Below are 60948 nucleotides of genomic sequence, written 5' to 3' on the forward strand. Positions count from 1 at the left end.
AGGAAATGACAAAAAACCAATTAGGGTTAAAGGTGAAGGTTGTATTATTATCTATTGCAGCCTTCTAGAAAAATTCTGAAACTCAAAGCTCTTTTTTTTTAACATCCTATGAACAGTTGGTAAGCTTTTAATTCCTTAGCAATACAAAGCATCTGAGGCTGTGATTTCTACACACAGAGAGCTTGTATCACCTGTTCTCTTCCTTCTAGAAAAGATAAACAGCTGCTACAAGAGAGACACCTTTTCTCACTAAGGTGCACACCTCTTTGGCTTGGCCTAAGCAGGATTCTATCTATCAAATTCTCTGATCAGCCACCCGGCCCACACTGCACGGAAGGAAAGGCACTCCTGGATGAGCAGTCTCACCGGCCTCACCCTTGCTCTATAGCCTCGGCCCCTCAAAGACCATCTCTTCTTCCCTGTTAGCCCTCAAAGGCCAGCCGGCTGCTGCTATTCTCCGTCCTCCCAGACCTGGGTGCTGTCTGCCACCTATGTGCCATCATCTCTCATTAAAGACAGCTGTGAAAGCCTCTCACTTTCATTCTTCACATATCCTGTTGGGGGAGAGGTGTTGTGTATTTTCCTCAGTTCTTGTCCCCACAGTGACAAAGAATTGAAGGGCAGAGACACAGTAGTGAAGCAGAGTAAAAGTTTTACTTAAAGATACTTAGAGAGAGATACTGGGGAGCCAAGATGGCAGCGTGAGTAGAGCAGTGGAAATCTCCTCCCAAAACCACATATATTTTTGAAAATACAACAAAGACAACTCTTCCTAAAAGAGAGACCAGAAGACACAGGACAACAGCCAGACGACATCCACACCAGCGAGAATCCAGCACCTCTCAAAGGGGGTAAGATACAAGTCCTGGCCTGGCGGGACCCGAGTGCCCCACACCCCAGCTCCGGGCCAGAGGAGAGGAATTGGAGCGAGGAGGGAGAGGGAGCCCAGGACTCCTAAACAGCCAGCCCTAGCCATCCACACCAGAGCACAGACACAGTGCATGCGTGGGGTTCTGGATAACAGAGAAAAAGGGCAGTAAGACCTGTGAGTGGGTCCCCACAGCCAGCACCCTGGGGACAAAGAAAAGCGAGTGCTTTTTGGAATTCTTAAAGGGACAGGGACCCCACAGCCAGATGGAAGCATCCTGGGACACTTAGTCCAGCAGTAGGGAATCTGGGGAACTCTGGGCACTCTAAACCCCTTGCAGCAGGGAGCACGGAGGCCCCTCACGGAGATAAATAGCCTCCCGGCCATTCCCCCTCCAACTCGGCTCCACCATATCAGAGCAGCCGCCCGAGGCAGGCCACGCCCACAGCAACAGTGGAGATAAACTTCATAGTGGCTGGGCAAGAATCAGAAGCCCCATCTGCGTGCAGCTGCCCAGCACAAGCCACTAGAGGTCACTGTTCTCCCAGGAGAGGAAGGCCACAAACCAACAAGAAAGGAAGTTCTTCCAGCCGTCACTCGTGCCAGCTCTGCAAACTATCTCTATTGCCATGAAAAGGCAAAATTTCAGGCAGACCAAGATAACAGAGACGACACCAGAGAAGGAGACAGACCTAACCAGTCTTCCTGAAAAAGAATTCAAAATAAGAATCATAAACATGCTGACAGAGATGCAGAGAAATACGCAAGAGAAATGGGATGAAGTCCGGAGGAAGATCACAGATGCCAGAAAGGAGATCGCAGAAATGAAACAAACTCTGGAAGGATTTATAAGCAGAATGGATAGGATGCAAGAGGCCATTGATGGAATTGAAACCAGAGAACAGGAACGCATAGAAGCTGACATAGAGAGAGACAAAAGGATCTCCAGGAATGAAACAATATTAAGAGAACTGTGTGACCAATCCAAAAGGAACAATATCCGTATTATAGGGGTTCCAGAAGAAGAAGAGAGAGGAAAAGAGATGGAAAGTATCTTAGAAGAAATAATTGCCGAAAACTTCCCCACACTGGGGGAGGAAATAATCGAACAGACCACGGAAATACACAGAACCCCCAACAGAAAGGATCCAAGGAGGACAACACCAAGACACATAATAATAAAAATGGCAAAGATCAAGGACAAGAAAAGAGTGTTAAAGGCAGCTAGAGAGAAAAAGGTCACCTATAAAGGAAAACCCATCAGGCTAACATCAGACTTCTCGACAGAAACCCTACAGGCCAGAAGAGAATGGCATGATATATTTAATACAATGAAACAGAAGGGCCTTGAACCAAGGATACTGTATCCAGCACGACTATCATTCAAATATGACGGTGGGATTAAACAATTCCCAGACAAACAAAAGCTGAGGGAATTTGCTTCCCACAAACCACCTCTACAGAACATCTTAAAGGGACTGCTCTAGATGGGAGCACTCCTAGAAAGAGCACAGCACAAAACACCCAACATATGAAGAATCGAGGAGGAGGAATCCGAAAGGAGAGAAGAAAAGAATCTCCAGACAGTGTATATAACAGCTCAATAAGCGAGCTAAGTTAGGCAGTAAGATGCTAAAGAGGCTAACCTTGAACCTTTGGTAACCATGAATTTAAAGCCTGCAATGGCAATAAGTACATATCATTCAATAGTCACACTAAATGCTAATGGGCTGAATGCACCAATCAAAAGACACAGAGTAATAGAATGGATAAAAAAGCAAGACCCATCTATATGCTGCTTACAAGAAACTCACCTCAAACCCAAAGACATGTACAGACTAAAAGTCAAGGGATGGAAAAACATATTTCAAGCAAACAACAGTGAGAAGAAAGCAGGGGTTGCAGTACTAATATCAGACAAAATAGACTTCAAAACAAAGAAAGTAACAAGAGATAAAGAAGGACACTACATAATGATAAAGGGCTCAGTCCAACAAGAGGATATAACCATTCTAAGTATATATGCACCCAACAAAGGAGCACCAGCATATGTGAAACAAATACTAACAGAACTAAAGGGGGAAATAGACTGCAATGCACTCATTCTAGGAGACTTCAAAACGCCACTCACCCCAGAGGATAGATCCACCGGGCAGAAAATAAGTAAGGACACGGAAGCACTGAACAACACAGTAGAGCAGATGGACCTAATAGACATCTATAGGACTCTACATCCAATAGCAACAGGATATACATTCTTCTCAAGTGCACATGGAACATTCTCCAGAATAGACCACATACTAGGCCACAAAAAGAGCCTCAGAAAATTCCAAAAGATTGAAATCCTACCAACCAACTTTTCAGACCACAAAGGCATAAAACTAGAAATAAACTGTACAAAGAAAGCAAAGAGGCTCACAAACACATGGAGGCTTAACAACACGCTCCTAAATAATCAATGGATCAATGACCAAATCAAAATGGAGATCCAGCAATATATGGAAACAAATGACAACAACAACACTAAGCCCCAACTTCTGTGGGACACAGCAAAAGCAGTCTTAAGAGGAAAGTATATAGCAATCCAAGCATATTTAAAAAAGGAAGAACAATCCCAAATGAATGGTCTAATGTCACAATTATCGAAATTGGAAAAAGAAGAACAAATGAGGCCTAAGGTCAACAGAAGGAGGGACATAATAAAGATCAGGGAAGAAATAAATAAAATTGAGAAGAATAAAACAATAGAAAAATCAATGAAACCAAGAGCTGGTTCTCCGAGAAAATAAACAAAATAGATAAGCTTCTAGCCAGACTTATTAAGAAGAAAAGAGAGTCAACACAAATCAACAGTATCAGAAATGAGAAAGGAAAAATCACGACGGACCCCACAGAAATACAAAGAATTATTAGAGAATACTATGAAAACCTATATGCTAACAAGCTGGGAAACCTAGAAGAAATGGACAACTTCCTAGAAAAATACAACCTTCCAAGACTGACCCAGAAAGAAACAGAAAATCTAAACAGACCAATTACCAGCAATGAAATTGAAGCGGTAATCAAAAAACTACCAAAGAAAAAAACCCCCGGACCAGATGGATTTACCTCGGAATTGTATCAGACATACAGGGAAGACATAATACCCATTCTCCTTAGAGTTTTCCAAAAAATAGAGGAGGATGGGATACTCCCAAACTCATTCTATGAAGCTAACATCACCCTAATACCAAAACCAGGCAAAGACCCCACCAAAAAAGAAAACTACAGACCAATATCCCTGATGAATGTAGATGCAAAAATACTCAACAAAATATTAGCAAACCGAATTCAAAAATACATCAAAAGGATCATACACCATGACCAAGTGGGATTCATCCCAGGGATGCAAGGATGGTACAACATTCGAAAGTCCATCAACATCATCCACCACACCAACAAAAAGAAAGACAAAAACCACATGATGATCTCCATAGATGCTGAAAAAACATTCGACAAAGTTCAACATCCATTCATGATAAAAACTCTCAGCAAAATGGGAATAGAGGGCAAGTACCTCAACATAATAAAGGCCATCTATGATAAACCCACAGCCAACATTATGTTGAACAGCAAGAAGCTGAAAGCATTTCCTCTGAGATCGGGAACTAGACAGGGATGCCCACTCTCTCCACTGTTATTTAACATAGTACTGGAGGTCCTAGCCACGGCAATCAGACAAAATAAAGAAATACAAGGAATCCAGATTGGTAAAGAAGAAGTTAAACTGTCACTATTTGCAGATGACATGATACTGTACATAAAAAACCCTAAAGACTCCACCCCAAAACTACTAGAACTGATATCGGAATACAGCAAAGTTGCAGGATACAAAATCAATACACAGAAATCTGTGGCTTTCCTATACACTAACAATGAACCAACAGAAAGAGAAATCAGGAAAACAACTCCATTCACAATTGCATCAAAAAAAAAAAACCTAGGAATAAACCTAACTAAGGAAGTGAAAGACTTATACTCTGAAAACTACAAGTCACTCTTAAGAGAAATTAAAGGGGACACTAACAGATGGAAACTCATCCCATGCTCGTGGCTAGGAAGAATTAATATCATCAAAATGGCCATCCTGCCCAAAGCAATATACAGATTTGATGCAATCCCTATGAAACTACCAGCAACATTCTTCAATGAACTGGAACAAATAATTCAAAAATTCATATGGAAACACCAAAGACCCCAAATAGCCAAAGCAATCCTAAGAAAGAAGAATAAAGTAGGGGGGATCTCACTCCCCAACTGCAAGCTCTACTATAAAGCCATAGTAATCAAGACAATTTGGTACTGGCACAAGAGCAGAGCCACAGACCAATGGAACAGACTAGAGAATCCAGACATTAACCCAGACATATATGGTCAATTAATATTTGATATAGGAGCCATGGACATACAATGGAGAAATGACAGTCTCTTCAACAGATGGTGCTGGCAAAACTGGACAGCTACATGTAGGAGAATGAAACTGGACCATTGTCTAACCCCATATACAAAAGTAAACTCAAAATGGATCAAAGACCTGAATGTAAGTCATGAAACCATTAAACTCTTGGAAGAAAACATAGGCAAAAACCTCTTAGACATAAACATGAGTGACCTCTTCTTGAACATATCTCCCCGGGCAAGGAAAACAACAGCAAAAATGAGTAAGTGGGACTATATTAATCTGAAAAGCTTCTGTACAGCAAAAGACACCATCAATAGAACAAGAAGGATCCCTACAGTGTGGGAGAATATATTTGAAAATGACACATCCGATAAAGGCTTGATGTCCAGAATATATAAGGAGCTCACACGCCTCAACAAACAAAAAACAAATAACCCAATTAAAAAATGGGCAGAGGAACTGAACAGTTCTCCAAAAAAGAAATACAGATGGCCAACAGACACATGAAAAGATGCTCCACATCGCTAATTATCAGAGAAATGCAAATTAAAACTACAATGAGGTATCACCTCACACAAGTAAGGATGGCTGCCATCCAAAAGACAAACAACAACAAATGTTGGCGAGGCTGTGGAGAAAGGGAAACCCTCCTACACTGCTGGTGGGAATGTAAGTTAGTTCAACCATTGTGGAAAGCAGTATGGAGGTACATCAAAATGCTCAAAACAGACTTACCATTTGACCCAGGAATTCCACTCCTAGGAATTTACCCTACGAACGCAGCAATCAAGTTTGAGAAAGACAGATGCACCCCTATGTTTATTGCAGCACTATTTACAATAGCCAAGAATTGGAAGCAACCTAAATGTCCATCAATAGATGAATGGATAAAGAAGATGTGGTACATATACACAATGGAATACTACTCAGCCATAAGAAAAGGGCAAATCCAATCATTTGCAGCAACATGGATGGAGCTGGAGGGTATTATGCTCAGTGAAACAAGCCAAGCGGAGAAAGAGAAATACCAAATTATTTCACTTATCTGTGGAATATAAGAACAAAGGAAAAACTGAAGGAACAAAACAGCAGCAGAATCACAGAACTCAAGAATGGACTAACAGGTACCAAAGGGAAAGGGACTGGGGAGGATGGGTGGGTAGGGAGGGATAAGGGGGGGAGAAGTAGGGGGGTATTAAGATTAACATACATGGGGGGGTAGGAGAAAAGGGAGGGCTGTACAACACAGAGAAGGCAAGTAGTGATTCTACAACATTTTGCTATGCTGATGGACAGTGACTGTAAAGGGGTTTATAGGGGGGACCTGGTATAGGGGAGAGCCTAGTAAACATAATATTCATCATGTAAGTGTAGATTAGTGATACCAAAAGAAAAAAAAAAGGCAGTTCCTGTGTGGTAACCTCCAATGAGTTCTACACAAGGGTATAAAGGGCATATAAAAGTGTAGGCAAGGGTCTGTTCGTGTTTATACAGAGGATCAAAGCCTAATTGGGCTACCCTGAAAATGAACTAAGATACGATATGAAAAAGAACTTCCAACATCAGCACTCTCTGGAAGACGCACACCAGAAGATGATCATCAAAAAACCCCAACAAAGATCCATGCAGTGCTACAGCTGTAGATGCACTCATCCCACCAGTTCCTGGACTTGCCATGGGAATGAAGAAGGAGATATCTAAGCTGGCCTGTGCATACAGTAAAACAACAAATTTGACTGGATCTATACTGTTGGAACTCAACCAAGAATTAGGAGAAGTGCAAATTGTAGTGCTCCAAAATCTTACAACTACAGACCATTTACTGTTAAAAGAACATAAGGGATGTGAACATTCCCCAGGAATGGGTTGTTTTAATTTGTCTGATTTCTCTCAGACTGTTCAAGTTCAGTTGGACAATATCCACCATATCATAAATAAGTTTTCACAAATGCCTAAGGTGCCTAACTGGTTTTCTTGGTTTCACTGGAGATGGCTGGTAATTACAGGTATGCTTTGGTTATGTAACTATACTCCTATTATGTTAATGTGTGTGTGCAATTTAAGTAGTAGCTTAAAACCTATACATGCTGAAGTTACTCTACAAGAAGATATGTCAAAGAAATAATCAATCTTCCCATGTTTTCTGCCACCTGCTACTTCTATAGCTTTTCTTCTTCCTTCCTAATTACAACCCTTAAATAGAATTCGTGCCTCATATCAAATTTACCGAGTATCATAATTCTTCCAAGTGGTAAAGATACCTCAAGACAAATGCTGGGCATAGAAGCCACAGGGCATAAATATGCAAAGAAATAAAAAGCTAACCATTTCGAACAATAAGGCTTCTCTCTCACTTACCAACTTTACATTTCCCTGTATGGCCCCGGAAGATGACTGGTTAGCCAGAGACGGGTAAGATTCCTCAAGGGAGGAACAACCTAAGACAGGCACAGTCGCAGGGGGGTCATCAGGTGAGAAATTGGGGATCAACAGAGGTGAGGCTTAGAACCTCACCCCCCCTATTCTGAGAGAAATCTTCTGCATACGTGGCTGTTTTATTGCCCTGGTCTAGCTTGGATTAACACGTAGTCTATAGGCACACAGCTGATCATCTACATTTGCTCTCTTACAACACTAAACTATGTTTTCTACCTTTATTTTGTATCTACCTACCACTTCAGCATTTTATTAAAAATAATGATAATAGAGAAATGTGGTATCCACATATAAATCAAGTATAAAAATCAAATGAGTATTCATATTTGAACTGACTGTTTATAGTTCATAATGCATGAGCAAAACCGAAAGTTTCTGTGATGACTGCCCTTGTACTGTTCACTATGTAACTTATTCACTATGTAAGAATTTGTTCTCCATGTAAGAACTTGTTTGTTATGCCTCAGAATATTGGAGACTGACGAAAATTAGTCTTGGGGTGGATTAATGATGGTGCATTGAGCACTGACTCCCCTATACAGAATTTTATTGTTATTAACAACCATTTGATCAATAAATATGAGAGATGCCCTCACAAAAAAAAAAAAGTACACACTTCCAATGGTAAAATAAATAAGTAAACGGGATGTAATGTATAGCATAAGGAATATAGTCAAAATATTGTAACAACTTGGTATGGTGATAGCTGGTACCTAGAATTATCATGTATATAAATGTTGAATCACTATGTTGTACACCTGAAGCTAATGTAATGTAATACTGTGTATCAACTACCCTTCAATAAAAAATAATCTACAAAAAAAAAAAAGAATATCATATTCATTTTAACAGACTATCTTTATTACTCTGAAATTGATACAGTAACTTGGACTGGGGGAAGTTTTAAAGAGTTTATAAATAAAGTACCAATTACTGTATCTGGATGTTTACTGTAACCCTTTTCTTTGCCAGAGTTTCAGCAAGAGCCCCAGAAGGCCGAATGTTAAACAACTGGTGCCAGGTCCCCCCACTTTGTCAACTGAGATGCTGGCTAGGGGCAAATCCCCCCAGTCCCACCAGCACTGGGGCCACCCTCCTCTAACCCTGTGAAAGGTCAAAGAGACTTTGGCTGAAGTTGTGCTGGGTGTCCCTTCCCTTCCCTATCCATCCCCCTGCCACCGTCCCTTGGCTCCACCCTGGAGGGTCAGAAACTGCCACTGGTGTCTAAGCCTGGCACGCCTAAGCTTGGGAATGGAGGATATTTAGACTCTAATAAATTTGGATCATCAATATAACTCTTAATGGGGCTTTAACATTTTTGCTGAAATGAGGCTACTCAGATAAAAGATGCAGAAACCAAAAAGCTCTGGACAAATTAATTGTATCCAAGAGAGAGGCAGAATGTGTCCATAGAGTATGCTTAATAGTTAAAGTTTCTTTTATACTTAGCTACGAAGTCCAGCTTTTTCAATAAACTGGTAGAGTGTTTCAATAAACTCGTGTAGAATCTCAGCAATAACCAGAGGGAAATGGCCCTGGATGGGACTGGAGACTTGGGGGCCAGGTGTTGAGGGGCACCCAGAGTCTTGCTGAGGATCTTGGTCTTTAACCTAAAAAACAAGAGCCACCAAGAGGCTTGCGGGAAACCCATTTAGGAAACGGTGGTAATGCTGTGAGCGGTGACAGTCACTCTGCCAGGGGCAGGGAAGATGGGAAGAGGTGTTGGACGTTTGATTACCTAGATGACATCTACTGGGCTTGTGTGTTAGCTGCAGGGCAGGGTGGGAGGAAACCACGGGGCCAGGGAGAGGATTCTTGTGCTTCTGGGTGGAGCCCCTGGGTGGGTGAGTGCCTCTTAATGAGAAAGCACACAAAGCCAAGGAGGTTTAGTGGGAAAGATGATGAGCTTAGTTCTGTTAAGAAACTGCAAACTGAAATGGAATCATTTGCACCCCAAACCAAGATTTAATTACAGTTTCAACCTAGTCTAGGAATGTGACCTTTAACAGTCAACCAGGAATTTTCTGGTCAGCACTAGTGAGGTAATGTGTCACATGGGCCCGCTCCCTACCCCTCAAAAGATGAGGTGATCTGCATGTTGAGACCCCCTGCTCCTCCCCCAGGGGAGGGTGGCCCTGCCTGGAACAATCCCTTCTCTCCTTTTGCAGTTAATGCCCTGCCCCTCCCTCCTGCCTGTGAAAACCTTTCATTTGCACAGCTCCCCAGAGCATCTCTGCTTGCTAGATGGGATGCTGCCTGCTCTGGAATGGCTTCATAAGGCCAATTCGATCTTCAAATTTACTTAGCTGAATTGCTTTTTAACAGTTTTAAGTATGTCCAGGTGAAGTACCTGGAAGAGACCCAGGGAGAGGCATCAGTTACAGAGTTGGCTAGTGAAGGTGGGGGTTCCTGAGAAAGGACAGGGCCATGGGGTGGGTGGTGAAGTGGCCTGGGAGGCCTGGGCTTGTTGGGGCACAGGAAACACCCCAAGGAAAATGAGGGGAGGGGAGAGGAGAAAAGGCCAACAAAGGGAATTTCAAGCTGGAAGCAGGCAGGTGAACTAAAAGCATAAGAAAGAATAGTGTCATCAAAGCTTAGGGAAGAATAAACCACAATAGAAGCTTTGTTGAACAGTCCATCAGAGTGAAAACTAGGAAATGGTCTCTGAGCATTCTTCCAATATTGAAATATATGCTGAAATAGCTTGGGATAAATGATAAGATATATGGTATTTCCTTCAGCCTAATCCTGGGTGGGGAGAGGGACACCATGGGGATTGGCTGCATGCATGCCTGTTTGAGATTTCCAGAATCAAAGGTTTATTATTTTCCCATAAGAAAAAGTAGCCTTGATTTATCATCACGTAAGTCACGAATGACCTCTGCATAGTTTTGTGAGGGAGGAAGAGAGGAAGGATGTGGGGCTGATGGGGGATTTGTTCTTCAGGGTGGGGAATGCAGGGTGTTTATGCCCTGATAGGGCTGAGCTGGAGGACCAGAGCAGGTAGTTGACTAAGGACAGAGCCTGAGAAGGTGGATGGGAGGGAATGAGGATCTAGACAAGAAACTGACCTTACATTGTTCCTCTGGCACAGAAGGGGCAGTGAGGAGGGGGCAGGAGGCCAGAGGCGCCGGGAGACGGAAGGCTCTCCCCCCTCAGCTGGGGTCTGGAGGTGAGGACAGAGGGCTAACAGCCAGGGAGAAGGCTCCACAGTGAGAAGGCTCCTGGGGAAGCATCGTCGGTCATGTCCACGGTCTGTCCAGATGACATTGTGAGCCTGAAAGCTGCTCTGTGGGGGTTTCATCCACAGGCAGCAGCCCCACCCTGAGCTCCCACAGGAAGGATGTTAAGGTTTGTCCATTTGTAGGCTGGGCCACAGCTCCAAACAGAACAATTGAACCTGAGAGTTTAGAACTGTGGTGGGTATCTACTATTACAGAACAAATCACCCCCAAACATAGCAGCTTAAAACCACACCATGCATTACCTCACAGTTGGGGAGGAGCAGGGGTGTGGAACAGCTGAGGGGCAGGGCTCTGTTATGCCCAGGCCCAGCCCGGGGCTGCCTACAAACTCCCATGGTTGTTGCCAGACCAGAGCCGCAGTCCCTCACCCATGGGCATCTTGTTAGAGATGCTTATACAGGTACCTGCTTCCCCCACAGTAAAGGTCTGAGAGAGAGAGAGGGAGGGAGCGGCCAGCCAAGGATGGTGCATTTCACAGCACTCACCACCCCTCAGAGGGTTTGACTTGGTTTTGTCCGCCTCCCCTCTGGAAACCTAAGCTTCCTGAGAGGCCCAGGCACCATGCTCTTGGCTGCATCCTCTTGGCCTAGAGGAGTGCCAGGCACATAGCAGAGGATCAAAAACATTTGTGAGTCAGTGAAACCCACCAGAGAATTTAGTTTCAACTTAGTGACAAATTTTTTTTGGCAGGAGGATGATGTTTCCAAGAGCTGACTTAGTTTGCACCGAAGTTCAGTGGCCCTCTATTCTTACCCTTTTCTCCTTTTGTCTTTGTTTTTTCAAATGAAACTGCCAGTAAACAGTTCTGAGTTATGACATAATGTCTTGTGCCTTTGAAAAATCACCCTCAAATGCAAACACAAGTGTCACATTCTGAATGCAAAAGAGAAGTGCCACAAAGGATTGCTACAAAGAAAAGGTCCACTTACAATCCTCCTTTTCTATTTAAAGTTAGAAATGAGTTTTGACCAAAAAAAGTTGGTTCCTGGAGTAATAGTTACATTTATGATTTTCGAAAACTTTTTTAATCTTAAGGGAAAGCTCCCTGCTGAAATGTTAACATTCAAAATGTTAACCACAGTGAAAAAGAAACGGTAACATCTTTCATTAATTGGCACCAGGGGTTTATACACTATGCCACCCTCCCCCAGTACTATTTGAGACAGCAGGTGGTGAGGCCCACCGAGGTGCTGGGGGGCTGTGGTTAAGGCCAATTACTTAGGCTCAGAGCCCCAGCTGCTCTCTTGCTGTGTGATCCTGAGCCAGCCACTTGACCCCTGTGGACCTCAATTTTCTCCTCTGTAAAAAATGAGGCATTAGTGTCTCCCTACACAGCTGTAAGAGTTAAACAAAAAGCTCTTAGAACACCTGAGATGTGTGAGTTACCTAACATAGGCTTCATCTCTATTTTTACAGATTAGAAAACTGACAGTCAGAAAAGTTGAGAGGTTTGCTGAAGGTCACACAACCAGTTGGGGAGGAGCAGGGGGCATCAGTAGGCATCAGTTTTGACTCACCCTTAGAATTTCTGCCTCCAAACTGAGTGATCTTTCTGCCTTACTACAATTATCTCCCATTTTAACAATGAGAGTGTATGGCTGTACTTAGAAAAGGTAAAAAATAAGAATACTAAAATTATAGCAAACAATCTCAGGCTGGCAGGAAGGGTAACTTGTTACGTGGAAAGTGTTCCCCTCATAGAGAGGGCAATCACTCAAGCTTTAGAGGTTTAACTAAAGCTTTACCAGCAACCAAGTACCCTGATACTTTTAAATTACAGCTAAGTAGCTCTCTTAGGGGTTGGGGTTGGTTTGTTTCTTTTTTTTCTTTTTAGGCATCTGTCTTGCCAATGGGTTTCAGCCCTGGGCAAGTTCACTATGTATTCAGTGTGACCAAAGAAAATGACAGCAAAACGTTCTTGGGGGTGAAAGGGTTATACTCAACTTTATTTTCAGGTGGCAGGTGAGTCACTAGAATCCAGTTCACTCAGAGCAAGTCTGCATGCAGCAAGCCGGTCTCTGCCTCTGGGCCCCTCTGGGCCCCTCTGTCCTCACAGCCATCCCACACAGCCATCCTCTGGGCCTCTGTCCTCAGCACTGCCACCACTCCAGCCTCTGCTCTTCTCTCCTGCAGCCATGCAGCCCTGCCACCGTGTCATGCCCAGAGCACTGGGCGGAGCTCTTTATATAGAGTCAACAGCCATGCATTGCCCACAGGTGTGCAGTGAGCTAGTCAACCAGGGCCAGGTGAGAATCCTGGTCACAGGAACTCTCATTTTATCCACAACATCACTCCCTCTTCCTGGCCTCTGTAACCAGATGCAACTCTACAACACATTACAAAAATAGTCATTCTTGTTATTCACCACAGATATGTTCTATAAAGTCGCCCAGAACACTGTTAGCAGATTCCTAGGGGAAATACAGGGTTAGGTTCCTGCGCGGCTTGGTGACATTTTTGTTAACCAATCAATACCTCATCTTATTTTACATGTGTTCCTGTTTAAACCCCCTTATTTATATTTATTGCTGATTCATTACCATGGAGCTCATGCAAACAACACTCATTCTCAGGCCCCAAGGAAGCCTGTCACATAGTTTCTCTGTGAGGTGAATTCCAGCCTTCATGTACCTACGAACAGCAGACAGCACTTCAGCACTATCCTCAGGGCCCAGTTCACATAGCATGACCACCAATAAGCAGCACAAAAATGCAAACAAAAAAAAAAGGCATTAAAGAAGCTGTGAAAAGGACACTTATTTAGAGTATTAGAGCAAATGTAAGAAGACTGAGCACCACCGAGTGCACCTCAGGTGGCACGGTGCACAGAGGGCAACTCGGTGTTTTTGCCACTCTGTGTATGGCTGTACGTGACGTTCAAGCAGCATGCATACTGATCTGGGGGTTACATATAAATTTTAGTGAGGAGGTGAATTCACAAATATGGAACTTGCACACTGTAGGAAAGACTGTCCAAACATGGAACAGAAAGAGGCAGCGTGGAGCACCCTAGGCTGGCCCTCTGGGTCAGCGGTGGGTGGACTAGAAGCTAGTCAGTCTCAGTTCTGCTTTCTGTGATGTGAGGGGCTGGATTAAATAATGCCCAGATTTCCTCTCAGTGCTGACATTCAATGGTACCCTTACTGACTCCTATAGGCACGGAATAGACAACTTCATGTAGACCATATGACTGTATGGATTATAGAACTAACTTTGTGACTCTAGGCAAATAAATACTTAACCTCTCTGAACTTCAGATTTTTTTCTTTTTTGAAATGAAAACATCTATCTCATAGAGTTGCTGGGAAAACAAGATGAAATGAAATAATGAAGCATAACATATGCTTATTATGTTCTAGTGAATGTAAACGCTTTCTTTCTGAAAATGTATAAACCTTGCTTAATCATACAAACTTGTCTGACTGTATGCTGGGAAAGGGCTAGCTAATAATTTTCTAATGTCCAAGAATGACCAATAACCAATATGTTTTATGAAGTTACTATTGGTTTCCAAGCTGGTAATAAAGTATCTCAAGATTGTTCCTGAGTTACTGACCATTTGTAGGTTAAAAGTGTCCAGTTTAGCCATGGCAGGATGGCAAAAGGTCTCTGGCTTGCTCACTCACTGATTCACTCATCCATTTATTCCAAAGCTAATTATGGACCAGCTACTACGTGCCAGATCCTGTTGTAGGCCCTGGAGATAAGCAGAGAAGGGAATAGTTAAGTCCCTTTTCTCCAAGAGCTTGTGGTCAGGCATATGTGGGGGTGAGCAGTAAACCAATATCTGCTGCAATGTTTGCTGACAACTGGGGTTAAGAAGAAAAGTAAAGTAGGCTAAAGGGATCGAGTGCTTCCTTAGATGGGGGGGCCAGAACCTCTTTATGGAGGTACTTTTGGACAGAGACCTGAATGGTGGGAAGGAGACAACCATGAGATCTAGGCAGGGGAAGGGGATTCCGGGCCTTGTACTCAGAGTGTGTGTTGGATAAACACTATGGAGGCCAGTAGGGCCTGAGTGTAGGGTTGAGAGGGGAGAGCAATACATGAGTCACATTAGTTAGAAGAGCAGCTTGTGGAGGCCAAGTAGGCTGTGCTAAAGACTTTGGGCTTCATTTTAAATATGAGGCAGCCAGTAGTGGTTGGGAGTAGGTGAATGACTTTTCTGAATTGTTTTGAAAAAATAACTCTGGCTGTTGTGCAGGAGAAAGACCATGGGAAGGTCAAGAGTGGAAGCAGAAATGTGGCCCAGAAACCTAGGTGGGAGTTGGTGGTGGCCTTCCCCAGGTGGTCTGCTCATGTGCAACAGAACTGGAGCTCGACTGACCACGCTTTGTAGGCACTGTGCACTGTCTCGCCAGTGGGTGTCAACCCTAGACAAGTTCACTATGGATTCAATGAGACCGAAAAATGACAATGGAACATTCTTGGGGTGAAAGGGTTTATACCCACCTTTATTCCCACAGTGGCAGGTCAGTCACTAGAATCCCGTCCACACAGGGCGAGTCTGCATGCAGCAAGCTGGTCTCTGCCTCTGGGCCTTTCTGCCCCCGCAGCCATCTCAGTCTGTTCTTGGTGCTGCCACCACTCCAGTCTCTGCTCTCCTGCAACCATGCAGCCCTGCCACCGTGTTGCCCAGAGCACTGGGTGGAGCTCTTTATATAAAGTCAATAATAACGCATTGCCCACACGTGTGTAGTGAGCTAGCCAACCACGGCCAGGTGAGAATCCTGGCCATAGGAACCTTCAGTCTCTCCACATGCATGAATTATTTAATAGCTGGTATGGTAATAAGGAATTCTGTACAGTTTAACTGTAACTGATCCTAAACAGATTGGAGGGAGAAAAAAAAACAAAAGTTCCCCAAACTGTCCCCTTTTCCTCTTTCAGAGCTCTTCCCCAAATTCCAGGAGCTCTTCTCCACTGTGCCCTCACCCTGTAAGATGTTTAAAAAGCATAGAATATGTTTGAAATTTCATGAATTCTTCTAAGTTGGGCAAACTTATAGTGGATGAATTTAAATTGTCTTTTAAATGTGACTGTTAAATATTTAAAACCTTTGACAAACATAAATACAACAATTACCTGTTTATCACCCAGCTTAAGTAATAAAGTTGGTAGAGTCCCTTGGTGGCCTCTCCTGGTCACACATCCTGCCCTTCCCACAGGAAGAAATACCTTCCTGACTTTGGTATTATTATTTCTAGGTGTTAACTTTATGCTTCCACTACATACATATGCATCCCTATATATATAATAGTCTTTTGCATAATTTTAAACTTTATATAAATGGTATCACACTGTGTATATTTTTGTGTTACTTACATTTTGTTTGGCATGTTTGTAAAAAATCATCCATGTTGATATGTTACTCTAGTTCATTTTCACTGATAGGTGTATTTTTTATTGATGTCTTTAATTAATTTATCCATTCTCCTATTCAAGAACATTTAGGTTTTCAGTATTTTTGTTATTACAGACATACTACTATGAATATTCTCACTAGTGTCTCCTTTTATTATGCATGAGTCAAAGTTGAATCTAGAGTCTTACTATTCAAAGTGTGGCCCCAAGACCAGCAGTGTCAGGATTACCTGGGAGCTTGCCAGAAAGGCAGAATTTGGGCCCCACACCAGACCTACTTAACTAGGGTTTGCCTTTTAACCTTATTCCCATGAAATTTGTCTACACAAAACAAGAAGTATCAGTCGAAAAGAAGTGGTACTTCTGCAGTGATCGATGATGAATCAGTTCTGTCTTGATTTTTTAATTTTCAATCTGTTACAGACTCACATTTTGTAAAATATAAACATCATACCCTTGATGTCTCAGCAATGTTAAATTGCCATACAGGTTCCTCAAAACGTACTCTCAGTTTCTGTAGTTACCTCCACGCACACCAGAAATAATCATTTTGTGGACTGTCAGGGATCAGCAAACTAACAGGGGTGTGTGCCAAGCAGTGGAATCATTGAGTTACATGAAGTGCTCATCCTCAGCCTTACTGGAATTGCCAAATTGTCTTCCAAAGTGATTTTATCAATATACATTTCCACCAGTCATATGATAATGGTATTTCACTGATACTTTAATTTACATTCCCTTATTTTGGAAGACTATTCTGGAATAGTTTCCAATAATATGATCTTCTAATACAAACTGTTTTCATAGGTTTATCTTCATTACTCCAATATTTAATTATTCCAGATTTAGAATTATATCATTTTGGGGACTACCCCCAACAATAAGCTTCAACCATTGGAAATGGATATTTGCAGAACATATATGTCCTTTCTTTTACTTACAACAACTGTATCATTCTGTCTTATTGGTTTTTCAAATATGCTTCATTCACCTAAATTTTCAAATACGCACAATGTTCCATCTTTAAGATTGTGTAGAAGTGGGTAAGAGTTATACTCTAAATAAAGAATGATATTCTAAGATTGAAAAATAATAATACAAAGCACCAAGCAAATAAATAAGTAAGAGCTGGACCTTCCTTTATTACTTACCACAGCGGAGACTATGGTATAAGGTGAACTGAATAGTTAAAAAAGGGCTATGCACAGAGAAGACAAGTAGTGACTCCGTGGCATCTTACTACACTGATGGACAGTGACTGCAATGGGGTGGGGGGGGCACTCAATAATATGGGTGAATGTAGTAACCACATTGGTTTTTTGTGAAACCTTCAAAAGAGTATATATCAATGATACCTTAATAAAAAAAAAAGAAAAAAAGGGCAATGCTTTAATTTTTTGGTAAGGGAGGGAGAAGAGACTTCCAAACTGGTAAAATCCTGCCACATCTTAGAAATCATCCACGTGGGGTTTTAGGAAGGATTTGCTTGAAAGTGTGGGCACATGGCATGCTCTCCCAGAAAGCCATTCGAATGAGGCTGTCCTAGAAAGCATTTCTTAAGCAGCTCTGCTAATTTCTTTGCTGAAATCTAAGTATTCAGAAAACCTCATCTTTCGTGTATGATATCCCTTAATGCCTGTTGCCACCACTCATCACCTCTCCACAAAGCAGTCAGAATAATCGTTTTAAGATATCTCACCACCTCACCTAGTTCCTAAGACCTATCACATTTGAACAATGTGCAGACTCCTTGCACCCATAAACCAAATGTAAATGTGTATTGGCTTAGGTGGGAAAAAATAATTTTAGAAGTTGAAAAGGGAATTATGTTGAAGCACTTGCACATTTGTATGTTAATAAGTTAATAAGTATTATTTCATCAGTGTTTAATAAATTTATAGGAAAATATGGGTAATTTCTGTGCACTTTGAGATAACTATTTGCAAATTTATATGGATATATAACAGATTGTTTTCAAAATAAACTGGGGAGTAAAAGAATACGACTGAGATTCTTTTTATTAAGGTATCATTGATATATAATCTTATGAAGGTTTCACATGAGCAATATTGTGATTATTACATTCACCCATATTATCAAGTTCCCCCCACACCCCATTGCAGTCACTGTCCATCAGCATAGTAAGATGCTATAGAGTCACTACTTGTCTTCTCTGTGCTATACTGCCTTCCCTGTGAGCCCCCTACATTATGTGTGCTAATCATAATACCCTTTAATCCCCTTCTCCCTTCCTACCCACTCCTTCCCTCTGGTAACCACAGTCCCTTCTTGGAGTCTGTGAGTCTGCTGCTGTTTTGCTCCTTCCGTTTTTGCTTTGTTGTTATACTCCACAAACGAGTTAAATTATTTGGTACTTGTCTTTCTCCACCTGGCTTATTTCACTCAGTATAATACCCTCTAGCTCCATCCATGTTTTCTTCTTATGGCTGAATAGTATTCCATTGTGTATATGTCCCACATCATCTTTATCCATTCATCTACTGATGGACACTTAGGTTGCTTCCATATCTTGGCTATTGTAAATAGTGCTGCTATAAACATAGGGGTGCATATGTCTTTTTGAATCTATGATCCTGTTTTCTTAGGGTAAATTCCTAGGAGTGGAATTCCTGGGTCAAATGGTTCAACCATTGCTTTCCACAATGGTTGAACTAGTTTACATTCCCACCAGCAGTGTAGGAGGGTTCCCCTTTCTCCACATCCTTGCCAGTATTTGTTGATGTTTGCTTTTTGGATGTTGGCCATCCTAAGTGGTGTGAAGTCATATCTCATTGTGGTTTTAATTTGCATTTCTCTGATGATTAGGGATGTGGAGCATCTTTTCATGTGCCTGTTGGCCATCTGAATTTCTTCGTTGGAGAAGTGTTTGTTCAGCTCCTCCACTCATTTTTTAATTGGATGATTTGCTTTTTGGGTGTTGAGGCATGTAAGCTCTTTATATAATTTGAATGTCAAGCCCTTACCGGATATGTCATTTATGAATATACTCTCCCATACTGTAGGATGCCTTTTTGTTCTACTGATGGTGTCCTTTGCTGTACAGAAGCTTTTTAGTCATTTTTGCTTTTGTTTCCCTTGCCAGGGAGATGCGTTCATGAAAAAGTTGCTCATGTTTATATTCAAGAGAGTTTTGCCTATGTTTTCTACTAAGAGCTCTATGGTTACATGACTTACATTCAAGTCTTTGATCCATTTCAAGTTTACTTTTGTGTATGGAGTTAGACAATAATCCAGTTTCAATCTCTTACATGTAGCTGTCCAGTTTTGCCAACACCAGCTATTGAAGAAGCTCTCATTTCCCCACTGTGTGTCCATGGCTCCCTTATCATATATTAATTGGCCATATATGTGTAGATTTATATCTGGGCTCTCTACTCTTTTCCATTGATCTATGGGTCTGTTCTTGTGCCAGTACCAAATTGTCTTGATTATTGTGGCTTGAAGTAGTAGAGCTTGAAGTTAGGGAGCATAATCCCCCCAGCTTTATTCTTCCTTCTCAGGATTGTTTTGGCTATTCAGGGTCTTATGTGGCTCCAAATGAATTTTAGAATTATTTGTTTTAGTTCATTGAAGAATGCTGTCAGTATTTTGATAGGGATTGTATTGAATCTGTAGATTGCTTTAGGAAGGATGGCAATTTTGACAATATTAATTCTTCCTACCTAAGAGCTTGGGATGTATTTCCACATATTAGAGTCCTCTTTAATTTCTGTCAAAAGTGTTTTGTAGTTTTCAGGGTATAGGTCTTTCACTTCCTTGGTTAGGTTTATTCCTAGGTATTTTATTCTTTTTGATGCAATTGTGAATAGAATTGATTTCCTGATTTCTCTTTCTCCCAGTTCATCATTAGTGTATAGGAATTCAACAGATTTCTGTGTATTAAGTTTGTATCCTGCAACTTTGCTGAATTCAGATATTAGTTCTAGTAGTTTTGGGGTGGATTTTTTATGTACAATATCATGTCATCTGCAAACAGTGGCAGTTTAACTTCTTTCTTGCCAATCTGGAATGCCTTTTTTTTTTTATCAGTGCCTTTTAGTAGCCTTTTTTATTTTTTGTTCTTTGTTTTGATATCGTTAATGTACAATTACTTGAACAACATTATGGTTACTAGACTCCCCTTATTATAAAGTCCCCACCACATACCCGATTATAGTCACTGTCCCTCAGTGTAGTAAGATGCTATAGAATCATTACTTGTCTTCTCTGTATATACTGCCTTTCCCATGTCCCCCCCTGCTACATTATGTGTGCTAATCATAATGCCCCTTTTCCCCCCTTGTCCCTCCCTTCCCACCCATCCTCCCCAGTCCCTTTCCCTTTGGTAACTGTTAGTCCATTCTTGGGTTCTGTGAGTCTGCTGCTGTTTTGTTCCTTCAGTTTTTCCTTTGTTCTTATACTACACAGATGAGTGAAATCATCTGATACTTGTCTTTCTCCACCTGGCTTATTTCACTGAGCATAATACCCTCTAGCTCCATCCATGTTGTTGCAAATGGTAGGATTTGTTTTCTTCTTATGGCTGAATAATTTTCCATTGTGTATATGTACCACCTCTTTATCCATTCATCTACTGATGGACACTTAGGTTGCTCCCATTTCTTGGCTATTTTAAACAGTGCTGTGATAAACATAGGGGTGCATATGTCTTTTACAAACTGGGCAGCTGCATTCTTAAGGTAAACTCCTAGGAGTGGAATTCCTGGGTCAAATGGTATTTCTATTTTGAGTTTGTGAGGAACCTCCATACTGTGTTCCACAAAGGTTGAACTAATTTACATTCCCACCAGCAGTGTAGGAGGGTTCCCCTTTCTCCACATCTTCGCCAACACTTGTTGTTGTTTGTCTTTTGGATGGTGGCCATCCTAACTGGTGTGAGGTGATATCTCATTGTGGTTTTAATTTGCATTTCTCTGATGATTAGCGATGTGGAACATCTTTTCATGTGTCTGTTGGCCATCTGAATTTCTTCTTAGGAGAAGTGTCTGTTCAGATCCTGTGCCCATTTTTTAATTGTATTATTTGCTTTTTGTTTGTTGAGGTGTGTGAGCTCTTTATATAACTTGGATGTCAACCCCATATCAGATATGTCATTTATGAATATATTCTCCCATACTATAGGATGCCTTTTTGTTCTATTGATGGTGTCCTTTACTGTACAGAAGCTTTTTAGTTTGATGTATTACCACTTGTTCATTTTTGCTTTTGTTTCCCTTGCCTGGGAGATATGTTCATGAAAAAGTTGCTCATGTTTATATTCCAGAGAGTTTTGCCTATATTTTCTTCAAAGAGTTTTATGGTTTCATGACTTACATTCAGGTCTTTGATCCATTTTGAGTTTACCTTTTGTGTATGGGGTCAAACAATAATCCAGTTTCATTCTCTTCCATGTAGCTGTCCAGTTTTGCCAACACCAGCTGTTGAAGAGGCTGCCATTTCCCCATTGTATATCCATGACTCCTTTATGGTATATTAATTGACTGTATATGTTTGGGTTTATATCTGGGCTCTCTATTCTGTTCCACTGGTCTATGGGTCTCTGGATGCCTTTTATTTCTTTGTGTTGTCTGATTGCTGTGGCTCGGACCTCCAGAATTATGTTGAATAAAAGTGGGGAGAGTGGGCATCCTTGTCTTTTTCCTGATCTTATAGGAAAAACTTTCAGCTTTTCACTGTTAAGTATGATGTTGGTTGTGGGTTTGTCATACATGGCCTTTATTATGTTGAGGTACTTACTCTCTATACCCATTTTGTTGAGTTTTTATCGTGAATGGGTGTTGAATTTTGTCAAACGCTTTTCAGCATCTATGGAGATGATCATGTGATTTTTGTTCATCTTTTTTATTGACGTAGTAATGATGTTGATGGGTTTTTGAATGTTGTACCATCTTTGCATCCCTGTAGTGAATCTCACTTGATCATGGTGTATGATCCTCTTGATGTATTTTTTAATTCGGTTTGCTAATATTTTGTTGAGTATTTTTGCATCTATGTTCATCAGGGATATTGGTCTGTAATTTTCCTTTTTTGTGGTGATTTTGCCTGGTTTTGGTATTAGAGTGACACCAGTATCATAGAATGAGTTTGGAAGTATTCCCTTCTCTTCTTTCTTTAGAAGACCTTAAGGAGGATAGGTATTAGGTCTTGTCTAAATGATAAAATTTAGCAGTGAAGCCACCTGGTAAGTGGCTTTTGTTCTTGGGTATTTTTTTGATTACTGATTCAGTTTCACTGTTAGTAATTGGTCTGTTCAGATTTTCTGTCTCTTCCTTGGTCAGCCTTAGAAGGTTGTATTTTTCTAGAAAGTTGTCCATTTCTTATAGGTTATCTAATTTGTTAGCATATAATTTTTCATAATATTCTCGAATAATTCTTTGTATTTTGGTGGTAGTGATTTTTCCTTTCTCATTTCTGATTCTGTTTATGTGTGTAGAGTCTGTTTTTTTCTTGATAAGTCTGGCTAGGGGCTTATCTATTTTGTTTATTTTCTCAAAGAACCAGGTCTTGGTTTCATTAATTCTTTCTGTTGTTTTATTCTTCTAAATTTTATTTATTTTTTCTCTGATCTTTATTGTGTCCCTCCTCTACTGAGTTTGGGCCTAATTTGTTGTTCTTTTTCTAGTTCCAATAATTGTGAATTTAGACTATTCATTTGGGATTGTTTTTCTTTCTTGAGGTAAGCCTGTATTGCTATAAGCTTCCCTCTTAGCATGGCCTTCACTGCATCCCACAGATTTTTGGGGTGTTGAGTTGTTGTTTTCATTTGTCTCCATATATTGCTTGATCTCTTTTTATTTGTTCATTGATCCATTGATTATTTAGGAGCATGTTGTTAAGCCTTCATGTTTCTGTGGGATTTTATGTTTTCTTTGCATGATTCATTTCTAGTTTCATACGTTTGTGGTCTGAGAAGCTGATTGATACAATTTTTTTTCTTTTGTTTTGTTTTAAGTGTTTTATACATGCTGTTCTGCTTCTTTCTTTCTTTCTTTCTTTTTATCTATCTTGGAGAAGGAAGGACTACATTGTATTCCATTATTTAGTTATCCCATAATTTCCTTGATGTTGGTATCAGACCTTTGGAATTATAATAATTTGCTCTTATAATCAATGCTGTGATGAATAACCTTTTATATATGTCATTTATCTCATATGTGAGAATTACTATGGGAAAAATCCTAGAAGTGAAATTGCTGTGATAAAGGCATGTGCATTTGCAATTGGACAACATGTTGCAAAATTGCTCTCTATAGAGTTTGTTCCAATTTGTATTCCCAAAAACAATGCATAAGTGACTGTTTTCTCTACATCTTCACTAACATAGTATATCATTTTTGTCAATACAGGTAAAAAGGTGGTGTCTTCAAACAAAAACAAATGTTGGCAAGGTTGTGGAGAAAGGGGAACCCTCCTATACTGCTGGTGGGAATGTAAATTAATTCAACCACTATGGAAAACAGTATGGAGGTTCCTCAAGAAGCTCAAAATAGAAACACCATTTGACCCAGGAATTCCACTTTTAGGAACTTACCCTAAAAATGCAGCAGCCCAGTTTGAAAAAGACAGTTGCACCCCTATGCTTATCACAGCACTATTTACAATAGCCAAGAAATGAAAGCATCCTAAGTGTCCATCAGTAGATGAATGGAGAAAGAAGAGGTGGTACATATGCACAATGGAATATTATTCAGCCATAAGAAGAAAACAAATCCTACCATTTGCAATGACATGGATGGAGCTAGAGGGTATTATGCTCAGTGAAATGAGCCACGTGGAGAAAGACAAATACCAAATGATTTCACTCATATGTGGAGTATAAGAACAAAGAAAAACTGAAGGAACAAAACAGGAGCAGAATCACAGAACCCAAGAATAGACTAACAGTTACCAAAGGGAAAGGGACTGGGGAGAATGGGAGGAAAGGGAGGGATAAGGGTGGGGAAAAAGAAAGGAGGTATTATGATTATCATGTATAATGTGGGGGGGGGCATGGGGAGGGCTGTGCAACACAGAGAAGACAAATAGTGATTCTACAACATCTTACTATGCTGATGGACAGTGACTGATGGGGTTTGTGGGGGAGGGACTTGGTGAAGGGGGGATCCTAGTAAACATAATGTTCTTCATGTAATTGTATATTAATGATAACAAACAAACAAAAAGGTGGTGTCTTGGTTGGTAAAATTTTAAACCTGAATTCACTGAGGTTCTTTTTGTGACCTGGTATGTGATTATTCTGGAAAACATCCCATGTGCACTTGAGAAAAATGTGTATTCTGCTGCTTTTGGGTGGAGTGTTCTGTAAATGTCCATTAGGTCCATCTGTTCTAATGTGTTGTTCAGTGCCTCTGTCTCCTTACTTATTTTCTGTCTAGGTGATCTGTCCTTTGGAGTGAGTGGTGTGGTGAAGTCTCCTAAAATGAATGCATTGCATTCTATTTCCCCTTTTAATTCTGCTAGTATTTGTTCCACATATTTAGGTGCTCCTATGTTGGGTGCATAGATATTTATAATGGTTATATCCTCTTGTTGGACTAACCCCTTTATCATTATGTAGTGTCCTTCTTTGTCTCTTTTCACTTTCTTTGTTTTGAAGTCTATTTTGTCTGATAGAAGTACTGGAACACCTGCTTTTTTTCCCTATTATTTGCATGAAACATTTTTTTCCATCTGTTCACTTTTAGTCTGTGTATGTCTTTGGGTTTAAGGTGAGTCTCTTGTAGGCAGCATATAGATGGGTCTTAGTTTTTCATCCATTTTGTCACTCTATGTATTTTGCTTGGTGAATTCAGTCCATTTACATTTAGAGTGATTATCGACAGATATGTACTTATTGCCATTGCAGGTTTTAGATTCATGGCTACCAAAGGTTCGAGGGCAGTATCCTTACTCTCTTACAGTCTAACTTAACTCGCTTATTACATTATTTCAAACACAATCTAAAGGTTTTTTTTCTTCCCTTATTTTTCTTCCTCCTCCATTATTTCTTTATTAGGTGTCATATTCTGTACTCTTTGTTTATCCCTTGACTGATTTTGTGGGTAGTTGATTTAATTTTGCATTTGCTTAGTAATTACTTGGTCTAGTTCCTTTACTGTGGTTTTATTGTCTCTAATGACAACTATTTAGCCTTAGAAGCACTTCCTTCTATAGCAGTCCCTCCAGAATACACTGTAGAGTCTGTTTGCGGGAGGTAAATTCCTTCAATGTTTGCTTATCTGGAAACTTTTACCCCCTGCTTCAAATTTAAATGATAATCTTTCAATATACAGTGTTCTTCTTGGTTTGAGGCCCTTCTGTTTCATTGCATTAAATATATCATGCCACTCCCTTATAGCCTGTAAGGTTTCTGCTGAGAAGTCTGATGATAGCCTGATGGGTTTTCCTTTTTTGTGATTTTTAAAATCTCTCTGGCTGCTTTTAATGCTCTGTCCTTGTCCTTTATCTTTGCTATTTTAATTATTATATGTCTTGGTGTTGTCTTCCTTGGGTCCCTTGTGTTGGGAGATCTGTGCACTTCCATAGCCTGAGAGACTATTTCCTTTCCCACACTGGGGAAGTTTTCAGCAGTTATTCCCTCAAAGAGACTTTCTTACCCTTTTTTTCTTCTTATTCTGGCACCCCTATAATGCGAATATTGTTCCATTTGGATCGGTCACACAGTTCTGTTAATATTCTTTCAATCCTAGAAATTCTTTTCTCTCTCTGTGCCTCACCTTCTCTGTATTCCTGTTCTCTGATTTCTATTCCATTAACTTGTCTCCTCTATGTCATCGAATCTGCTTTTAAAATCCCTCCATTGTATGTTTCATTTCAGATACTGTATTTTCCAACGTTTTTATCTCTGTTGAATTCCTCCCTGAGGTCTTCAATATTTTTCTGTAGCTCTGTGAGCATGTTTATGACTTTTATTTTGAAATAGTTATCAAGAAGATTGGTGATTTCAGTTTCCCTTAGCCATCTTTCTGGTGTTTGAGGTATTTGGGTTTATACAAGATTTTTTTCTGTTTCATATTTGTAATGATTCCTATGGAATGTCCTGAAGGTCTACTCTCTTGGGCTGCCCAGCCCCTGGAGCAATCATAGGAGTCTTGCGGCACTGGTGCCTGCCAGGAGGAAAGAGCTCTTTCCTGTTCCCTGGCTGCAGTGCCTGCCTCCACTGCCAGGGCCAGTGGGCTGAGCTTACAAGGAGGAGCCTCTGTGTTATGCCCCTGTAACCGCCTTAGGCGGGGCCACCCTCCCGCTGGCCTGGAGCAATGGCAGGGGCAGTAGGTTTGCAAACCAGTGCCAGTGGGAAGGAAGGAGCAGCAGGCTGCAGATTGCAGTGTGGGGCCTAGTCGCTTCATTGCCACCCAGGGGGATGGATCATCTGAAGCTCCTGAAAGTTTCCAAACTGCTGGGATGAATGTTCTGGGACAATTTTGTCCACCTGCCCTTTCTCCTGAGCAGCAAGCTCTGTGTAATCCTTGCCCCTTTAGCACTGTTGGGAAGTCTTTCAAAGTGCCCTCCTTTCTTTTGCCCCAGAGTGGCCTGTTGTGGGTACCTGTTCTGCACAAGTGGCTGAAATCTCAGTCTCTCCAAGTATTCTGCCTGTCTTCGCTTTCCAACCCCACTAATCTCCAGAGCACCATGTAATGTGGGTTCCTGCTCCCAGAGCAGATCTCCAGGGCTGGGTGTTTAGCAGTCCTGGTGTTCTACCCCCTCCCCACTCCATTTCTCTGCCTCCTGCCGGTGAGCTGGTGTGAGAGCAGGGCTTGGGTCCCGCCAGATTGCAGCTCTGCTACTTTGCCCTTTTCTGTGAGGTTTTCCCCAGATGTAGGTAGTCTGTTGGTCTTTTGGGTCGTTCTTTCAGGATTAGTTGTATTTCCTGTATTTTCATGTTATATGTGGTTTTGAGAGAAGGTTTCTGCATCACTTCTCACGCTGCCATCTTGTTTAATCCTCTGAGATTTTTTTGGAAAGGGAGATGGGAGCTGTGGGAGTGGAGGATGAGAAAAGGAGGAAGCTTACACAACTCAGGGCACCCACGGTTGGGGGTTCCCAGCACACAGCAACAAGCAGGCACCCAGCACTTGGCACATTCTACTTCTTGTCCTCATTTTCAGAGGGGTAGTTTAACCACACTTTCACAAATATGAAACCTAAGGTTATCCACCTCACTAATGAAAAAAGGGAAGGTAGGAAGAAAGGGAGGGAGGGAAGAAGGGAAGGGGGCAGGCAGGCCGGCTGGCCAGCTGGCCTGATTTGTAGCATTTGTTAATTTCCATGGCATAAATACTTCCACTATACCTAATTCCAAATTACAGATGTGAAGTTACTAAACAAAGCCTTGGTAAGAGATGCTCACCACCAGCTCTCAAGAGCCACTGGCAAAAAAATGGGCATATAATACTCATGTATATCATGAACCAAATGAGTGTTATATGCTAAAATTCAGATAATCTCTTACCTTAAAAAAAGAGCCAATAAAAGCTTGCCCCAATAAAATTAAGCAAATAAATAAAGCAATTATTATTCTTGGGAAAACAAAAAGGTTTTCTAAAAAATAAATGGAATCATAGTACTCTGAGTGGCTCAGCTGTGGACATTTACATTGTCATAGTAACGTCCATACTGAATAATGGCTTAAGTTTTCAAAATGTGGTGCCACCATATTAGAGGGGGAGGAGAGGGGGAGGGGGGCAAAGAGAGATGAATTTTCATTATCCATAGCTAATGCCTAAAACTGACAAATCAAGAAATAGAGAAATGAGCATTTTAATTAGAAGTATGAAGGTAAACTACCAGAGAAAGTTCTGGGTGGTATAAAGGAATTGGGATCAGATTGAACATTAAACCCAATATACCTGATTAAAAGGCAACCCCACACATGTCTGAGAACCTCAGAAAGTGATTTTTGTCAGCACAGTCCCACCAAACCCCTAGAATAATATCCTCATTTCCTCCCAACTGTCTGCTGCCAGCAGATAACTACAGTTCTCTAGAGTGGGATGACTGACACTGGACACTTGCTCCCAGGGAGAGTGGGCAGTGCGTGAGGGGATTTACAGCCCCCATGAGGGGAGGAACCGCTGGAGAAGAGATTTCTGGACTTCACCCACTATGCTAAAACCACCACTTCATCCAGGGCTTCTGCATCCACTGCCAGGCAAACAGGAGTCTCACGATAGCATGGTTAAAAGCAAAGCACACAAGCAGGAATAAGCCAGACAAAGTCTGTTATCATGACCCCTTGCCACCACTCTCCTGAAAAGCCACTTCTTCAGTTCTTGCTATCAATACCTTGGAACTGTCCTGGATCCTGTCCTTTTCAAGACCTAGCCCTTCAGCTGTATATCAATTCGGTGAGTTTCTCCACATCTTACTAATAAATTTCTTTCTTGTTTAAGCTAACTAGAGTCAAAGTCTGTTACTTGAAATGAAACTCTTAAACATACAAAAAGATGGGTGAATGATAACAAGCTTAACTTAACATTAATATATAGTTTATATAATATATACATTACACTGTTATAATTAATAAGCTTAACTTAATGCTAATACAGAGAATGCACATTCTTTTCAAATGCCTATGGAACACGTACAAAATGATCTAAGATAACACACACATACATACACACAAATCAGTAAGTTAAAAAAAGGAGAAAATACAAGGGCCACAGTGTAAAATAAAAGAACTAAAAATGAATACCAAAAGCCTATCTAAACTTATATTTGGGAAGAAATAAAAGCTAATGTAATGCTATAAAAAATTTAGGAAAGAGTGATAATAGGAACACTACCTGCCAAAATCTATGATGTAACATATGATAAAATAGTTCTCAGAGGAAATTTCATAGCCTTAAATACATTGATTAGAAACCAGAAAAGATGGAGAATACATTCACTCAATTCAAAAAGCTAGAAAAAGACAACAAAACAGAAGCCAGGTAAATAGAAAAAATGTAAAATATGAAATGAAATAGACAAAAACTGAGTTGGAATTACCAAAAGTTGTTCTTTTAAGAACTAGGAAAAGAGATAATCAAAATTATTAATGAGAAAGGGGGAATATAAAGTTTATTTTCAAAATTATGTATTTTTTTTATTATGGGAATCAAAAAGGCCTATTTAAGCAACACTCAAGATTAAAAGCCATAAAAGAAAACACTGACAGACTGTATTCCATGAAAAGAAGGTTAAAAAGTTAAAGTTTGAGCAATGAACGACTCCATAAACAAAATTAACAAGTAAGAGAACAAGAAGAAAACGTTACACATATAAAGAGTCACTTTTGCAAAACGCTGCTATAAGTAAATCACTTACACAAATGTTTAAATTCACAAAGCTATATAAATTTAGTTCTTAAAAAAAGAATCACCAATATTTGAAAGAACACACAACCGTACTAGTGATCAGAAAAGTTTAAAGCAGTGATACAAATTTTTTCTCTATATGATCAACAAAAATTTTAAGACATGATAATATGCAGTGTTAAAAATGTGAGGAAACAAGCACTCATACATTGTTAATGGGGATTATCAAGGGGTGGAATTTTGGGAGGACGCTGAAGCACTATGTATTAAATTGTTTAAGTGCATACCCTTTTGAGTCAAGCCACTTCCAGAAACCTATCTTACAGAAATACTTGAACATGTGCACAAATATATATGCATAAAGATGCTCACTGACTGAAGCATTTTTTGGCTTAGTAAAGGTACTGAAACTTCCTGTCAATCACAAAGTTACTATTAAAGGACTGTTGAGCAGCCTTTAAAATGCATGAGTAAACGTGTAGGTACTTACAAGAAAAAATTTCCAAGATACAGTTGAAATCTTTTTTAGCATTTAAATGATAAAAAGTAAATTACTGAATGCAAATTGCAAGCACAGCCACTTAGTCATGTGTGTACCATATACAGGCACATGTATATGTATGAAAAGGGGCACGTATGGTACGGAGAGACTTTCACTTTTTACCCCATATTCCAGTGTTTTAATTTTTAAAAAGTTTGGAAAGAGACACATCAAACTGTTAGCTGTGTTTCCTAGCAAGGGGAGGAAAAGGGGGTGAGAATGAGTTTTATTTTCACTCTGAAAAAAAAAAGAAAAGAATCAAACATTGCAACTATTATGTAAATTAAACTTCTTAATATAAGGAAATAACATGAAAATACTTTTCAAAGACATAAAAAGGATGCAACCTAAATTTGACCTAGCAATTTTCCAGTTCATGGTAAAAGTAAGGAGGGATGGTTTTATGGTGTTTTACCTGGTACTTTTCCAGTTCTCCTTCTTTTGTAACATAATTACTAATTACTACAAAATAATTCTTCTTTATGGAATATTACTACCTTCAATAAGCCCAGACCGAGTTCAAAGGATAGGCAGCTCAAGAATTTCAGCTGAGAACCCCAAACTGATAGGTATCACGAGTGGGGGTCACTTTGTTTCTATTTCCCAATATTACAGCCATAGTTAACTGTAACTGTGTCCAATTTCCCCACAGGTTCCTCTTTAAAAAAATAACTGTCACCCACAAACAAGTCATAAACTGTGTATTTTATTGGAATTGCAGAAAGGCATTCAAAGATCATCAAAGAAAGGTCATTACATGGATGAGAACACGCGCGAACATGGTACTGCAAGTCTGCTGACCCCATCCAGCACTTGTTGGGTGCCAGGCAGCAAGCATGACTCTGCACAACGCCCGGCCCGGCGGTGGCACCATTTTCCCTGCAGAAACCTTTGAAATATGTAAAGAGTGAACGTGAAACGTCCAGGAGGCCCAGGTTACGACAGGGACCTTTAGCTCACGGTGGCTAGAGGAAAAACTGGAAAAGGTGGTGCATTTGTTCTCTTAGCCTGCTGAGCAGGGCGGCCTGCTCTGCACGGCCCTGGCCCCCGAGCAGCGTTCGGGCGCCGCGTGGACTGGCAGCGAGGGCACAGAGCAAGGCTAGCCTTCCGCGCGGCCTGGCCCGCGGCAGCGCGCCCGTAGCGGCGCTCCTCCATTTTGTCCGCAGTTTCCCCCAGGCCCGCCCGGGTGCCGTTTCACAGCCGTTCGCGAGGACCTACAACAGGGAGGCGGCGGCGTGGGCGTGGGGCCACTTTGCTGGAGGCTGGTGCCCGGGGCCAAACGGCGGCCAGCGCGGATGGAGCTGCCAGGCCCCGGCCGGAAGGACAAAGGACACGGAAGGGCCGTGGGCGAGCGCGGCTGACTTCCGGGCCGTGGCCACGACCAGGCCGGACTGAGGAGGGTCTGGGTGGGCTCGCGGCGAGGGGGAAGCCCCGGGAGGGCTGGGGCCGCGATCCCGCCGCAGGGCCCGAGCGCAGGACAAAGCGGCGACGGCGCGCGCGCGCGCGCCACCCCCACTCCTCCCGTCCTGATGCGGCGCGCGCTCCGCGCCAGGCACGCGCGCGTGCGGGTGACAGCTAAAGATGGCGGTCGGGCGGAAGGCGGGGGCTGGGGCGGGAAGAGGCAGTGTCGCGAGGTGCCCGGTGGCTGTTTCGCCTCCGCCCCGCCGGGAGTCTGGTGCGGAGCTGCTTCACGAGCCCTGCTCCAGCGGTCTCGGCCCTTCGGGCCGGGCGTAGCCCCTAACGGACGTGGTGGGACGCGTCCCACTGAACAAAGACGACGGCAGCCACAACCGCGGCACCAGCGGCGGGGCAGAAACGTCCTCTAAAATGGCGGACGGCGCGCGGCGGGCAGGCGGGGCTTCCGCTGGCGGAAGGCCTCAGCGGCGGGGGCGGGGCTGCGGCGCCCGTCGTCCTCATGGCCGTGCCGGACCCTGGCGAGCCCGGGAAGGGGAAGGTAACGGGGCGCAGGCCTCGGGACGGGGGGAGACCCTGGCCGGGAGCACGTGACCCGCCATGTCGCCGCCCCCACCCTGGGTATTGCAGCCCTGGGTGCGCTAACGTGAGGATGGGGGAGGAGGGGACGGCGCCCCTGACTACGTACTGCGCGTCATCGAGCTGACAATCCCAAATCCTTTGGTAAAATTTTGCCGACAAGGCCCCAGCGCCGTAATCTGCTTGTGGTTAAAAAGCCCCGAGAACGGATGAGTTAGTGCCGTGTACTTCACAGTACAACGTACAGGGCCCGGTGAGCGCCGAGGGATGAAAACTTGCCATATTCCGGTGAATTTACATCCAGAGCCGGGGATCAGGTGAAGAGTGGTTTCCTCCGGTACCCTTGCCTTCTCCCGACCACGTGGAGTGGGCAGTATTATGCGTAATCAGTAGGTTCCCCAGTGGGTACTGGTGTCCTCTTGTTCCGCCCTCCAGCCTGGAAACTGGGTAATTTTGCTCTGCTTAAAATCCAGTTTTACCACCCGTTGCTTTCAGGATAATATCTGAAATCCTCGGCCCGTCATATAAAGCCCTTCAGCGAGCCCGACTGTTCAGCCTGACTCGTCTCAGGCTTTACTCTCCAGGGGTGCTAAAGCTAAACCAGGTTCTCCCTGGGCCTCTTGAGGTGCGGCTGTTGCATCTCTCCTGATACCTTTGGCACAGCTACATCGCAGCATTTATTACACTGGAGGTTAAGAAGTTAGGTTTGTCTTCTTGGGCATATTAAGGGCAAAGGAACCCCATCTACATCCTCAGTGCTAAGCAATAACGTGTTCTGGAAAGTTTTTTTTTTTTTTCAGTAGTAAGCTAGGAGATACTAACATTGGATGAGTTATGAGCAAATACTTACTGAGGCTCCCGGCGTGTTCCAGACCGCTTCTAATCTATACTTTTAGAATTTTTCCTGCTTAGTTTGGAAATCTCACTTATTCAAAGTTCTTGCTTCTCAGGGGACGTTACCATTTAAATTTGGCCAAGACAGCAGATCATCAAATGGGTTGGATAAATTTACTTATTTCTTATCAAAACAAATTTTGTCAATTTGCACACTATTTGGTGCTTTTTCTGTTTTTTAAATGTCTTATAAACTATTTGGAATATGCTTAGTGTATATATAAAATGTATATACCTTATTTGAAACTTGCCTATTTCTAGGGGCACCATAACTACAAACACAAAAAATTCTATTGTGAGAACACTGGAATCTTGAATGGGGACTTCATCCCTTTCGTATCTGACTGTCCACCTTTTGATAGGAGGTAACTGCTGTCATTTAAGGGTCATAAATATGGTTTATTATACTGAGGATCAAAGAATTCAATGGAAGAAAAAATTAGTATTGCCCTATTTGGCCCATCATTAGCAACACCCTTTAAGTTGTGAAACGAATGGTACAAGCTCTAAAAATGAGCACTACCAGATTTGTGGGGCAAAAAAGTAGGTTAAAAAAAAGGCCTGTAAATAACCTCATGAAACAATGATACCTATCAAAGCTCATCAAAGAAATTATAATAAAGTTAATAGAACATAAGCTATGACTGAACTTAACCACCCAGGGTAATGTCAGAAAAGGAACCCTGCAGGTTTGTGAAAAAGAATTTTTCAGTGATCATTCCAGTACAATGCAGAGATTAGAATCAGCAAAGCTAAGGTAAAAATGGGTACATTATCAAGCTAGCACAGCTGACAGAACTACACCTTAAAGAGTCTTTCCTCACACTCTTTGCTGTCCAAGAAACACTATAAAATTTGGTACATGACTACCAGGTAGGTGCTCTAGATAAATTCTAAAATTAATCAGCCATTCAAAAAACATTTATATAGAACCTACTGGGTATTAGACACTAAACTAGGTGTTTAAAATACAGCAGATCAAAATGCGAAAATCCCTGTCCTTGTGGGACTCCAATTCTATTGGAGGAATCAAAAAGGAAGTAGGAACTTAATTTATTAAGCCAGCTTTGCAAAGATCCAAGAGAAAGGCAGTGTGCGCTAAGCAATAGCCATCTAGGCTTGTTACTAACGCCATGGCCCAGCATGCCTAGGCTACAGGAGCGTGGGATGCAGGAGGGGAGAGCCTTCATAGTAGAAGGAAGGAATACATATTCAGAGCATATCCGAAGGCCGTAGAGGGTTTAAAAAGTAAAATGATAAGTCATCTGAGTGCAATCACTATTTTAGGATACTGGGGGAGAGAGTAGCCACAGCAGTGAAAGGTGAGAGGTGCTTTGGTTCAGGTACTCTGTTCCAGACTTGCTTATGCACTGGACATGGGTTTGAAGAACAGGATTCAAGGGTAACTCCTAGGTTTATGGTGTGAAAACTGGTTGAGTAGCAATACCTGAAAAGTAATTCTAATTTGGAAATACTAAGTTCAAGGTGCTTAGATATTTAAGAGTTGCCAATGGCAGATGAATATGAAACTGAAGCGCAAGAGACACTGAGGTTTGATATATTAGATGTAGGTAGGAGTCCTCATAAATGGCATTTAATTGAAAGTTTTAAGACACCTTGGAAGATGATAGATCCCAGAGGGGAGAAGGGTAGCACACACTTCAACATTCAGAGGACAGGACAATAATAAAGCTGCCAGAAATGACCACTGAAGTAAAAAAACAGAAGACGTGTTTTACTTGAAGCCATAGAGAAAATGTCTCAAAAAAAATTTTTTTTTCATTTGGATTTCCACGTGATGTGGACTATGCTGGATTTTGCTAAATGGATGTCTTCCTAGAATGGTGCTGCTTCACTGGTGTGCAGGAGACAAATACCTCACTGATGAGGTAAAGGGAGGGTAGGTTTGAAGTGGAGACCACCACCCAGGCAGTTTTGCAAAGGGAGCTGAAATGTGATGGCAGCTTAGGCGAAAGGGGTGCAGAGAGATATTTTGTATGTTTTAGGATGGAGATTATTATGGTAGAGGGAAAACCAATGATGCAAATTAAGGGATAACTGTAGAAGCAAAATCCTTTACTGCTAAGAGTTGTCAACTGCAGTTAGGACTAGGACTAGTCAGCTTCTCCTTTGGAATATGGGCACTGATGCAGATACACTTGGCAGGCAGAGACAAGGTGGCTCTGTTGGTCTATCTCCTATAAATTAAATTGGGATTCTGGCTTAAAAATCTTGAGCTTCCTTTAATTCAATCAGGGTGAGCTGGTAAAGCTGCTTTTCTAAACCTAAGCTTAAAGTCATTCACAAGTCTAAAACATCAGTTTATATTTAAGGGCTTGAGTTTGTTAGTAGCGTTGTTAAACATTACAGTCTACTTAAACGCCACAATGCTTGTATGTTATAAATAGTACTACTTCAAAGAATTTAGGGACTTAGACCCTTTAATTTTTGAGAATTTTAGTTGTGTTCTAAAAGCATTATGTATGCTGGACTGGTTCATTAGTACTCCATTCTTGCTTTGAAGTCATCAGTAATCAGTAGTCTAAACTCCAGCTTACCAGGAGACTGAGAATTCTCTACTAAAAAGGGAAACTGCTCTTAAGTCTTTGTATTAAAACTGGATAAGGATGTACAAACTGCAGATGTAAGAGATTATGTACTTAGTCCTATTATTCCTTAGATGTGTGACCTTTGGAAAGTGACTCCTTCCTAAGCCTTGGGGTTTTTTTCATCTATAAAAAACCCAGAGGGTTAAATGGTGGAGATGACAGACTTCAGAGTTTAGACTAACTTCCCACATCCACTCTGCCAGCACTTAGACTTCTACATAAAGTCCCAGAGACTGAGAGAACCGCTCACAAAGGTTTTGAGAATTTAAAAAATGGATGTAAAGGGCCTGGTACTAACAGTCCCCTGCTGGCTCCAAATTGAGATCACACCAGCGTTGGTTTCTCAGCCTTGGCACTAATGACAACCAGTGGTGCTGGAGGGGCTGACATGTCCTGGAGAAGGCTTGGCAGCAGCATCCTGGGTCTCTATCCCAGTTGGCTTTAGAAGGTAACATTTTTAATTGTATATGTAGCCTCTGTAAGAGGTTTCTTAGTCAATCATTATGTTATTTGCAGTTCTTTTAAATTGACATTTTTCTTTAAAGCAGTATTTTCTCAATCTGATTGAACAAAATTTTCAAAATACGGATTCCTGTAACCCATTCTACATCTAAATCAGAATCTTAGGGTGAGATTAAGAGTTACTCAATGAAGCGAAACTGAAGGAACAAAACAGCAGCAGACCCATAAGACTCCAGGAAGGCTCTATTGGTTACCAAAGGGGAGGGGTGGGAGAGGGCAGGTGGGGAGAAGGGAACTGAAGGATATTATGATTAGTACACATGGTGTGGGGGGTCATGGGGTAGACAGTGTAGCACAGAGAAAAGTAGTGACTCTGGCATCCTACTACACTGACGGCCAGTGACTTCAATGGGGTGTGGGGGGGACTTGATAATATGGGTGAATGTAGTAACCATAATGTTTTTCATGTGAAACTTTCGTTAAGAGTGTAAATAAAAAAAAGAATGACTCATCAAAAAAAAAAAGACAGTTACTTAGGTGACATCAGCACCACCTCAGATGTTTGGCAAGTACATTTTATACACTTAGTATGAACTGGGGTCACAACAGCATTTTGTGTAAATGACCAATATGTGTGCAGATTCTGGTGTATCCTGGGGTCACACCGTGGCTCCACTAAGGAAGAGAATCCAAATGAAAAAGTCCAGAAGCCTTAAAGGAACCTGTGCTGTCTTAGGGGAGGTGTGTGCAGTGTGTGTGTACTCTTTCCTTTCATTCTCTTTGCCCAAATGTGGAAGGTGTAACATTCTGTCCTGTGGTTGAAACTGCTGGTCTCACTTGCTTTAAAACCTGTAAAGACTCACTAAGCACATTCCTCCCTCTGGCCCCTGGGAGGCTGGCCCTAGGGTTGTTCTCCTGGGAAATCAGCTGGCTTGGAGATGGAACGGGGAGCCCAAAAGTCCCTATCTGCAGAGCAGCTACATTTTTCCCCCAGGACCATATATTCCACACAGAAGAGTTTTTTGCTAAATAAAAAGTTTTAAGCAGGATTAAATGTCCCAATCTCTTTGCATACTGCATATAAAAATTTTAAAGGCTCTTCATTACACAATACTGTAGCATTAATTAGTGCCTGCTATGTTCATAAAGTAGTATGTCAGGTTTGGGGGGAGGATAATGGGGTACCACAAAAGAAATGAAATGTAACAGAATGATCCACAGGAGTACATATATTTTTATTATGAATCAAGTCACATTTTGTCTTTTCTGGCAGAAGCTTGAGCCAAAGAAGCCAACACAAGAAAGAAATACAATCAATATATTCATGTATCAGCCTTTAATTCTGACTTTTACTGTCCTTTCCCGTTTCTCCCCCTTTACTCCTTCCAGTTATCACCTCATCCTATAGAACCCCCTCTCTTAAACTTGTCCTGCCTCACTCTGCTACCATAACTCTGAAACCTTTAATGGAAAAGGCTTCCTTTTAAATAGCAGTATCACATCACATTTTTTCAGTCTTTATTAATGGGAATGCCACAGTGAAATGTAGACATTACTTTTAAAGGTCTGTCCTGCCCTCTCTAAAACCCTAATAGAGTTAATGGGTGATAGACATTGAAGTTACACATATTAAGCTTAAGGTGGCTGTATTTTTTTTTTAATCAAGAACAAATCCATAAATCCCATTAGGACTGTTGAAAATTTTCATTTTATCACTTTAAGGAACTTGTAATAAAAGGGATTGGGCTAGGTAACAATTTTAAGTTGAGGGCCACAGATTAGAAAATTAGTATGTCCTACAGGTTATAGAAGTGAGAGCTGAGACAAAACCCAACTCTGGATGTCCAGTCTTTTCATCATACTCAGGTGGTTACTCTTATCAAATACATTTAAGAGCATTTCATGTAACAAGCAAGGAAACACTACATGAAATATTTGTCTTTACAAATACAAATAATGTTCACCAAGTCAACACCAATAAAATGTGAAACAGAGCACTATACTAATAGTATGTAACAAACATGGTTAGAATAATTTTATTTTTCCCATTTATGCATCCCAAATTATTGGAAGCAAAATTCCCCAATAATTTCATACAGATGCTTAAAGAGCTCCTAAAATGTGTTCTTACTTCCAACCAGTAGATGAGCAAATTATGATATAGCACCATTATTTTAGATGTGTTATCCTTGTGCTTAGGGGTTTTCTGCTCAAGTCCTCAAGGTTTACATCTAGATTCAGATTGTACACACAAGACAATGTAAACAGATTCACTGTTGTCAAACCCCACATATTCTAGTGCAGTCTTTGCCAAGCTACGCTGGAATAAAATATTTTCTTGTTCAATCTAGGTTCTTTTTTTATTTACCCTAGCCCTTTAAGCTCCTAGGAATTTTAGACGTCGAAAATATTCCTTGTGCACGTGATTCAGTATTATACGGCTCATTAGGATCTGTTGTGGCTGGCCTTGGACATTTTCTGTTAACAAGTGAGTGTCTGCTTTTCTCTACTTAAAAAAAATATACATTTCTCTGGCCGACCGTCTTTTTTCTGAATGGGGTGTGCTATGTTAATACATAAAATGTCATTGACTGTGGTGGTTATGCTGCTTTTACAGGTAGAATTAGGAGATCATGTGATGTTGGAGTAGGAGGCTTTATCTTGGTGACTTTCGGGTGCTGGTATGTATACTAGTAAAGATCCAAGAATCTTAAGTTTTTTAAATGTGTATGTGCACATTTTATACCATTTGTTTACAGAATAGGTGAATGAGTAACAGTTGACAATCCATTTATATACCAGATTACAATTTAATTTAGAAACGCCTCAACCTTTGTTACCCCAGTGCTCATTTCATCCTTGCTTATAGCGTCCCATCTGAAAATGCTCCTTTAAGAATGCATTCGCAGCTACTGATGCAACACAGACTGATCTCACACTTCTCTTGAGCCGAAAAGGCCAGACCTGAACTACACACTATATGGTTCCATTATAGGAGGTCCTCCAAACAAACAAAGTAGGCTGTGACAGAAACCCCTCATTTTAGGTAAAAACATACCTTAATAAGGAAGGTGTTCATCTGTCTTGATACCAAGCCACCCAAAAAACAGGCCTCCATCCAAATTAGATTGATTCTATTTTCAGTCTCTGGGCAGTTGTCTATAAGCATTTTTAAACTGTTATAAATTTCAAAATTGTTTCTATAGGAATTTGGTTATTAACTAATTTATTAATGCTCTTTTCTTACAAGGTTCCATTGTAGGTATAATTATGCAAAGCTAAGGATCCAGGAAAGAATTGCCAGAGAAGGAATTAAAAATAAGATTTTATATGAAAGTACCCACCTTGATCCTGAAAGAAAACAAACCAACACCAACAGCAGCAAGTAGAGTCCTGAGCACACCAAGTACAACCCTCTGAAGCCGTGTGGATGAGCTGAGCTCAGCTCTGTAAAACACTGTATGTGCCATAATAAGGCTTTCAGTCCAGCAAATAAAGTGTGTGTAAGTCCTATTGTCCTTTTCTGACACCTGAATGAGTACTCAGACGCATTACCGCCCTACATCCACTGCCAGAGGACAGCAGACTTGTCAAAAGCAAACCAAGGCTTAGGTAAGTTTCTTAAATAAGTACTGAGCCTGAATGACAGCATTTCAAGAAATAAAATCTCCCTAGGTAGAATTTAAAACTTGCCTTAACTAAAATCACAAGTGTTTATTTACCCTGTTAAAAATGAGGGAACACTTCCTGATTTCTGAAGCCAGTGCTACTTCTGTAAGACTAACACTAATGGGTTTTATTACTTTGCAAGTTATTTTTAACTTGGAGAAAATGGACTGTGCTTCCACCATTTCTTATAGAAGATGGGTCATCTCCCAAAAAGTAAAGGTTTTTAACTGCTCTAAATATTTTTTGCAAGTATGCAGGGATTTAATTTTCTAGGTAAAATTTAAATATGCACATCGTGTGTGTGTGTGTGTGTGTATACATTAAAATATTTTCAGGACTTGTTTGGCACAAATGAAAGAGAACTCCAAGATCACATGTACATTATTACAGTGAGATGTAATCCAATGGGCTGCCACAATAAAAAATTTTTCAGAAACACCCAACATCCAGCTTAGTCCACAACATTTATTCACTCATTCAAGAAAAAATTCTCCTCTCCAAAGCAAATTATTTTTTGTTTAGAAAAATATCGGTATTACTTTTCACTGCAATCTTTTAAATATAACAACATGACCTAGAGATCTTCCTGGTTAAGAAGTGATACTTAATGAGAAAAGAAACACCAGTGGACAGGATTCTGGCATCATTATTGTCCTATAACTTGATAATCATGATGAGCTAAAGAAACTGAGCAAGGAACAAATGTCATGAGACTGAATTCTGTTCTGTATCCCTCTTCAAAGGCTACGTGGAGCTTGCTTCAGAGTTCAATTCACAAGAGAGAGCATCTTCCCTCCCATCCCCACTTCCTTGTGGCTGTCATTCCAAGGGTCAGGGCACACAGGCTGGGTGGTTTATCAAATGCAGTAATACTGGTGAATGACATTGCCAGCACATGTCCTAAGAGTTTTCTATTGATCCTAACTAATCATCTGGCAACCACCAAAGGGAGACTTTGACAAGGAAAAGATTAGAAAGGAAAATGGAGTTTTTGACATGTGCCCACTCAAACTGACACAATCAGTTGAGTGCAGTCTGGTTGTTCAAACTGATCATGACCAAATAATTACATTAAAATTTCCACAGTGTGATAGCCCACTTACATTTTAAGAGGCAGCACTGCAGAACTAAGGAAAAAAATGATACTAATCAAATCTGATACTTAACAAGCTCTCTGTGTAGGCCACATATATCTTTGGCTTCAGCTTATGAACACATTAAGTACATAAAACTGGGCAACTGGATTATGTAACTCAAGTCCCTTCTAGCTCTAGCGTACCATGGTTTCATCTTACCCCAAGTAAGAAAAAGACCATTCTTGACTGGTAAAACTTCCAAGGCCTTCATCATCAAAGACAAGGTTAATTCATTTTCACAACAGCGTACATTGGAGACCTGGGTAAAAACACAAAACTTGTGATATACTTAACTGGTTGTATTATTTTTTAAATGTAATTTCATCAAGTTTATACTATCATTAATACTTTTAACTATTGAGATGTTATAAAATGCATCAATGAGTTACTGGACTATGTACAATATCCCAGGCCCATACCATATTGCTACTGCACACCTTTGATCAGGCCTCCAATCTATTTCCACTCTGCCCTCCAACTTCCAGTTCAAACTGTGTGAAGTTTCACCAATCCTATCCCCAAGTGAGCTTCTATCCACCATCACCTAAATCGATGCCCCTGCCCAATCTTTCAGTCCACAGAGCCCTTCTTTCTGCCTCCTTGTGGCATTCCATTCTCTGGCTCATTAATCCCTGGGAATTACATGACAATCACCTCATTTAGGCTCTCTATTTTGTGTTTCATGTTACAGTTGTTGGTACTTTGGTCTTTGCTACAAGTAGAGCGTAAGCTTGTCAGGAACCCTGTCAATATTTACATCTCAACCAACTACCTCTGTTAAACTCAAGTCATTAAATTTTCACTAGCAACAAGACAGAGTCCAGGTTCCCCTCTTGTCCACTCCCTCACCTTCTGAATCTTAAACTGAAAAAGTGACCTACCTTCCATGCCCACTTCGAGCCTCCAGTTGTACTGCTTCCTTGTTCCATTAATTCCGAAATTTCACACTAGGTGATAGAGCAGTAGGTACCAGCTAAACAGCTGATTAAAACAGAATTGTGGTCATTAGTAGTTTTAGAAACTCCCGTAGCTCAGCTTATCACACCTACTTTGTTAAACCTTGCATGTTCACAGCTTCCCGTCCCTCAGCCCTCCCTTTATCCTTGACTACTTGCTTTTTACATCTTGGTAAAAGGACCTTAGGAAATTTAAAATTAACCAGGAAGCTTTGCTCGGGACTTTAATTATATTGACCAAGTTTGGCAACAAGAAATCTTGACTATTCCTAGAACCATTATTTGATTTGCAAGTGTTCTCTTTAGTCTACGTACCTCTACTCCATCGCTGGTTTCCCTTTGCTTCGATTACATAATGCGAGGAGGTCTATATAATAAATTCAGGACTCCTGTTTATGCACTTTTCAGCAAAGAGCTAGGGATCAAATAGGGTTTGAATCCTTCTATTCCTAGATAAAAATCTGTGGTGGATGTGGGGTGTCAAGGCACCCCTTTAGAAGTCATGTTAATATATATATACTATGGGTAAACAAAACCTTAATGAGGAAAAGTAGAAAATTAAAACAATTGCTGTAATTCTGATTTTTAATGGTCCTCTATATTTTTTGGAAGCATCTTAAAATATGGTCCAGTGGTCATCAAATCAGGTCAGTATACCAATATCCTCTACCACCCAAATACTCACAGCTTACATAGGTTATCTTGTGCATTAGATTACAGTTTAAAGGAAGAAACTTCTTTAAAAAGTACTTTTCAAAGTACTGCATTTTAAAGTCTGTAGCATGAACACTACAGATTAACAGGTTGTAAATATGAGTCTTTTCAACCACTGCATCAACCTCACCCTTTATTATCCAGAGTAAGGATGGATTTTCCTCCAAGCATTTTTATCTTAAGAAAGCTACCAATGACTAGGTAGTGATTTAAGATGGCTTCTATTCACAAGTTCAGATCAATTTACTAGGTGACATCTGTTGTACCTTTTTTCTAGGACTTCCATAAAATTCTGTATGCTCTAAACCACCTGTTTTATGGCCTGCACTTAGGACATCAAAGTAAACAATCTGCATAAACTGGTTTAATGGATGAGTTTCCATGTTTCTTCCCATTGACACGCTTTACTAAATTTAAAGCTTTTTGAAAGTAATTTTTTCTACTTTCATGAGTTTTTTTCTCAAAGTTATTTTTACCTTTAACTCTGAAACCGAGTTGTCTGCTCTTCAGAAGCCACTGCATTATTTCTAGTTGAAAGATTGTGCTACATATCACTGAGTAAACCCTGATAGTTACATTTCAAATTGATGTAGCACCCAAGTCCTCTCATTTTATCAAAAGGCATTATTTTGGAGTACTTGGTGGGAAAGATGAACTTCCTCTAAGCTGAACCTTTTAAGAAATTACATGCCCCAGACTGGCATAAAGCAGACACACAGCCTTATTATTCCTTCTGTCTTTACTGCAGACACACAGCCTTATTATTCCTTCTGTCTTTACTACTTAAGTGTACTTAATTCATTTTACATACTTTGATGTAAATTTATCATTTCATCATCCAAATGGATCCCATCTATTTTCAAAGACTTTATAGATAACAAGTATTTGTCCACTTTAATATAGATGCAGAAAGATTTTAAGAAACAAAAGACATTGGCATCCTAGACTTTTGCATTAGAATATTTCAAGTATTCACTCTTCAAGTGAGAGATTAATATTAAAGTGTCTTGAAAAAGGTAAACAAGGAATTTGCACCTTAGAGTAAGGACCCAGCCTTGAAAGGGCTCTGCTCTGTTTGCATAGACTGCCTTAAACCTTTGCAAGAGGACCAGCAACTGCTAATACACCAGCTAATACTTCAGGTGTGCAAAGAGGAAATTAGAAACCTCTTTTTGCTGCTAGAGATCCATCTATCTGTCTGGTTACCAATTTGTCCCTTTCACCAGTGTTTTCAAAATGTTTTCAAATAGAATATAGGAGTTTCTAATAAGGTGATCCTGGAAAGCCCAATATAACAAGTGTTATAGAAGAATGTACAAGCAGCAATTAATGTGGAGTACCTATTGGAATCACTGGAACACATTTAGTTGGGCCCTTTTACTCTTCCACACAGCACATTCACATGGACAGACTAAGGAAAAGGAGATGAAATTTAAATCAGCACATATTTTTCGCTTTACTTAAAAAAAAAGTTGGAACCTTTATTGTACTTGACCATGACTCCTATTTTCCTTAAGAAGACAACAGAGGTATAAGACCTTATAATAGCTACCTTTAAAAAAGTATGCTGTTAGGTTGCCATTCAAGTAAGCCCCAATTGTTTTTCTTTAGTACTGATTTTACCTCACTTCTCTGAATGCCTTAATATATAAAGCTTTTGTGTCACTCAAGTTAGATTACTGTTCTTTTTTCCTCTTTATTTTTAAAAGTTTTTTGGCTGATACTAATTTATGGCAGTGCTTCTTCTCAAGTGCTTGGCAAGTATAGAATACTTACTGGACAAAACTGATTTTTACTTCCATAAGACCACAGGCGGTTAAAACAATGTCAGGAAAGGGTCATGCCACCAACAACAGTTCAGTGTTTACCATCAGGGTCTACAGTAGCTGTCTCCAGCCTGTAGCAGCATAGACTCAAGCTGAACATGCTCGAGTTAACTGTAATGCCACTGGTACAGCACTGCAAATGTAACAGTGCAACATGGAGGAGGTGAACCTTTCTGTAGTTCTCTATTTACTTAGACTGTTATTACCTCATCACTTTTGACTTTGGTATCATTTTCTCATACCCACAGTTCGAGCTTTGTTTAAAAGCAAAACCCATTCCTTGTCAAGATACAATTATGTATATGTTGAATCCTGGCATGAAAAGGAGAAAAAATTATATTCCTGGGCAATGATTAATTGTGTTATAACACGGTTGAACTCCTGTCTCAGTACTAACTGAGCAGTGATCACCAATGTCCTGGCCTACCAGCTAACTGCACTTACTCTATTGTGTCTCCAATCACAACTAAAATTAGATTGTCTACATAATGCCAAAAAAATTGTACTTAATTCAGCTTCCAACATGAACAGTACATTGCCAACCTAAATGCATAAGATATATAGGGTTTTGATTTGTTTTGACTAATTCTAGGTTACCATTATGAATCTATTATTCCCACTTATTTCCAATCTACTACTGCATATATACTAAGATCTTTGAGCAAACTAAGTATATTGGCTAGTGTATTTAGTAAAGTATATTCTCGCCATTTCCCATCTAAAGCTCTCCGAGCTCCAGCTGCCTGCAGTTGGAACACTTATGTGTGACCATCAAAATAGCAGACTCAGCAAAACAAAATAAAAACTGGTATTAAGGTAGGTTATTTCAACTAACTTCACAAATATACATAACAAACTTTAGAATGTTAGGATACTTGAGCATCCTGTTTTATTTTCTGCCATACATCAGTCCATACTGCAGCTCACTTTCAAAATCCTCAAGGGTTTAAATAAGGTTAGTAAAACGGGTTAGAAAGACAAAGGTCACTTCAACGTTAGCTGGCCAAAGTAAGTATTTATCTCATAAACATGTTCCTGTAGTACTAGTATTAGAGAGAAAAAAACACCTAGAATTAGAGCAGCCTCAATAAAACCTCAATCACTGAACTGGCTAGATCTTCCACCATGTATTTTTGTGTCGAAGTTCAAGAATGATAGGGCCAAAAGGAAAATTCAAACCTAAAAGTTATCTAAGGAAAAGGCTCTCCTTACAAGAAAGACATCATAGTTCAACTATTTTTAAGTTCAGGAAATTAATGATTTGGAGACTGGTTTATTTACACGCTAATAAATTCAAATTGCTATTTGGTAAGCTGAGGAAGTTGAAAGTTTTACTACCTATTCAAAGCACTAATAGTCCTTCAAAAGTTATGCATGAGTTCTAGCGCATCGATAGCACAGCCTATTGCCGCATGTGTATCCTTGCTTTTTTTATTAACACTGAAACATTAAAACTTAAACCCAGTTTTTCTCAGAGCCCAAAAATATTAACAGTGGAAAAGTTTAGACTCAAACCATTTCAAGCATTTTAGGAAAAATGGCTTTCAAAAGGGTATGATGTTCATCTTTCCAGAACATTTCAGTGAATGTCCTGGAGGGCTAGGGAGCAGAGAATTATTCTCTGCTACAAGTTCCATCCATTTTTTTTATGAAGACATTTTATAGTATATATAGGAAAAGAATTATAGTGACTGTTGAAGATGTGCATTTTATCTAATACCAGAAACTAAGACTTGGGCTATAAAACATACAAGCTTATGCCTTGATAAAATAAACTTACTCTGGTTGTGACTTTTTAAAATCAGGTTAATTCCTACACATCTACAATTACTCATCAGATGTCATTAAAATACTTCACCAGTTTTATTTGTGCAGTGGGATATACTGTAAAAATGATCCTAGGGTAAAAAGCCAACTTACTGCTTACAGAAAAACATGTATTTCAATTCCTACAAATGAGGCAAATATTAAATACAGAACATCTGTCCATGAATGTCAACTCCCCTAGAGATGGAAAAAAAAAACCAGTACTATTACCCTTTCTGGATATTTTAAGTACTTTGTTCCAAAGATAATGTCTTTTAAGAAGCTTGAATACCTTGTTGCTAGTTCTCAGAACACATTTACTTATTTGCAGACAGATCCACCCTAGGCAAATGAGCTTATTGCTTTGTCGATTTAACATGGCTTCCCTTTGTTATTTCAATGTCAAAATTTAGCTCACAGTTCATTGTTTTCTGCTGTCTGGGTACCAGGGAAAGAAATAAGCTGATCACAGCTTTCTAGGTCAAAGCCCTCCATCTAATAGTGGACATATGTACAACAAGATGCAACTGACCAGCAGCAAAGAAAACTTCATTGAGTTTGAGTCACTTCTTTTCTATCTTACAGCATTTGTTTTCCTGATTGGCCTCTTTAAGTCATTTTCATACTGCAGGTGATCAATTGGATCCAATTCTTCACTCAGAACAGGTATAAGAAACTATAACCACTTCATAGTGAAATCCCATTAGGCCAGTAACAATCTCACAGGCTAGTTTTCTTTGGGTATACTTGGGACATTTGTTCCAAACTGTTTATTTGGTGATATGCTTGCCATAAGGTAGGCAAAGGGAAGGGCAGATAAACCAAGGTTCTTACAGGTTTTATTCTGCCAAACTTGGCATTTCTCATCTTCACCCTTTTGCCGGCCATTTGGTGCACTTTTCTCGATTTCTTAAATACGAAGATTTTTTTTCATACAAAATGTAGACATTAGTTCCAATCCTGAGATTATATTCCTTAAAATTTTAATTTTCCTGGACAGCATTTTTATCTATCCCATCTCTCATCCGAAAACTTTCTGGACTACACAGGCAGGATAGTCCACACCAAATGGCCATTACTCTCCCCCTACATATTAGAGTATGAACTAATATTAGCAATTTGAACCCAAGAAGTATATCCATGTATACTGAAGGTGCTTGTGCCAGTGGTTGCTAAGCAGTAAGTGGCTAAAATGATGAAAGCCCGAGACACTACCTTGTGTTGTCAAGTATTCTTAGGATAATAGGATTAGCTTTTCCTCACTCCAAAAATTTATCAACTGAATCTATGCCATCACCTAAAACTCAACTCCAGCTCAGCTTGTACCGAGAAAATTCCTAGGAGTATGAAGAAAGTTAAAAGTCTGACTTAAAAATTGCTAGAACAAAAGCCTAAACAATCAAAAATATAGACAAACCTACACTTACCAGAAGCAATCTAAAACACGAACAAAACACTAGACTCAAGTTTTAGTTCTACAGTTTGACTCCTGATTCCTCACTTTATATTAGTGAGGGTCCTTTAGAAGATTACGTGTTCTGTGCAAACCCAATAAAATTACAATTAGGGGATCTAATGTTATCACATAACTACAGTTAAGTTAGCAGTGTTGTGTAATAGTGAAATCAATGACTGGCTTGCATGATGGCTTCTAAAAGCATCTGTTCCTAAAGTTTCATGTATTTATATATAGATATATATGTATATAAAATAGAAGTCAGTTGAGGACAGCCATTAGCATTTTGTAAAGCTGATAAAGTGAGTGTTAACTTCTCCCAGCCAGTACCTTTTCCCCTCATTAAATGTTTAAGTCATCTGCAGGGTGGAGGGGAAGGGAAGAATTCAACTTTTCTTCATAATTAAAATGACTTGTCAGTATACATTTAAGTTTTTAAAACCTAAATGTTCCAAGCACAGAGTAAAGAATAAGCTGTCCAGAAAGCACACACTTAAAATTTTCTCCTCTTAGGAGTTTATAAAGGGATTTTGAACCTTGATGGCGAGAATCCCAAAACGAGACTAAAATGAATTCTTTTTATTGCAAACAAACGTCTAAATTAATTTCTCCACCCACTTTCTTTAGAAAGAAAAAGAAATCAGCAGGCTAAGGAGATACCCATTCAAGAACTGACATGATTAAAAATTAAGATATAAATGGGTGTCACAATTTTCATTAGCTTACAAAGATGGTGGAGTAAACTACTACAAGCACACTAGTTATACAGTATTTTGTGGGAGAAGGGCATACAGACATAGCTAACTTCATATAGATCCCATTAGACAACTGGATTTACAACAAGTTTTTTTAATAAGAAATGGGCAAAGCCAGCTTTCTTTTCAGAATCAAAATGCAGAACAAATGGAAAAATTATGGGTTAACCTTCACAAGTTTGAGCCTCCACAAATAATGCAACCAAGGTTTACATTTTTAACAGCCCTTCTACATACACTCCATCTTCTCTATCTTGGTTCCAAGTTTTATCTTCATTCCCAATTATGCCAATTCCATTGTTATTTAAAAATAAAAAGCCTTCCCAGTTATTGTCCAAAACTATTGTTTAAGCTTACCCCCTCCACTACTCAGCAAACTACAGAGAGGATGGAGTGTAATATGAGCAGTACAGAGTCATATGCAATTCATGAGGACCACTTAGTCCTTACATGAATCTGGTTGCTAACATTTCTATTATATTGTGACAATGACTCCCGACTGTTATCTCTGAGAAATGGGGGGAGTAAATTCTTAATAAAAGACACCAGGTACAAAGCAACATTTTACTTTTGTTGTGATAAAAAAAAAGTCACATTTTACAGATAAAATGTAGAACCCTGAAATACTGACACATTCTCTTATCGTGCACAATGCTGAGGTTCTCTTAACGATTCACTTTAAAACTGCAATTAAAAATGTACAAAAAAGAAAAGAAAAGAAAAATCAACCCACAAAGCTTCTAAAAAAGGAACCCGCAGGCACTTCCTCTTGTGGAATGTTTAAAAAGTTAGCCTACTAAAGAAAACAGTCGACTTCTTGTGAAGGTTTTGGAGAAATATGTATCAGTTCGTTTTATTTGGGTATTCAATAATATCCTTGGTGATAATGCTGACTCCATGGCTTCTGACCCCAGAATTGCTGTAAGAGAAAATTTTTTTTTTAAAGAAAAAACATCATAAGCCACTCAAACTGCTTTTAGGAAATGACAATGAAATCTAATTCAGAGTAATTGCTGGAAACAAATTTATATCTGTCATACCTCTGAATTCTATCAAACCAGGTTCAGTTAGCATTAAATCCCATCATTATCAATAAACACATTACAAAAGGAAACACATCATGACTTGGTTAAGTTTACACAACTTAAGCTAGTAATAAAGAGAACCATATGTATGAAATATTACTTAATTTAAAAATGTTAAGTTACAGCAAACTCCAACATATTTTGCCTTCAGAAAATAAAGATTATGGCTACAACTGCAACAAAATTCACACCTTGCCCTGTAACAATTATCATCACTTCAATCAATGGATAAGATCTTCCCGACTGGTTCTTATGAACTCAAAATACAATTAATGTACCACAAGCACAGATAAATTACTTACACCCTGCTGCCACTGGTTGTAGCCCTGAGATTGATTTTTGTAGCCACGATTGTTTCCTCGTCCTCTGAAGTTCTAAAGTAAAGAAAAAAAGAAAACCTTTTAAGAACCCAGAGCACAACTTATTAGATCTGTACACAGTGAGGGAGGCAGCACAGCACAATGGATGAGCTGCTAGCTGTTACACTCTGGGCACCTTCTGCTGGTTTGTTCTCAGGTACTTATTAATTACGAGACATCAGACTTGTTCGCTATAGTTGTGCACCTGAAAATAGAAGTGGGCTCGTTTTACCATCTCTGGTTTACTTTTATGGCAATACATGGACACTGTGTTACGCTCAATTCTTACTGAGGCTACGCAACATGTACAACCTTCCAGACTAAACTATACAGATAATCAGTGCCTGCAGGGAGATGAAATCATTACCTGGTTATAGTTGCCTCTGTTGGGCATTCCACCTCTGTTGTAGTTCCCTCTGTTTGAATAACCACCTCGGCTGGGAAAAACAGGGCCACGCGGGTATGGATAGCCAATTCCACCACTTCCACCACCGCCACCACCTCTCTGTGGCATATTGCCCCTCCTGTTATATCCACCACGATTTCCAGGAGCTATGAACAAGAGATGTTTAAGAGCTGTGTTTTATCTCCTTTACACATATGACTCAGGGTTCTTCAGGCCTATTCCTTTATTTTTAGGAGGAAAACAAATGTTTAGACAAAAATAATGTTTAACCATTCAAACAAACAATGTAGGTATTTTTACTATCAGACCACATCAAGATTTTAAGTTACTTTCTTGGGCAGCAAAGATAAGCTTCCTGTGTTAAATTCATCTTAGTAACATACAGACACAAACCAGAAATTAAATGATTATCCTTTTGTTTCATCCCTGAAACAAATAAACAGAATACTTTTAACTTGCCTCCTCCTCTGAAATTTCCACCACGCATATTGAATCCACCACGACCTCTATGGCCACCGCCTCTGTTAAACTGATTCTTGCCACTCTTATTTTTATTGCTCTTCTTTGAGCCAGTGTTCTGTTTCTTTTCTGGTGGAAGAGCCTTTTTGCTTTCTTCCTTATACTGCTCCAAAAGTTTTTGGGCTTCCTCCTTCTGAAGTTCAACATAGGTTATTTCATCAAAGCACTCAGCTACCTCTGGCAGTGTAAAGTTTCCTATGAAAAATAAAGTCATGTTAACTTAAAAACCCACTACACATATTCACTATCTTAAAACCTTACAATTTTTGCATGGCTTTAATTCTTTCAACACACACTACACAACTACTCGTGGTTTACTAACATATTAATACCTAAAAATAGAAATAGCTAAACACACTAATTTACATGTTAAATTTAAGTCCTGAGAACAGTGTTACTGTCAAAAAGAGTACACTGGGTTTACAGATATACATCATCTAAAAGATTTAAAATAAATTCATACCTTTCATTTTGAGGACTGCATGCTCTGGTAGATCTTTTCCCTCTACTTCTGCTTTCTTCTGTGTTCTTTGCTTATAGTCTTCATCTTTTGGGCAAACTACAACAGCTTTTCGTTGGAAGCCTGCAAACAGGCACATTTTTCTCCTCTGGGCAGCAGCAGACACATTTGTCTTTAAAAAAAAAGAAAAGAAAAGAAAAATTATGTCTATAACCCCATAGTAATTCTAAAACCAAACCCCAATCAGTTATTTTTCAACTTCAAAGCTACCTGATCCAGAATGAAATTTCGCTTCTTACGGGCAGCAATCTCAATAAACTTTCCAAGACACTGTGGAGCTCTCTGCAAAAGCGTGTTCAGTTTTCCAGTATCTGCCATTTGCTTCTTAAAACCTGCCACCTGTTTTTAAAAGTTGTAAAGTTCCTTTAAACTTGTGAATCTTAAATTTTTATAACAGCTTAGATCTAAACAGAAAGCAGGCAACATTTTAAATTTTGAATACTGCCTTTTCTCATTATTGCTAAAAAAAAAGGTCACTTTATTTATAAGATCCTATAATTTCAATAGTTCTTTAGCTACTGTTAAGAGTTCAAAAAACAATAGAAAAACCAATGAAGCCTAAATAATGGCATTTACCTTATAGATCGTCTAAGTAACCTAACCAACTGAACTTTCCCCCAAATTCCTCTAAGTTACTAACAAAATGGTAAAGACACACACAATATGATTAGTCTTTTCAAAATGCTGAGATTACACCCAAAACATTTTACTTACCATCATTTTATCCATTATGGTGTTTGTTCCAAGAATGTTGTATTTACCAGGATTTTCCGCTGCATGTTTAGTAACCCAGGTAGTTTTTCCAGCTCCTGGCAAACCAATCATCATAACAACCTACAAAGGAAAGAATTATTTCTCTCACCAATCATTGGAAGTCATCTCATGAGTCTTTAATACACAAGAACCCAGTTTTCATAGCCTTGTAACAAGAAAACTTGTGTTTGTGGAAAATTTAGTACTCCACAGGGAGAACACATCTAACAGAAAAATTGGTGACTGAGAACAACAGGCACAGGAAAGCAAACAAACCAATCATCCAGCTCTTCAAAATGTCATTTTGCCACAGAAAAACAAACTTCACCTTTTTAAAAACTCACTCACTTCACAATCTTTCTTCTCTTCAGGCCCCTTCGGTCCTCTAACTCGATCCTCTAAGGGGACATTCTGGATAAAAGCATAGTCTTCAGGTATTGGAAAATATGGCTTTTCCTTCTGACCAAAATTAAACTCAACTGCGCAGTTGTGGCAGAGAACATGTGGGAAGAGTGGCCGCCCAGCAAGAACCTCCTTGCTGATTTTGAAGGCGACACCAAGATCTTGTCCGTTCTTTGCATAGGAGAGTTCTACTTCATCACTTTCAAAGTTCTGTTAATTGGAAAGCAAATTAATGGTTTTAATTGGCTTCCTATACAGCTTTTTCTGAAAAACTTCAAAACTTCAAATTAGGATTCAAGTCCATCCCATGGAAATCATTTACAGGTTAAATAGAACATTATGATGGTTATAAAGAATAAACACCTATACCCAGAACTGGAAGTAATACCGTCTCAGAAAAAGACTATATTTTCAGGTCAACTTCATGTTTAGTTTTCAGTCAAAATTAGTTAGTTCTAAAGGCTGACATTGATGTAGCTTTAAAATTAATTCTAGCTTATTAATTCCCCATTTGTACACAGAAAGTCAGCTATGACTTACAGCAAAACATGTAATCACATCATTTTCATCAAACTTCTCTCCATAATCTTCAGTCTCACAGTTGCATGTTTTTATTCCTTTTAGAGAATACCCATAAGAAAATTCTTCTTCACCTAAGAAAATAGTTAACTTCATAAGCCCATTTTCTCCTAAAGTCCAATGACCCACGTACTTTAATAAGATGCAAGGTTTAAGAGAAATGATAATATAACCTAATACTCTTTCACTTACACTGACTTTATACTAGATACAGAACTAATGAGATGGGTTATATATATATAACTAGTTGACAAATTGCATACCATGGATAACATACTAAGTTTAACCACTGGTCATAAAATAACCATGAAGGAACAAAAAACTAAATCTTAAGTCTGTGCTTATACTACATGCCAATATCCTGAAATAGTTAACAGAATGGGTACTAAACAGACAAAATGTTCACAATGCCTTCTCAACTAACTACTGAAATCAGACCCTAAACATCCATGACCACATAGCACTGAAGTGGAAACTTTACCAAGCAACATTCCACTTGTGGTTAGTGACCAGCCAATCCGAACTTCATGTATATCAATATCTTTTGTATATAAATGTCTTACTGGGATCTTCTCTGTAACCTGGAAGTCAAATCAGAAATGATCAAACTATAAACAGAAGATAAACCGCTGAACCCTGGCTTATTTCATTTGGGCCATGGGCTAATCTTCCTGGCTACTAAGACAAAAAGACACCCAACTCTACCGCAATTCCCACCAACATTTGCAAGAACTTTAAAATTCAGTAAGGGCCTTTAATGTAAACTTGAAAAAAATTTGAGCTAAGTACTTTGTTGTTTCGCATTTAAAGAAGTTAACATTCTAAAATTATATATTCTATCAACTTAAAGCCAATTAAAGCATACACTTAACCTGTTTTTTTCCTGAACAAAACCAGGACTTTTTTAAAAGCCAAACCTTTTTACTTTTAAACTGTTAGCATGCCTTTCAAGGTGCCTGATGAAAAAGGGAGTTCCCCAAATAAACAGGCTGGCTATATATTGCAAATTCTGATGTTAACAAACACGTTTTAACTATTAGAAAGCAAGAGTTCCAAGCTCTTCTAATCCACAGAAACTTCAAATATAAAAGTCATGACATCTAATACTGTGAGATGATGAAAGATCACAAAAAGCTCTCGGAGGGGGAACCTGCTGTCACAAAATTGCATTTACCTTCATCTCAAAACAGACTTTGCCTTTTGACACACCGTAAGATGCCCTTCCTCCGGCCCAAAGAAAAGCAAAACTCTCCATAGTAAGGGAAGAAGCACTGAGGCGATCTCTTGATATTTTAAAATGTAGATCACAATTATCTGTAATTACACCAAATACCATATTATTTCTTTTGACATCCAGTGTAAATGTATCTGCTATATAGACAAAACTTGGTTATTAAAATTTTTGCGTGTATTTCTTAATGCTGCATGGAACACTGTTTTTACAGATCATGCTATTTTAACTTTCAGTTTAAACCCCACTCCCACCAAGTAACACCAAATTATGAACTACAATGCCAACTACCTATAAAACTAAAACATCAAGGTTTAATGTATAGTTTTAAGTATATAAAATAATCAAGACAATGTGACATTAATACATACCTGCTCTGCTCTTTACCTTGACTTAGAGGCAAGCAGTAGAGGATAGCAGGATATCAAAGTGAAGCATGCCAGAACCAGGTAGAATTTACCAGTGCCACAATAAAACTGAAGGGAGGCCATGATCAAGTATTTTAAAAGTACGAGTATGAGCTGTTGATCTTGCACTTTGTGATTTTCGACCCCGAGGCTCGGGATCCTAAGTTCTTTTCTACCACTTATGAAGAAAGCAGCCTCAGTCTACAAAGTACAAAACTGGTCGTCTAATGCTGTTAACATTACAGCATTTTAAGTTCCCTCTTTCCCCCAGTCTTGCCGGTTAATCAGTAACAATGGGGGATTATCGACTTCCAAGATTATTCAAATACAAAACGTCTTTAACCTAGCTAACTACCCTTGGGTCACCCGCTCATTAGCATGAATCTTCTGAGTTCTCACTTTGAGAGGTTAAGTTAGAAAACTTTTTCTTGATGAAAGGAAATTAAGTCTACAGTTCAAAATTCTCCTTAAATTAGCTTTGCTCTTAAAGTTCCTGATCACTGAACTTCAAATTCAACAAACTGTCTGAATACCGCTCTCGACAAATTGAGATTCTTATGCGATCAGCTAAAAGCCTGTTCACTTTACCTTCTGAATCATTCCTTCAGTATCTTGTCAATTCCTAACCGTTTTATATCTAACAAATGAATATAACATAAAAATTTCCAATAAGCTACTTTTCCATGTGCAGTTTTTTCTTTTAAAAGAGACTCCACTATCTCAACTACTTGTAAAGGGTATTCAATATAAAATACAGGTTTACATCTGCCTCTTACAAATCTGAATAAAAACCATTTGTTTTGGAAAACGTTAAGACTCTAAATCTAAACTTCAACTCCCTACACCTACAGGGCGCGACACTTTACCTCTTGTTTTTCAAGCAATTATTTCTACCTTATTTTAAAACACTTAAAAGAACTGTGCATTCTAATCAAGTAACAGAAAAACATTTGTTATAAAAAAATCCTACAAATCTGACAGCCAAGGCCCATTTAGAGGTTTGCAATACTTCCTCATACTCAATTGCAACCCAACTAGGTAAGTAGCAGTATTTACAGCGCTGCCATTGATACCATTCGCTGCTGAAGAAAGCTAGTGGCCCAGTGATAGCCCACTGCTGCTGCCCCAGGTCTTTGGAAGAAATCAACTTATGTTAAAGCAGCAGCTACTGAACTGGAATTGAGAACAAAAGAGCAGTTATTGAGAAAGTAGTATTACAATCTTTTAGAATAGGGAATACACTTGTGTGCTAATGGAAGTCATTAATAAATATTTAACTAGCCCAAACAGCTCACTTAATTCCATTAAAAATGAAATTATTGTAGAAGCCTATGAGGACAAAGTTACAGGTAGTCTTACAAGTTTCCATTAGCTAGTCAAAAACGCATTAATTTACATTCCTACAAATGAGAATTTTCAAGTTACAAGAAAATACCGTAGAATCCGTAAAATTACCAAATACGATGCAAGTGATGCTGTACTAAATATTAAGTTACTGGGAATCGGAACATAAGCCATCATCTTCCTGCTTTAAAAACTGTTTACCCTCAGTAAATATTCTGCCTTTATATTCAATGTACTGCTTAAGTTTTCTACTATTTTGGATCCCAAAATCACTACTTTTCGTAATTGGGGGAAAAACTGCTTCACTTACAAGTATCAAGACAAACCACTGTGTCATCAAAGTGTTCATCTTCTTCTTCAACAGGTGGCTGAGGAGATTTGGCTCTGAAAGACAGAATCGTCTCCTGATACAGCTTTCCCCATCAAATCAAAAACGGGTAGCAAAGTAGAACTACATTAGCATCCTCTACCTGCTATACTTGTTCTCTTCAATGTACTCAAAATATCCGCGGCCGTGATCTTCTCGAGGTCTTTTAACACCTCGCTTTTTATCTCCGCCTTTCTGCTCTGTTTTGCCGTCTCCTATAACACACAACACCCCCGTTTAAGAGGCCAGGACGCAATTCAACAAACAAAAAAATCTTTCCTGTTTTGAGATGCAAAACAAGCTCGACCTTCCCAGATCCTTTTAGTAAGCATTATCAATCGACAAAGATAAATTCAAAGAACCACGAGCTGGAAATCGGAATGGAGTTAGTGACGCAGTCTACAGGTACTAACATCGTCAGTCCGCTCGAAGGTTCGAGAAAGCTACAGAAAACGGCGCGGCCGAGCCCGGCCCCACGTGCGTCCCGGAGAGAGTTCAGGAAGGGGGGAGGGGTCGGCCCCCCCCCCCGCCGCGGCCGCTTTGTGCTGCTCTTCCGCCCGCGCCGCCCCGCCCGCCGGAAATGACGTCACGCCGAGCCCCTGCGCCTTGCACAATACCGCGGCCCGGAGCCGCCAAAGCGCGCCCGCCCCGGGCCCGCGGGCCTCTCCCCTCCCCCTGACATGTGTCCGCACCGCGCGCACGCAGCACGGCGCCACCGCGGCTCCCGCCCGCCGCCCGCCCGGCTCCTCCCCCAGCGCAGCTGCAGCTCCCCCTGGCTCTCGAGCCACATAATGGAGGCGACGCCGTCGCCGCGCCCGCGGCAGCGCGGCCGGCCCGGGATTCCCCCGTGCCCCTCCCCCGCCCTCGCGGCGGCCCCCGCCTGGGGCTCCCCCCGCGGGGCTCCGGCAGCCCGGGGCACGGTCCCCACCTCGCGCGGGCTTCCCGCCGCGCGCAACGTACAACGCAGCACTCACCCGCCGCCGGAGCCCCGGGGCGACCGCCGCCTCCGCCTCCTTCCGCTTTCTTCTTACCTCCCGCCTGCTGCTGGCCCTGCCTCGCCCCGGGCGGCGCCACCGTCACCGCGAAAAGCGAGGTGGGGCCGCTGCTCTTTCCCGCGGCCTCCTTGACGGCCCCGCGCTGCTGCTGGGGCTGTTGCTGCGGCGTCGCCGGCGGTTGAGGCTGCTCCTCTCCGTGCCCGTTCTCGTCGCCCGCGCCTTCCTCCTCTTCTCCGAGCTCATCCTCCCCTTCCTGGAAGCCCTGATCGTCGCCGTTCTCGTCCTCCGAAGCGGCCTCTTCCTCCTCCATCGGGCCCGAGTCGGCCGCCCCCGCGGCCCCATTCTCCCCTAGCTCCATCTGGTCGCCATCCAGCGCAGCGATCCCCTCCTCCTCCTCTTCCTCCTCCTCTTCCTCCTCGTCGCCACCGGCCGCGGCCTCCTGCTCCAGGCCTGCTCCCGAGCGCCCGGCGGAGTCCCCGCCCAGGTCCAGGCTGCCGTTCCCGGGCTCCATGGCGGGGCGGCCCCCGGCCTCCTCGTCATCCAGCGCGGCCTGGAGCCGCTCCATGAGCTCGGCCTTGAGGCCCTTGTCAGAAAGGCGCCGCTTCTTGAGCTCCTCTTTCAGCTCCGACACCTTCAGCTTTTTTACATTAACAGGCGAGGAACTCATGGTGAGGCCCCGATTCACCGCTAGGCGCTGGTCGAATTCGGCTCCGCTCACTCGGCCACTGGCGGCGGCGGCTGCTGCGGCTGCTCCCGGCCCAGGCGGCGGCTGCGGCTGCGGCTGGAAGTGGGTTCGTGCTGCAGAGCAGACCCGCCTGGTGTCGAACGGCGCCAATTCCTTTCACCGAGTTCGCGAGGGAGACGCGGAGACTCGCCTGGCGCGAGCGAGCACGCAACGTCCTCTCGCAGGGGCGGCACCGCGCACGTAATATAGTGGCCCCGCCCCTGCGCCGACGGGAGCGCGCCTCCTGCCCCGCCCCCACGCGGCCTGGCAGAGCGGCGCGCGCGGAGCCGCCGGGGCCGCGCAGATACGGCGCCCGCTTCTCTGTTAAACCTACCTACCTTTGCGGCGGTCCGGCTTCCCTGGGCCTCTGCGGCTCCCGCTTGCTTTGCTTGCCGCTTTTCCAATGCGGAGGCTGCTCTTCTCCAAATGCTTTCAGTCCTCAACTTCACGTTTTCAACTCGAGCCCTCCCCCTTTTCTTCCATCTTAGATTTGCCTTATCTGTTCCTCCAGCTTTTTGAACTCCTTAAAATTTTCCTTCAGTTTTGAGCTGTGCAAAACACATGGGCAGTTGTTAGACACAGGACACTTTCTTCCCTTAATCTTGGCTTAATTTTCCCAAGTCCTGACCTGCGTTGGATCCGAGCTGGGAGGACGAGGGCAGAGCACCCCTTTTGTCTCCCACGCCCGGTGGCAGGCAGCCTTGTCCTCCACTGCACACCGCGGGGACTTGCAGCCTTTTCGTGGTGGCGTTCTTGCGGTGCTCAAGGCCAGAGCAGTTAAATAAGCCTCAGAATTGCATTCTGCGCTTTCTCTATCTCTGCCGAAAAGTGGGCCTCCTGGAAGATTTGATCTGTTCATTGCTAGTATTTGGTCAACCAGTTGGGAAGTCCCAATAGCCAACACTGAGGGTGAGACCCAGCTGGATCATGCACTTGGATTCTATTCCTGTTTCTGTAGAAATATTCAACCAAATCATGCTAAAACTCTAGTGAAAGCTCATGAAAAATTAAGGGCTGTGATTTTGTAAGAAAAATAAGACTGTCACTCTCAGAAAAAAAAGTTACTTTGATGTATTTCAGAAGTTTGATTTTTTCCCTTTACTAAATAGAAGATGCGTTATGTTCCTGAGATTGTAGATTAGGGGTGCCAAAATTTAGATTTGTGATAGAGATGGACATCTTAAACCCCAGAGAATCTGCACAGTGACAAGCCAGTGCTCCACTGTCTCGAAGGAGGTCAGTTAGTTATACCACTGTTTGGTGCTTTAGCCAGCACAATAATGCTGTCCCAATATTAATCTGAAATTTGGAAAAATAACACGTGAACTTTCTCCCATAGGCTAGTATGATTTAACTGATTAATACATTTTATTTTTCAAGTTTCTTTTTGATAGTTTTTAAGCATGTATTTTACCATGCAGTCATTATAAAGATTATTAACATTTATGAAATGATTTGAGTTTAAATTAATGGCCTATGTTCAGTACTGGTAATTCTCAGTTCAACTTAGTGGAGGTGGGATAGCACCCCAATAGGAACTTGAAATTAGTGCCAAAAACTCATTTTAGCCTTTGGTTATAATGTCCTAGGGGGATGGGGAGGGAGTATGAATAAGTCACAAACTAGAATTAAAACTTTAGACTCTTTACCCTGTTCAAAAATGGGAAGAGAGCTACAGAGGGCTTACATGTTCACAAATTGGGTAATTAGCCCCTTAATGAATAAAAGTTAAATATAGTTATTATGATAGTCCTTTATGTGTCCTTAGATATTTTTACATTTATAAATATTAGTGATATGAAAACTATTCCCATTAAACTGGAAAAAACTCAACTATGAGAATAAACTTTCTATGAATATTGATTTATAATGATCTTCATATGTTAAATCAATTGTAATAATAAGCAGGAAATATCGCATTAGACAGACACAAGAAAGTTCCTTGACTTTATTTCCAAGAGCTTTGTAGACTTTTAGAGCTCTCTGGAGCCTGGAGGTCAACTTTAGTCTGTTCATTTTACAGCCTGAGGAGCTGAAGCCCTCACCACCACCCTGGTGCTCCTTCATTCAGTACTTTGGGTCTTCTTGGATAATATTTGAAAGACAAAAGTTTCTGCAAATGCTCAAAGAGCCGCCATTTACTGTTTGTCCTTTTCACGAATGGGTGATTATCTGCCATTCAATATATTTTACCACCTGAAGTAAATATAGTGACTATACCAATTGTTTTTGCTTCTTTTAATCCTATCCTAATAGTTCTGTTCAACAAAGATTAGCAAAAGTATAGATTATTTCCTCTAAATCACTGAGGCCTATTAAGGAACTTGAAAACCCCCTCTTTGAAATTCTGCAGACTATGGAGAATTACAGAGTGGAAGAGGGGACAAATTAATTCTCAAGAGCAAAAAAATGATTAGTCAATTACTCCTGGGTAATAGATGTGTGAGAGGCCATTACAAAGTTAGGGTGTCCTGAATATATAGCTTACATTGTGAGGATGAAGTAAAGGCACAAACCTAAACACTACAGTTTGTCACACAATTCACTTAGCAAATATTTTTTGAACACCTTCTCTAAGCCAGGCTGGTCCACTAGGAATAGCAGTGAACGATGCAACTATGCCTTCACTCTCTTAGGGAAGGTTAGTCAATAAATAAAATAGAGATGGTACCAAGTACTGCAGAAAAATATAGAACAGGAGAATGGCAAGGATGCTGAGATGGGGGTGATGTGTGCAGCTGTATATTGGATGGTCAGAGAGGCCTAAGAAA

The 60948-nt window shown here is 40.7% G+C and overlaps 2 protein-coding genes across 5 annotated transcripts; one reads left to right on the plus strand and one right to left on the minus strand.

Moving 5' to 3' along the window:
- Positions 1 to 31881: 31881 nt before the first annotated feature.
- On the plus strand, positions 31882 to 39681 carry LOC118935257 (cytochrome c oxidase assembly protein COX20, mitochondrial). 3 transcript variants are annotated; one of them, XM_036931398.2, is made up of 4 exons: positions 31976 to 32165; positions 38542 to 38656; positions 38786 to 38849; positions 39419 to 39681. In XM_036931398.2, exons 1-4 carry the CDS (start codon positions 32127 to 32129, stop codon positions 39555 to 39557), a joined length of 357 nt encoding a protein of 118 aa, XP_036787293.1. In that variant the 5' UTR covers positions 31976 to 32126; the 3' UTR covers positions 39558 to 39681. The 3 variants fall into 3 exon arrangements, with proteins under 3 accessions (XP_057363845.1, XP_036787293.1, XP_057363844.1); XM_057507861.1 differs by lacking the exon at positions 31976 to 32165 and adding an exon at positions 34924 to 34986; XM_057507862.1 differs by lacking the exon at positions 38542 to 38656 and having other exon boundaries at positions 31882 to 32165.
- Positions 37385 to 58339, minus strand: HNRNPU (heterogeneous nuclear ribonucleoprotein U). 2 transcript variants are annotated; one of them, XM_036931386.2, is made up of 16 exons: positions 57490 to 58339; positions 56562 to 56673; positions 56402 to 56475; positions 54284 to 54423; positions 53591 to 53690; positions 53071 to 53183; positions 52477 to 52740; positions 52090 to 52209; positions 51586 to 51714; positions 51319 to 51487; positions 50796 to 51050; positions 50298 to 50482; positions 49874 to 49945; positions 43984 to 49405; positions 41855 to 41954; positions 37385 to 41232 (listed from the first exon to the last, which is right to left on the minus strand). In XM_036931386.2, exons 1-14 carry the CDS (start codon positions 58118 to 58120, stop codon positions 49352 to 49354), a joined length of 2418 nt encoding a protein of 805 aa, XP_036787281.2. In that variant the 5' UTR covers positions 58121 to 58339; the 3' UTR covers positions 37385 to 41232; positions 41855 to 41954; positions 43984 to 49351. The 2 variants fall into 2 exon arrangements, with proteins under 2 accessions (XP_036787281.2, XP_057363837.1); XM_057507854.1 differs by having other exon boundaries at positions 57433 to 58339.
- Positions 58340 to 60948: the final 2609 nt, after the last annotated feature.

This window comes from Manis pentadactyla, chromosome 9, assembly GCF_030020395.1.
Source record: "Manis pentadactyla isolate mManPen7 chromosome 9, mManPen7.hap1, whole genome shotgun sequence".
Lineage (NCBI taxonomy): Eukaryota > Metazoa > Chordata > Mammalia > Pholidota > Manidae > Manis > Manis pentadactyla.

Coding starts and splice junctions, on each gene's coding strand:
- LOC118935257 (XM_057507861.1), top strand. CDS start 34,939: ATGGTGCTGCTTCACTGGTGTGCAGGAGACAAATACCTCACTGATGAG. Junction 38,657..38,785: donor TGGACATTTTCTGTTAACAA/GTGAGTGTCTGC, acceptor CTGCTTTTACAG/GTAGAATTAGGAGATCATGT. Junction 38,850..39,418: donor TTGGTGACTTTCGGGTGCTG/GTATGTATACTA, acceptor TTTTCTTACAAG/GTTCCATTGTAGGTATAATT.
- HNRNPU (XM_057507854.1), bottom strand. CDS start 58,120: ATGAGTTCCTCGCCTGTTAATGTAAAAAAGCTGAAGGTGTCGGAGCTG. Junction 54,424..56,401: donor AGTGGTTTGTCTTGATACTT/GTAAGTGAAGCA, acceptor GTGTAATTACAG/ATAATTGTGATCTACATTTT. Junction 52,210..52,476: donor AAGAGAAGAAAGATTGTGAA/GTGAGTGAGTTT, acceptor TTTCCTTTGTAG/GTTGTTATGATGATTGGTTT.